The 60,948-nt window shown below is 42.7% G+C and overlaps 1 protein-coding gene across 2 annotated transcripts; it reads right to left on the bottom strand.

The window, feature by feature from the left end:
- Positions 1 to 407: 407 nt before the first annotated feature.
- On the bottom strand, positions 408 to 47,125 carry UBXN10 (UBX domain protein 10). 2 transcript variants are annotated; one of them, XM_085604069.1, is made up of 3 exons: positions 46,774 to 47,125; positions 7,416 to 7,517; positions 408 to 3,303 (listed from the first exon to the last, which is right to left on the bottom strand). In XM_085604069.1, exon 3 carries the CDS (start codon positions 3,286 to 3,288, stop codon positions 2,437 to 2,439), a length of 852 nt encoding a protein of 283 aa, XP_085460195.1. In that variant the 5' UTR covers positions 3,289 to 3,303; positions 7,416 to 7,517; positions 46,774 to 47,125; the 3' UTR covers positions 408 to 2,436. The 2 variants fall into 2 exon arrangements, with proteins under 2 accessions (XP_085460195.1, XP_085460199.1); XM_085604073.1 differs by having other exon boundaries at positions 7,416 to 7,501; positions 46,774 to 47,122.
- Positions 47,126 to 60,948: the final 13,823 nt, after the last annotated feature.

The following is a 60,948-nucleotide window of genomic DNA, read 5'->3' as shown; positions in this document are numbered from 1 at the left end:
CTCATTATCCGTCTTGGATGGTGCGATGTATGGACTGTTGCTTAGCTTGGTACTGTTTCCAAGACAATTTTCAGCTTGATCGGTTTGGGTTTATATCAGCATTTGGCTCTGCTCAATGCTGCTTGTTGCCCAAGAAGTAGCTGATTTCGTTCAGTATGCACATGGGATGATAAAGGGTTGCTACAGTCGCTGGCTTTGGGCATTGCTGGACATAGATCAGTATGTTGCTTATTGCTGGATTGGGTAGGTTTCTCACTTGGATTGTTTTTTTTATTTAAATCAGCTGACCACCTGGGCTTGGAGTGACACTGTGATTGAATCAGTGCCTAGCTTGTCAAAACTCCAAGTAAGGGTCACATTTTAAAAGAGTTCACTATGTAAAGTCTTTGAGAAAAAAAGAGCCAATGTTCGAGTTTTCATTTTGAAGTTTATAAATTCAACCTCAACATTAAGTGCAGTTTCTTTTGTGATTCAGTATATGTCAGAAATAAAGTGAAATGGGAAGGATATTAACAGTTGAGCTGGACATTGAAAGCAATGCACCTGCAAAGGTGATCAGTGAAAAGCTCACTCTCCAACTTCACATGCATACGTCCCCAGTCTCCACCTACCCAACACCATATCCATGGCTTGCAGGGCTGTAGATCCATCTAGCAAATAACAGACTAACATGTCCAGTGCTAGCTTCATGCCCATATCATGCAGGCTTGGCTCTAATTCATGATTGCATGCAGAACTGATCTGTCTCTTTCCTTCTTCAAATTGCAGACTTATTCAGCACTTAGCACCACCTTCCATGCTGCACCCAGCTTATCAGGCTTTGACTCCATCTCCCACAACACATGACAGGCTCCAGACTCACTGTTCATTACTTCTGACGTCCTCTCCTTAAGAACTGCCTGGAACAATCACCATTACCGCCTCTCGCATGCAGACCTAGTGAGGCTCTGACCACATTTTCCTTCTAAAATATGGACCAAGACAATTGCCAACTCTATATTCCATACATTCGTGGAATGTATGCAAACGCATGCTCTCCTTTCCCCTCTGCAAGTAGGTATGATCAATCTCCACATTACAGGCATACCTAGCCTGACTCGCGTTGCCCACCCACTTCACATATAGATCTGGCCCAACCTTATTTCCATCTCACCAGTACTATACAGTCCACTCTCAACATCACCCCTTCAAGACAGAAATGATGATGTTTTAGCTTAACTTACTGAGAACCATGCAGAATGGGCAAGGCATTCGTTTCAGCTGGAATGGGTCCTTTAACAAAGCATGTTTGGTCTTTTCTGTCCTGGGGTATGCTACATTTCCATGTAGTGGACTGTTCAGTGTCATAAAATAATGAAAAGAATATGCTTTTTCACAGTGAACTAGCCATCTGATGTCACCTTCCAAAGTTCACAGATTCCCATCAAACTACCCTCGAACAAGTGTTACTTCAAGATGTTCATACATACAACTGCCCATCTTACCATCTTAGACCAACCCCATGCCTTACAAATGTACAACCTCCAGCAAAATGCCCATTTTACCATCTTAGACCAACCCCAATGCCTTAAAAATGTACAACTTCTAGCAAAATGTGGTTTGGCATACCTACGATTGTCGTCAAGACATACCTAGGTAAATTAAGTCTTTGTACTTAAATACATTGTACGTGATAAGTATTGAAACTTTAGAGGAGATAAATGCAGGGGTGCTAAAGGGCGACTCACAAAGATTATTTTGTTATATAATATGAGATGAAAGTAAAAGTTCATAATGGGCCAATATTGGAGTACATTATTGTGCGTGGGCACTTTCAGGTGTCTTTCAGACCCCTCGAGGTGTACATCAATCTTTACAATAGACCTGTGTAAAGAAGTTATTTGGTTACAATGACAAAAGCAAGTTTCAATACCGAGGAGTAGCTTCCAAAACCATAGCTGAATCTTAGGTTCTGCTCGCACATCATGCATCAATCCTCTCTTCTATCAAATGAAATCTGCGTTCTCTTGGCATCGCATGGCGCAAGCATTCACAGCTTCCCCTATTGCAAGTCAAGAAAATAGAGACAAAGGAGCTGGTCTTGCCTAACTTGGGCTAGTCACCAAAAGGTGACTACTGATTATGAAGGGTGCATGCAAAAGAGGTCATTGTTTCAGGGGGTGAACTCAGTGTTTGGATTAGTGGTCACTTAGTGTGCGGGGCATACATATTCACTCGTTGATTTTTAATCATTAAAACACACTTTTTAAACAATATTTTTTCCTGTAGGACTGTCCCGCTGGAAGATCGCCAAGCCCCAAAATCAGACTCTTCCATAATCTGTAGTATTCAGGGCAAAAGGGTGAGGAGTTAGTTGGCTTCTCTAGGGCAAAGCCAGGAATCTGTGCCATGTTACTCATTTTTCAGGACCAAAAGTGTTTAAAGTACCACACCCGATCAGTCTTGCTCTTTTTGTAAGATGCAGAGCACAGACTTATTGGGAATCCCACAGTCTTCCAGTGACTTGTTCAGGTCAGAGAAGCTCCTGCGTGGTACTTCCATTGTTTCAATGCTACATTTCTTATAATGAACAGTTGCCCTCTTTTCTGTCACAGCTATTATGGTTTGAAGAGTATCAGTGGGCCGAAAATAGCGCTCATATCTACGGCCTGATGGAGATCTCACAGCGAGAAGTAATCTTGGCTCCTCCAGTGGTTCCTCTAGGTCCAGATATAATGAAGAACTTTGCTCGTTTGCGGTATCTTGCAGCTTCTCTGAACTGGTGGATGATGTTGCCACAGGTTCTTTAGAGCTTTGTGCCCTAGCCTTACTTTTAGCTGGTCTGTCTCCTCTATAGAACGGCTTTCCCGGTATTTCCTGCAGTCTCTCTTTCAAATGTAGCTTGCCGGTTTGCTCAGACACATTACTCTCAGCACTGTCTCCTGTCCCCTTTCTTCTGATGCAAGGCAAAACTGTGTACTTGTTCAAGGAAGAAGAAGGTCTAGATGGCATCTGCTGCAGGAGCTCAGGGATCTCTTCCTGACTCATCCGGACATTAGACAGTTTCCTGCTGGTGGCAGAAGCAGAGTTTCGTTGGCTGTGTGGCACTTCATTAGAAACAACAGCCGGAGGTGGAGTTGGCACTGGCAAAGAGAAGGGCTCCGCATCATGGGAGAGGCTCACACTGGCTCTGGTGCGTCCTTTCGCAGACTTGGGCCGTGTCACATGCATGGTGACTATGCTTGGCTGCCACGTAAAAACTTCAGTTCTTCCTGAACTATTGAAAAATTCAGGTGGTGCTATGGCCATTGCTCCTCAGGACGCCTAAAAAAAAAAAAAAGAAAACATGAGATCATAACATTTCTTTGGTTCACTTTTCTTGCTTCCTGTAAAAGATTACTCTGCAAATTTCTACTGCTCTTTCTACATCACCCACTTGCTCCATGCACAGTACATCCTTGCTTCCTCTGCAGAATTGTGTAGAAGTTCACTTGACTATCTCATAGTTTTCTTCCATCAGCAGAAGGAAGATATAACTTTGAGAGGTTAGAAGCACATCTCAAAAAGAATCCTTCATTCACGAGCAGGACTTTTGTGCTTGTTTCCTTCTGATTCAGCAGCAATATCTTTTCTGTAATTCGGCTTTTTTAAGTTACCTCTGCTGCTTTTTAGTGTCATACTAGCACAGTTTACTCATTTCCTTTTATGCCTTTCTTTGAAGGGTTTGGTGTGCTGCCTCTTTGTAACTTGGAACCTTGATTATTCACCTTCCAAGTTTATTTTCTCTATCCTGGATAAAAACAAAAATCCTCTCTTTTGGGTGGATATGAAAATATAGTCAGTCTTTTAACACTTTTTCTTGCAAAAGCGATATGGTAAATTAACTGCAAAAGGCAGAAATACACAGACCACAAGGCAACAGGAGACCAGCAAAGAAAAGAAAGGCCTACAAAGCCAAGAACCACGCCTGAAATGTATTAGGGTTGGTTTGATGGAGTTTGGATATCTAATGGTGCTTCTTAGGGACTAGTGGCATTAGGGTATAAAAATGTAACTGACTTCAAACTGATACTGTTACACTACTCTAAAAAGTTCCAAGACGAGTAAAACTGCTATCCGTGTTGCATTAAATACTTCATGAGGAAATGTATTACTGCATTGATTACTACAGTGACCAAAATGCATTATGGGTGATCTAAATGGGTTCTTTAACCCCTTGCGTGCGGGTTTATTTTTCCCGCTGTGCGGGAGAAATAAACGGCGTTCGGGAACACGACGGCTCCCGGCCGTCGTGCGCACACGCCCACCGTAATGGGTTAATAACAAATGACTTGATGGAAATGGACTGTTGGAGATAAACAAGAAAATCCTATAACTACAATGTCTATAATGCAGTGGGAGGTCAGAAAGCAAAAAAGGCAATTAAAGACCAAGAATACTCTTGTAAGTAGAGCTAGTATGATGAATTGGGCCAGAAGTCTATGTCTGCATCAAAAGTTTGTATCTAGCATGGTACAAATCCAATACTAAATAACAGAGATCTGTAGATACCAACATTTTGATGTTACCTTAACAGCCTTCTCGGGAAGATGTAGAACTTAAAAAATCTCTGAATACATATACACCCACACTTTGAGCCACAAAACCACCATTATGCTGCCAGCATGCCACATCTGCGGTCGACTTGGAAACACATTCAAATCACTGAGCTATGCGTAGTGTGGCATGGAAACACTTGAAGGCAAGAGAGCACTTGACAATTTTTTTTCTGAATAACATATCAGAGCATCAACAATTATGAAAAATAAATACAGAACCAAGTAGAACAGCTAGTCCTCACCAAAAAGATGCAAAAACCAAACCGTCAAATTTTTATTAATTACTTGAAGTTCAGTAAAGGTCAGGTAGTTCTCAAGGTATGTAATACGTTATTCCAATCTGAGGGGTCATATAGGAGAAGGGCTACTTTCTTGATCTAGTAGTACTGTATGCAGAAACCTCCAAGGACATTTAGTGTTTAACAATTGTGGCCCCTACAATTTACTTTTTTTCTGGTACATAAACGAGGGATCTCCCATGTAGTGAATTATTCCATGGCTAACCAATAGAGCTCTCAGCGGATCAGTGAGAATTTGTCACTGTTGATATCAACCTGATGTTATGATGCAACACCGCCTTTCTTTTGCAGCTGAAGGCTTTACATCCCAAACAACACACTGGAGGTCTCTCTGGCTCTTTATGGACATCAGACGGTGCTTGCCCAAGCTTAAGGAAGAGCGGTTCTCGCTCCAATATCTGCAAGTGCTTTGGACATTGAAGCCTGTATGACACTGAGGTATACATAGGACTCACTGTGAAAGGAGAAAGCATCAAGTCGCTATTGCACAGCAATGCAGTCACACTTCCAATGAGTCTTAGAGTGGTGTGTTCATAAACGCCCCACCTTTGAGACAAAACTCAATGTTTTTTTACTATATCTCCCCCCACAAAGAGTTGCCGATACAGTCCAGCAATACTTCTAGCATCATTATCCATACTACATTCTGTTTGATGCACTTGCACCACAAATCAATTTGAGGATACTAACTTAATTTTTCCCCCTCAAATTTCTTCACATTTACAGAACGTTTCAGAATTTGCAACTTTACATATTGCTTTTTTATTTATACACACTTTATTAATTCTCTAATATTATTCACTTTTCTATGTAGTCAAGGAACCCCTGAGTAGGCTTTGCGGTCCCCTGTGGTCCCAGGACTGCAGGTTAAAAATCGACTGCCTTAAAATGAAACTCCACAGGTGAATGTAAATTGACTGATCGGGCCAAATAATAGGGATGGGGTGCCATTCTGAGTACACCATGTGCAGTGTTTACCAATAACCCCATATACACAGGACTTACACATCAAATTAGACATTTTCCGAAACTGCACACTCAATCATAGCCCATGTAATGAAGAAAACACATAAAGTAACATATCATGTTCATTTATTTGGGAGTTACAAACTCGAGGACAGCTCTCACATGCTGCACAAAATATTTGGGGATTCATTTCATTGACGAGGTGATGTACACCCAGAACTTCCAAACCTAGTCTTAAGTGTTACTATATACACTCTTATACGTGGTCTTAATCATATTGCCCTCTATTTGCACCTGCTCATTCACTCAGGAGCTAGAGTAGTGGGATCAGGACGAAACCGGATTCACTAGGCTCCCCAAACCTGGTACCTCCAGCATCCCTGCGCTCGAAGGCTCTCCACTAATTGCAGGTAGTGAGGAGTATTTTTTGGTATGGATTTTGCAAGGCCTGAAGGTTTAAACGGAAGGGCCACCATTCAATTCCCTACTTCAGGGAAAAGAAAAATGTGTTTTGAGGATTACTAAACCAGTATCTTTTTCCCACAAATGTATTTTTCATATCATCAAGGCAGGGGCTAAAGCTGACCCAGAACATAGGTATGGGATTTTCAGATATTCAAAGCCACCCATTAGATTGGTGGCCCTCTGTAATGCACCAGCATGCCTGCATACTTGCCACTTACTTCCTAGACTCTAAAATGTTGTGCTGCCATCCAATTCTGGGTCACGATGTAACTCGTAGATTTTGGAGGCAGGGGTTGGAAGGGGAACCACCTATTCTGAGGCAACAACATCCAGAGGCTCAAGACAGGCATGGTGCCACAAGTTGTTCTCTTGCGCTACCCCGGGGCTTTATCCCAGTCACTCAGCTTCCATGCAGTCATCTACACACTACAGTAATCTTCTCTCCAACTAACTCCTGATCACAAAACAGACTGGTAAAGGAACACTTCTGGAAAACCCCTCCATCCACTTTGTCTATCACGCAGCTAATTTATGCACAATATAAGCCATGCACTGCAGGAAACTGTCCTCTTGTTACTTTTTCTAGGGAACACTAAAGGGTATCCCGCCCCATCCATGATATCTGGGCACTGCCAGCTAAGCCGACACACAGGAGAAAACACACAACAGTATCCAACCTCCTTATTATGAGGTTTGCAGGGGTGACCAAGTTACTTCACCAGCCAGTCTATTCAGTCTCTAAGGAGTGACCTTTAGATATAAGAATGTGTATACTACTGTGCATAAACAAAACACACAAAAACAGCACATACACGCACACAAGCATGTAATCCTAGCACAGACAATTGTATAAATATGAAGATGACGGAATGGACAGGGATGTTGAAACAAAGTCATAGGGAAATGTAGCATTTATGTTGCCCAAAACTAACTGGGAGGCAGTGCTGGACCATGAAGATTTAAACCAGCATATGTCTCCCTTATAACTCTAAGGCTACTATAAAGATCTCCACACCAAAGCAGCTACTTGCCCCTTGCACCACCTCCTGTCATCAGTAAAAAAAACGCAGATTGAAAAATATTAACTATCCCACCAGAAAAGGCTTACCGTGTTGCGTGGAGAGAAGGTGCGCTTTAGGCTTTTCATTGTGATGTGCTTCAGATCAAAAGTCGCAGTACACTTTCAGTTAAGGGCTTGCCAGCACCATTCCTAAGTAAGGAAATAGAAACATACATGAAAGTCATTGTCAAAAAAGTATTTCTACCAGTAAAATAAATTAAACAAATAATGCCTATTGTGGTACAGTGATCCATTCAAATGGGGCCAGATGTCTAGTTGTCAAAGATGCACCAGATAAAAATGACAATGGGCACATAACCAAAAAGAAGTCAAATTAATATTAGAACATTGGAATGTTGGAAGCTCCATTGAAAACAATGGAGTGCTACGGGCTTATAATGGCTGGTATAAACCCGGAGCTCCAACATTCCAATGCTTTTTTGTTCACAGCTCTGGCTGTGCACAAAGGCTTCAGGGAGCCTGAGGGGATTTGAATCTCCACACGCTCCCTGAAGGCTTTGTTTTATTTGTTAGAACATTCTGCCCTCTAGTGGCAAATGAGAGACCTATTGGATTGCAAATGCTTGTTTCTCATGTTCTACAATGGATAGTGTTCCCCTCACATAGTAATGTAGCTAGGATTGCCTCAATATTGTTTAATGCCCTATAGAGGCTAGGGTTTATCCTTTGATCTACAGTAGCACAAAATTCCCTTTTTCTCTATAAGGGCTGGGATGCTCCTTCTACATTATTGCTGCTAGAATTGTCTTTATGAAGTAAAGAATATTTAATTCTCTTTATACAGAACAGCAGTTAGAATTCTCATGACACAATGAAGCAACTATTGTTAGACCGGTCAGCCTTAGGGTGGTCTTCCCCCAAACGTTTTGCCTTTTCCCTCCATTTGTTTGCTGACATTAGGCCTTAGAACTCTATGCCCTTTACCACTGATAACTATTGCTCAAGTACTTGCACTCACTCTCCTAAAGATGGTAAAATTGGCTTATACCCAATTGGCATATTTAATTTACTTATATGTCGCTTGTAAAGTGGTATGTCAAATAACCACGGCCTGTAAATTAAATGCTACTAGTGGGCCTGCAGCACTTACTGTGCCACCCACTTAAGTAGCTCCTTAAAACATGCCCCAAGCTTACCATTGGAGCTAAAACGCAGTTTTAAACTGCCAATTCGACTTGGCAATATAACCCACCTGCCAAGCCTTATACTCCCCTTTATCTGAATATACATCACCCCTAAGATAGGCCCTCGATAGCCCATTCGGCAGGGTGCATTTTAATTATAGGATTGGACATGTAATATTAAGTTTTACGCGTCCTTGTAGTGAAAAACTCCTAAATTTGTTTTTTACTACTGAGAGACCTATCTGTTCCATAGGATAACACTGGGTTGCCTTATTACATTTAATAAGTGCTAACTTTTACTGGGGAACAGGTAAGCATTTTGGGGCATATGCATCAACATTAGCATTTGCGATTCCTTATTAGCGAAAAATAAGGAATCGCTAATAAGGAATAGCAAAAGGCTATGCATGTAGGAATCGCTATTCAAATAGCGATTCCTTAACATTCCTTATTACCGAATCGGTAATACCGAATCGGTAATAAGGTATACCTACCCATTCATTCCTATGGGCTTGGAGGCCCATAGGAATGAATGTAAAGCCATTCTGTATTAGCGATTCGGTATTACCGAATCGCTAATAGCTGGAGCACTTTCAAGGGTGCCAGGGTGTCAAAAGGACACCCTGTTGCACCCCTGAAAATGATATGTGCACATATGTTGCACACACACATGCTCTAAGGGCATGTGTGTGCGCAACATGACACTTTGAAAAATGCACAAAAGTGCATTTTTCAAAGTTTTTGCAAATTACCATGCAGTTCATCTTCATGGTAATTTGCTCCCCTTATTAGCGAAATCGCTAATTTTTTAACTTTGATGCATTGCATTTAAGGAATCTCACTTTGGGATTCCTTAAATGCAAGAGCTATTTAAGGAATCGGTATTTAAGGAATCCCTATTTAAAGAATCGCTATTTAAGGATTCCTTAAATACCGATTTCTGCTTTTGGGTTGATGCATTGGGATTGGGTATTTTTTACTTAATACCGGGAGCTAATAAGGAATCGGTATTTTACCGACTGGATTTTGGCTTGATGCATAAGGGTGTTTGTGTTTAGCATCTATGACATTGTAATTGAAAATCCTCTTTAATAGTAAAGTCAGATTTTAAATTACAATTTAAATGCCACTTTTAGAAAGTTGATATTTTCCTGCCCTGTGCTATTTGGTGCCTGCAGCCTGTCCTACGCCACATGACTGGGTGTAGTTGGCAGTTGGAATTTGTTAATTCCTCCAGACAGTCACATTATAGTGGGATTGTGGGTGCCTGAATGGGCCTTCTGCTGGCATGATGGGCAGGCAGAGCTGGGCACAGCCCCACTTGAAACTTAAAAGGCCGTGCTCTGCCTTCACACAAAGGACTCGTCACCACTGCCCTGTCCCTGAAGCCAGCTTGGTGCCAGGGCAGGGGAATCAGGAAATTATAAACACTTCAAAGGACAACTTCTAGAAACATCTCCTACTTTAAAGAAGGCACCAGGTATAAAAAGGGACCCTTAGACCCACTCTTTTGTTCACTTTCTGGACCTGCGACAGAACACCTAGGGGACTACCTGCTGCTGTGGCCTGCTCATCTATCCGCCCAAGGTGCATCACGGTTGGCCTGACTTCTCTGCAGCAGCAAATTCTTTTCAGTGGTCCTTCACCAAATGGGGTATCCGGCGTCCTGGAACTCTCATCGGCTACAGCCCCCTGACTCATCCACTGGGGATGTTTGCCTTCCAAAAAACAGAATAAGAGCCTGATTTAAATGTCAACGGACGGGTTACACCGTCACAACGGTTACGGACATCCCATCCGCCTCCATATAAATCCCACATTATCCGATGGGATTTATTTTTCGTCAGACAGGATATCCGCCACCGTTGTGACGGAATAACCCGTCCACCTAAATCTAAATCAGAACATAAAAATCTTCATCGCAACTTCATTCAGGGCTCCCCGGCATCAACGCATCCTCCTCAGACACTACCTGCAGCCTTGCCCCGCAGAGCTTTGCCTTCTCAGAAACTTTTCTTTAAAATGTCTTCAAAGTCCAAATATATGAGCTTTGCAGGTCCAATCCACTTATTGTATACGACACGCGCTCCATCGCGGTCAGCCATATTTTTCGACTTTAACCTGTTCTTGCGCGACTAGATGTCTCCATTCGGTGCTTTGAGATTTTAGGAGATAGATTTTATGAAAAATGTAAAAAAAAATCATAATCAAGTTCTACTAATTGGATTTTTGTTGTTTGGTGTCAAGAAATGTCTTATATTTCTCACAATTTTTCTAAATTGGTGTTGGATTGTTCTTGTCTTGTGTTTTCTGACTGCTTTTTGTGCCAAGCTACCAAGGGTAAAGCACAGGTTAATTTGGTGACCTTTGTGGTTCACCCCATGGAGATTTTGGCTGTCACTTGAACTGGGGAGACCCCCTCATTAAACCAACAATCCAGTTTCTCACAGCTATGATTATTATTACAATGTTTAGGTAGTAGGAGTCTTATTATGGGTACAGTAGCTAAGATTCTCCCTTCTTGTGCACTATAGTAACTTTTATTTAAAAAACATTTTTATTAGTGCAGTCAAGGCCTCAAGAGTGCTTTACACTGACGGCTCTTGCTATGTACCGGGGGGGCCACCAGCGAGGCATAGCGGTTTGCTTTTGCTCCAGCTTTTGCTCCAGCTCCCGCCAAACAAAAGCAAACACTCCGGTTCCAGCGGGCAGGAGCTGTCAAAGTGCTCCCATCCGCTGGAAGCTGAGATTTCATCTCTTTCCGCGGGAAGGGAAGGAGATAAAACAACCACTTTTTCACACAGGGAGCTGCTGCATTTCCAGCAGCTCCCTGTGTGCAATAGCAATGCCGTTTCCGGCAGGAGGCGGTAAGCTGGTAAGGACCGCGAGGGCCTTGAGGCTCCCTCCGCAGTCCCTTTGCACACTGGGTGCCCGAAATAGGCTCCAGGGAAGCATGGCTGGGCTCGGGGGAGGAAAGCTGTGCGGCTCACCTCCCCCATTGCATTTTGGCCAGGCCCCAGGGATGGGCTCCCCAGAGCAGGAATCTGCCCAGGAAGGACGTCTCCCTTCCCTGTTTAATATATATAAATTAAGATCGGGCCCTCGGTGATGGAGTCCCCGGGGCTGAAATTGGCCAGGGACGGGGGACTCGCAGCCCCCATCCCCTTTTTATTATATATATATTATGGCCGGGATGGGGTCCTCGAGCTGAAATTAGCCTAGGCATGTGACCCCCCCTCCCCATTTCAATTAAGGCAAGGAGGTGAATGCATGGTTGATCTACTGAAGTGCAATCTGTACTGACATGACAAGTAGGTTCTTTCCTGGCCTCTCCTGGTGAGAGCACACTCCATGGTTACTAAGAGTGTGAAAATGTGCAAATAACCTGGAAGCTCCACCCTTTTGGCCACGCCCCATCCACCTTAGTAGTATGAAAAGGTCTTCCTGCCTTTTGACAGGAGGATGGAGAGCTTACCTAAAGGCCCCGCGGCATGTTTCTCGTCGATTTTGGTGAGGAGTTCTTGATGCCGAGGAATATGAGGACATCTCAACCAATTACAGAAGCACTTACTTCATATAGTCAAGAGCAAAGACCCTTGTTTGGTGGAGATTTAACTCTTTGTGGTCCTATCACATATTTCTGGATAAAGTAAAAATCACATTGCCTAAACGTACACAAGGTCACAGGTGACATTTCCTAGTGCTCCATTACGCAGAGGTAGGTAGCACGTAGTAATTAACAAGTAGAAAGTAACTTGGGTAGATATTTTGTGCAAAACTGTGGCCTCTTGGTGGATAAAAGGGCAGGTGTGGTTCCTTTGGGACCAAGTCACTCACACAGCTACAAACACACCCACACAGACACTGATAACCCACTCACAGACCAACTCATATACACACTCACAAACACAGTTATACGCTCACTCACCGACTCATACACTGATTTAGGCACTCACAAACCCACTCAAACACTCTCACTCCCACTCAAAGACCCACTTTCACACTCACTTAGACACTCATGCACCCACACACAGACCCACTCAGACACCAACGCACCCACTTTCACACCCAGTGAGACACTTATGCAGCCACTTCCTGACCAACAAAGACACTCACACACCCAGTCACACTCTCATTAAGTCACACACTCACTCACACACCAACTGAGACACTCATGCACTCACTCTCAAAGGTTACAGGTTACAGTTAGGAAATAAAAGTTACAGGTACAGTGTAATTAGTAAATAACATTAAAAAAACACCTTAGAAATTCACTGAAAAAACCAAAGGTTACAGGGAAGTTATAGTTAGGCTCACATTTAATTCATGCAAAACCAGCAAAATTCAGCAGTTATACTTACCTGAGCTAACTATAACTTACGTGCCTGCAATGCACTGCTTATGACCTCACATATTACATCACTCATGATATGGTCAGAGATATCACTGATGACATCTTAAATGACATCATTCGCAGCACCACTCACACACCCCTATACAACCTCTCTCCTACAGCACTCATGCACCCACACAACCACTCACATACCCATTCACAGGCCCATATGAGTACTCACACAACCGCTCACTCAGCCATAGAAGCATTCACACAGCCACTTACTCACCCACACAGCCACTCACACAAATGCCCACTCATCCATACTGCCTACTCATACAACCAGTCCTTTCCCCATACAGCCAGTCAGAGCCACACACTCCCCAAACAGCTACTCAAACACCCACTTATTCACCTATACAGCCACTCACACACCCACACAGCCTCTCAATGCAGCCATTCACTTATCCATACAACCACTCACACATCCACACAACCACTTACATACCCATTTACACATCCATACAAGCACACATGCATCCACTCACTCACCCATACATCCATTCACAAAGACACCAAATCTACAATACAGCCACTCACACACCAACTCACTTAACCAAACACCCACTCAAATAGCCATTCACTAACCCATACAACCACTTACACAGCCACTTACTCATATAGCTATTCAGAAACCCATTCACTCACCCATACAGTCACTGTCATATCCACTCACTCACCAATACAGCCATTCACACAGCCACTCACCCACACAACTACTCACACACCTACTTTTACAACCATACAGCCACTCACAAACCCATACAGCCACTCACACACCCACTCACACACCCATACAGCCACTCACATGGATACACAGAGCCACACAGCCACACACATAATATATGTTAGAAACAGTATTACTCAGTAGTACTCAAAGTATACTATTTTAAAGTTTGTAGTAGCTTCGCATATATGTTTAGCACTCATAAACTTCTAGAAAACAATCACACTTACTGGATGATGTCATCAGTGATGCCATCAGTGAAGCCATCAGTGATGTCACATGACCATGACATGAGCTATGTAATATGTGAGGCCATAAGCAGTGCATTGCGGGGGCGTAAGTTATAGTTAGCTCAGGTAATTATAGTGTCATAAAAAACACACTAACAACTTTTTTAAGTTCCCCCCACCTTATGAAGGTCAGATTAACAAATAAACAATACTATCCATGGGAAAGGGCACTCCCAGGTAGTTATTTGACCGGGGTGGAATAGTGCTTCATCTTAGACCCTTTGACTCTACCCCAATCAGTACAAGTTACTGTTTGGGTGGAAAGTTTTGGACTTTTGATGCTACAATTGTCAGGGCCCAATTTAGTTGTGGCACATTCCTCGTAAATGACTGCACCCAAGAGCCATTGTAGAGTTGAGTATGGAGAAAGGTAGAGGGTTGAGCCCTCTTGGTTAATGCCCAAGAGGGCACAACCCTCTACCTTTCTCCCTACCCCAATCAGTAACTACAATAGAGTGCCTTCCACTTTGGATATTATTGCTAAATTATACCACGTTAAGCAATGCAATTAAAAAGATCAACAAACATTAGCAAATAATGCAGCCACATATGTAATTTAAAATCTGTATTTTCATATTGTAAATTAAATTGCTTTTCATCTTGAATTGAGGTGAAACCTTGTATAACACACACTTACATGCCATCACTACATCAGTTAGAGAATTCATCAAATGGATTCCACACATTTAGCCCTCCAGGAATTTTTCCTTTTGACTACCCAGTTTTTTTTAATTTTTACTTTGAGCGAGTCTCACTAATAGAGTATCACTCACGATAAATCTGCAGTAATTGGACTGAGCGTGTTAACTGCCAATGTCCATCTTATAAAACAAGGCAGCTGTTGCACAGGTAGGGTAAGAGGCACAGGGCTTTTTACACATGAACACATATGCGCACACATATGCAGGCTGTGTGTGTGACACTATTGTTGTGCACAGCCCAGTATCTACCTACAGGAAGCCTATCGCAGAAGGGACTCTGAGGATTGGTACTGACCTGGGGTAAGGCTTATAGAATAAGTAGGCGATAATAGCATATGCCTGTGGTACTTCACTGTATTATATATATGACAGGCAAACTCTGCCTAAAGTACAGTCTAGCTCCACTTAGGCCTATAAGGTCCAGCAAAGTATCAATATAGGTAGAAACACGCAATGTAAGAAATTGAAGTATCAGTAGAGGGAGGGTGAGAACCCATCTCAAATATTAATCACAGTCCTCGTCAGGGTGAATCAAGAAAAGTCACAAAATAAATGTGGGCCTAACCCTCTAGTAGCTTAGCTATAAGGCAGTCAGGCTTAACTTGGAGGCAATGGGTAAATTATTTATGCCGTAGTCAAAACAGTAATTAAGTGAAAACACAGCACAAGAAAATCCCAAACCAATTTAGAACAAGCATTTGCAATGCAATAGGTCTCGCATTTGCGTACGTTTGAGCTATTGGCATTTGTAAATGACACTGCCTTTTATTTATGTTGTTTTATAAAACTGATAATAAAAGGCATTGTCATTTACAATGCCAATAGCTTAACCGTTTACAAATGCAAGACCTATTGCATTGTAAATGCTTGTTAAAATACGGGAGCATTTTTACAACCATGCACGCAGCCGTTTATAAATCAATTATTGAGAACCTTGTCAATCCTCCATGGTGGGATTGAACTGTGTAGTGCCCTATGGCTGAGAGAAGCCACTTTAGGAGCACATGCTGTGGCTAATCTAATAGCAGTGCACTGGTCTATGATATTTTCAGAAGACGAAGGAAGCATTTCTTTAAAGTGAAACGATTTGGAAACTTAACCAGAATTTGGAGTGACTTCCTCATTTCTCGACACCCAGGTGCAAAGGCCAGTTTACTGAATACTAATAACTTCAGACTGATCTACTTGGGTGTATGTAGGTCTTAGACCTCTATATGGAGAACATTTCCATGTATTCCAGTTCAATGACTAAAAACGTGTGCTTGTTTTCAGCTGGTATTTATAACCCGTATAACACCCCTCCCCCATATATATTGTGCTGGGTTTCATAGACTAAGTAGCTTCACTGGATGCAGTAGAAACCATTCCTAACTGGTCAGTTGCAATTTCCACACATGACATTCCAACCCAGCCAGTTCCATACATGCTTTACTTTCACTGCAACAAGTCTTTTCTCTAGGTCACTTTTTTAAATATATAGATATATTTTTGTAAATGGGGCTGCACATTTCTGTAGTGGCTTGGCAGTGTTTTCATGGTGGCAGATATTGTACCTGAGGGCGCTAACCCACATGTCTGTTACTGGTATAGGTAGTAGTATTTTCATGTTTCCGCTGAAAATCAGTCAAGCACAGAAACGTGCCCAAAACTCGAGGTCAAGATATTCTACTGTTCCAGCACCAATTCTTGACTGTCTGGGTAAAGCGTATTTTGAGGGGGCTAACCAAAGAGCCAGCAAGCATGCAGAGTAAAATGCAGGCATGCCTATATGCGTTCAAGAAATGCCTTTGAATGTTCAGTAAAGGTGTTAGGGCCGGGGAAGACTTGCAGTCCTAGGTCAAACAAACATTGGCAGAGCCAACACATTTGATGCTTGTAAGCAGAGTAGATGGGACCGTGCACACATTGTACAAATAACAAGCCTATTGTACTAAAGAGCAGACAAAATCCTTTGAGTGGGTGCCCACCCCGCTTCTACATTTATTTTAACTCTTGAGGGAGCCTACCCCTCTTGCTGCCGAGAAGCAATCACCGCCGCGGCCCTGTTCGGCAAAACCGGAAGTCAGGTGCCCTTCGCCCAGGACGTGGGCGGAGCCTGCTCTGGCAGGAAGAGAAACCGGCGTGCCGTGCTAATGCGGGGCTCCCATGCTGAAGGTAGAGCCCCGCGGTGGTGGCCGGAGTGGAGAAAAGCCCCGGGTCCCAGGAGGGGGCCCGGGTGAAGAGTGCGGGCGGCTGAGGCTGCCCACGGCAGCGCGGGGCTCCCAGGAGTGCAGGGAAGCCCTGCAAGAGAAGTGCTGCCGCCGCGAGGAGGAACCCCCGCCAGAAGAGAGCAGCCCGGTGAGTGAAGAAGGGCTGGGGGGGCTCCATGTGGGCTATTGTTGGTGCCTGATCGAGGCGCAGTGTCCTTTTCGCATTCTGAGCGGCTCCATCTTACAGCGGGCCGATCAAACGGGGATGGCATGTGGTCGGAAGGGGGACAGGAGATGTGCACATCGCATATGTGGACGTGCGTGTTCACGTGCGTGTACACAGGCTCCAATCGCCCTGCGCGTGCCCATCTCCTGTCCCACTTCCGAGGCAAGTCAGCAACAATAGATCTTGCTGGCGACAGCGCTTTTGCGCTGCGTTCGCCAGGCGAGACCTAAAAATTGAGTACATTTTAATAAATAAAATGCACTAAAATGCTAAAGTCTAATAAGTAGAACCGCAGTTAAGAGTTTTTAAAGTTTAAGGTTCAAAATAGCACCAAAAAGTGTTGCGCGCCAACCACAGTCATCTGGTTGAGCTTGACTTGAAAAAAGTCAACATATAAGGCAAACCACGATGGAGCTCAGGACGACTACAGAGACCATGTTTGTCCCGATGAGAAATTTTACCTTCAGACTTACTGTCTAGAATGAGACTCAATATTCTTCAGCAGTGTAAGGCAACCAGCGGTGGCCGAAGAGGGCTCCTTTTTGACGTATAGCCACTGGACGAGGTCTCGCTGAAGTTGTGACTTTTGGCGGGCAAGCGCCAAGCAGGAGACATTTGAATTCCATGCCCAGGTAAGGTCCCTAACTGGCCGGATATTTTTTACACCTTCGTTCAGTGAAGTTTTCTACCTTCATACTTAGTTACTTTTTTGGTACTCCGGTTCCCCTAGTTGGCAAGGCTGCAGGGTGTAGCCAAAGGGGGCTCCGCAAAGCCGGGCACCTTCTCTGCGAAGTCCCACTGGATCAGATTTGCTGCAGAGAACAACAGAGCAGGAGCAAACTGAATCTTTGGTCCAGCGGCAATGCACCTTCGCTGGATCGGCTTAGCAAGTTGGCCCTGGTCCCCCTGCCTGTTCTCAGAGGAAAAAGCTGCAAAGCATTTCCAAGTCCCAGGTTTTAGGAAACTTTAGGAAGTGTACACTTTGATACCAGCCAATGGTCCAGGACCTTGGGGACAGCACTAAGTGGTCAAGACTCACTTCTGCAGAGTCCTGAAAAAGGGTCCAGGACCAGTTCACTTGTAAGTGGTCAACTGGGTAATTGCTGGAAAGGCCTCTGGAAACTTACATCCCTGTTGCTCAAACAGGAGTTCAGCCAAATGATACTTGGAGTCAATTCTGGGGCCCTGGGTTTGAGGCAAGTAAGTCAACTCTTACTTCAGGTTCTTCAGCTAGCAGGGCAGTCCTTCCATTTCTTCACAGGTCCAGGAATGTTCTCAGGAGGGTACTTGGGTTGCCACATTTACACTCAGTGCCAGCCTATGGGTGGGGGAAACTCCCGGCTACTCTAAAACCAATGCACTACTCACTTTTGCAGCACTTCCTGTGTGTTTTAATGTAAATTATCCCACAGAGCCCTTCTCTACCTAAATCCAACATGGCAGAACCCTTCTTCCCATGGTCAGAGCTCCCTGCGCTCACACATAGGTGTGGCTATGGAAATAGGCAAACCCTCCTGTGTGGTCACTCAAAACCAGTTCTGGGGCAGTTCCTCCCTTCCACTGGGTTGGAGCCAAGCTGATTAGAAAGACAAAGGGAGGCAGGCCTAGGTGGGAGCCACATCTGCCAGTGACAGGGTAGGAACTCTTTGAATCTCAGGAAGGGGCTTGTGCACAACCTTCCAGGTCATTCTGCTCAAGGAAGAAAAATACCTCTCCACACCACTATCCTTTCTCCACTTTCTGAGGCAATCCACATCTCACAAGAGGGGAGCCATTCAACAGTCAGGTGATACTGGACAATTGCGGGGAGGCACATTTCCATATGGCAGGAAAATGACAACTTTTTAAAAGTGTCATATTCAAAAAAAGTAATATAAAATCTAACTTCATCAATAAGTTGGGTTTTAATTTATTATAATGAGCCCTTGAATCATTGTTCTAGCTGCTCCTTACCTGAAATTAAGCATTATAGTTTTCTATAATGTAACCCAGTGTTTTCCTATGGGAGAACCAGCCTTGCTTCAGTCAAAAAAAACTTTGGGGTATTTCACTGCCAGGACATGTAAAACATCAATGTATTTGTCCTACTTTTTAAATAACGTGAACCTTGCTCTATTGGGATTTAGGGCCTATCTTAGGGGTGACATATAAGTACTAAAAAGGGGTCTTTTGCCAGGTCGAAATGGCAGTTTAAAACTGCACACAATGGCTTCAGGAGCAGGCCTTGAGACATTTTTTATAGTTCTACTTTAGTGGGTGGCACAATGAGTGCTGCAGCTCACTTGCAACATGTAATTTACAGGCCCTAGGTACCCATAGTACCATATACAAGGGACTTATAATAAACTATGTATGCCATTTCTACTATGTTTAAAAGAAAGAGCACAAGCACATTACCACTTATTGGCAGAGGTAAAGTGCATAGATTCCTATGGGTTCAGAAATAGAAGGCAAAACTCTGGGATGACCCAGAAAGAGCAAAGAGCACACTTCCAACACCCAAGTTTGAATTTGCAGTCCCCATTAATATATATACACACCTTATGGGAATTCAAGGTTTATCATATTTGTCTGCCTCAGCTCATAAACAGATTTCAGGCCTTTGGCCCTCCTACTGGAAGAAGTTAATTACTCTGCTACCAGCAGAGGGATCAAATGCCTCCCACACAAAAGAGGAATCAACAGTGATTGACTCAGCTCCTGGGAAAGGGAAGGGTCAGGAGGAGATCTACATCTGATAACAAGCTTGTCACTTTGCACCTGGGCTGGGCCAGCCCAGGCTCATGGGAACAAAGGAGGGAGCCTAGACCTCCAGAGCCAGCACTGTAGGGACTCGCCTTTGAAGTTTTGGTGTGAAGGGATCAGGCAGCAGTGTCAGTTCGGGGCAAAGCGGAGGCCCTCAGAGGAGCTGCTAACAGAGAACATTTTAAGTTACCATCTTGGATTGTCCTAATCTGTACAAGACGGTTGGGGCAGGGGTGATGGGATGCTGTGGCATCCAAATATAGGCCAGGGGTGCCGGCCATCCAGAACGCTCCCTCCCCCCCCCCCCTCCCCTCCCCCCCAAAGACCTTGTACAAGGAAGAAATAGATGAGGCAATTCTGGAAATGGAGAGGTGATGGTGAAAAGATACCCAGCTGGACAAAGAAGCCATCTTATGCCCTGCAAGGATGGACTAAGGACTTCAAACCAGGAAGCCATCTTATGCCCTGCAAGGATGGACTAAGGATTTCGAACCCAGAAGATCTCCAGGACTAGGAAAGATCTCTCCATTGCCAGGGCCACAGGCTCCCTTATGCCTCCTGAGGACCAGTTGAGGGAAATTACCTACTGAGGGAAGTTGGAGGGTAATCCTAGGGGCGCACAATATTATCCGACATGGGCATGAATATTTTCTGGTGCTTGGGGTGGCCCAACAATGGCAAAAGGCACCACCAACTAAGGTATGTATAAGGGGGCTGCAGAAGTTCAGGAGCCACCTCAACCCCATAATATATTTACACAAGCATTGGCATAGCCAATAGGTCTTGCCTTTGGGAGCTTATAAGTGTGTAGCCATGCAACAGTTGCATAACTAAATACTTATAAGGTCCCAAAAGCGAGACCTATTGGCTATGCCACGATCAAACATCAAAGCTGCCGCGAAAGTGAAAGTAATCGCGGTAAAGCGCAGCGCGCGCGCCCGCGCACTTGCACTGTAGCTCTAGGCTGCCTGGTAGCACTTTTTGGAGCCCTCTCAATAAGTCTCGCCAGACCAGCGCATGCGCTGGGTCAGGCGAGACCTAAAAAACTAACCCCAAGTATACTTGGGCCTTACAACTACGACCCCAGGAAAGGTTTTTGTTGTTTGCAAGCACTTCTGCTCTTGGGTTCTGAAGTTTAGGGACCCATTGTGGTTGGTCCTAAGGCTGCATTATGTGGCTTATAGTGAGTGAAGAAAGAATACGACACGTGTTTTCAAACTGAAATACTTTATTGACAGTATTACTGATGAACACTGGAATACTTATACTTATAATGAATGCATTTGGAACTAACAGCCTAATTTCTTACACAGTATATATATATATATATATATATCAAAGGTAACCACCTCCACCAGCTTCACACTCCTTCTGCCGCTTGCGAAGTAGCACACGAACCAGATTAAGGTGCAATATATCCATTTATTTGCCCAGAGCGACGGCCATAACGTTTCGGCTCTCCTAGAGCCTTGATCACATGACAGCGTTGTGCTCGTAGAGCCACATATTTAAAGTGCTAATGCAAGCTACGTATCACATCACATGGGGAGGTCACATGAGGGGGAATTTTTCACTAAACCATAAACATAGTAGAAACAATATAATGACTTCATATAAGTAGAGCTCATGTTATCACTGGGATAGTACACCAGAGAGTAGGTAGCAAATAACAAATGTAAATGATAGTTGTAAGAAATACGAATGCATCCTAGCAAAGCTCAAAGAAAGGTCATATTTAAAAGATAGCAGCATAAATGCCCAATTGTTCTACAACATGATTGTATATCATTATTGCCAAATAAATTGCAATGAGCAAACTTGAAGCAGCAAACCATTGTTTCAACTACTATAAATAATCAAAAGTGAAAACCATAAATTTTGTATGATTTTTGCCATGACAGAACGAAAAATATGTATTGATACCCAAAAATACATGTGCCTGATAGAACAAAGTAGCTACATAAAAAAGTGCATATGTGCCAGTGTAAATAAATAATAAAATGAAAAATATTCTATATAACTCTGGTTCGAAAACGGACACAACCAACGGTGTGACACAAATGGGATAATACCACATCTAATAGCTGCGAACAATAAAGTATTAAAGGAGTAGGTATGCAACAGAATTAACGATCCAAATGGAAACAGAAAGGCAGGGCGCGGAAAAAGGAGATTTCATGGCGTGTGAGGCTAAAACAGTGTCTCCATGGATAGTAATATTTAGGAATGATTCTCGAATTCAGATGTGCAAATACGCAGGAATAACCAATACAGTACAATGTGTCTAAAATAAGATAAATAGTAAAATGCTAAATAAATAATTGCATTGTTAAAACAATTAAATAGATTAAGACACATGACTAAAAAAGTTAAAAGTTGCCCACTGTACATCTGACTCAATTTTCATACAAATACATAAATAAGACACAGGGTAAAATCCAAGGGGGTGACCAGAACTATGTCGTTATGACCCAATGGACACCTAAGCTCGTTTAGAATTAAGATGGAGTAAAAGATAATAAAATTGCTTAGTTATACAGATCAAATTTAGCCCAAGCATGTGTGCAAATCTTCAGTCATGTTCAAACCAGTTGGGGTCTTGGTATTTAATTGCAGAATATAGCGTGTCTCTAATCGGCGCAACTTGGTCTCCCGGTCCCCTCCCCTTCTGCTAGGTTCAATGGAGTCAATAACAAAATAACTGAGTCCCTTGATGTCACTTTTGTGGGTTTCTTTGAAGTGCCTAGCTACGGGGTAGGTATTATCTTGGTTGGAGATTGCGCGTAGATGTTGCAGCACTCGTTTGTGTGCCGCTAACTTTGTGCTATATATATATATAAGTCAGACACAGGCAAAGAGCTACCATTGACATTTGCAATTTGTTATTCAAAATACTTTGTGCATAGTGTAACATGCCCTTGGGGATTTATTGATACAGTAAAAATAGGGTATCTGTTAAAACTGTGATGAAGTTAACATAACAGGAACTTGGGGACTATGATCAACAAGTAACAGTGTAGCATAGAACCATGCTCTGCCGCCGGGAATTCCAACATGGACGACAAGGTCAGGCCTTCTCCAGCCAAAGGTAACTCGCTAGTCAATTGAGATGATCCGTGGTTGGAAGATGGTGCAGCTGGAATTAAGGGGCGTGGCATCACTGGAGAAGAGGATGCCGGAAGCTAGTAGCAAGGGGGAAGATACGAGGAACGTGGGCAGGGAAGCGCCCCTTCGGCGTGTTCAGGACTGTTTGCGGCGGCAGCTGTGAAGACAGAAAAGCCCTTGCAGATGGACAGCTAACTGGAGGAAGACACAGCGACCGAGCCACGAACGCCCTGAGGCAGGGAGACAACAACAGAGACATAAGAGCAACTGAGGGAGAAGGGCGCTGAGGTCCTGTCAGCCACGGCTTGTCTCCAGGGCCATGGAAAGTACTCCCTTCACATGTTTCTACTTGTTTACTGGAATGATAGCAGGTTTTGGTTAGCCTAGAGAAAGGTGTTTCTACCTAGGGTACACCGTGGGCACTTTTCTTGTTTGCTGGGCTCTTTGCATTGGGCCACGCTCAGTATAAAAGACACAGTGCTGAGGAAGTGGGCTTGCTTACTCACACTGGTGATGGTTTTGGCACTAGTTTAGACTCAGTTGAACATATGACTCAGGACTCTTTTTTTTTTTTTTTTGCATTCTCCCGAGGCCAAGAATCACAAGGACAAGACAACCACACCAGTTGACTGGACCACTGATTGCAAATCAGGAAGAACAGCCTTTCACCACATGGTCTTGATATTGTTGACACAACACTTCTTTGAGAAGTAATACTTAAGACTCCATAAACTAATAAAAAGGGTGTACGCCTTACCCAGACTGGAGTCATATCTGACATCATTTTTACACACAGATAGCATGCCACTTCGCAAAGAGGAACCACAACTTCAAGTAATTAAATTTCCTAGTTTTGGCAGTCATTTTTTAAAGGGGAAATGGAGGCAACAGAGAAAGATATTTGTTACATTTTGAAGCATGGAGGAGAGAAATATTCACTACGGGTAACACCTAAGATGCTTAATGCAATATTGGATCGACAATGCATTCTTTCAAAACATTAATAGTATACTTAGAGTCACTATGGCATTTAGTTTGAAAAGATCAATCACTGTGTTTAGAGTAGAGTAATAAAGGAGCTAAACATATTGATGAAATAGACAAACTATCACAGAAGCAGGCGAAATTGTGACAGGTACTGAAGCTATAAGGAGGCAGGACTCTTACTTAATGACTCAGAAGACATGGGTGCCACTAAGGAGTTGTTAGTAAGGTCAGAAGCAGGACGCTAAGAAAGATGTATTGGTGACCAGGAGATTAACAGGTATGAGTTAAAAATTATGTATGCATTCTAAACAAGGCACCTTATTTTAAGGTTATTATTATTATTATTTTTTTACATTTTCCTTTTTCTCAGCATATATTGTTTCCTCATTGTGCTGGCATTTTCTAATAATGTATTTTTTAGGGGGTGAAATGATGTAGTTGCAACTAGTATACTTCCACACTATTTTAATTAATAAATGTACATTTGAACTTTGATGTCAGCAGGTGCTTAGTACACTAACTAGTCATACACAATAAAACAGTATAGTCTTCTGAAAAGTCAACCTTTTTAGGTCTCGCCTAGGCAGCGCGCATGCGCTGCTCTAGGGGGGCCTTTAGCCATCGGTCTGCTCCTTTTCAGGCACACTTGTGCTTGTGCTGGCATCCACCTTGCAGGAGCGAGCAGCGGAGCGCGTGGTAATTGAAATCATATGGCTCTCGTGCCGCCACTGCTCGCTCCCGCAAGGCAGATGCCAGCACAAGCACGAGTGCATTTGCCTGCTCTTCGCGGCCACGGGACCGCGCAGCGCTCCTTCACGCTTGTTACTTTTGAACGTGAAGTTTGTCATCTCCCAAGCCGCTCTTATAGTGCATCACTCGCAGTGCATCTGTCCCGCGCTGCATCCATAGCGCCACCTGCAGAAATAATTGCATTCATAGCACTAAGAAACAAAGACCTCCAGCTGGAGCATGGAACAGTTGTTAGTTACTGTCTGTAGTACTGAAAAGTTCAGGACAATAATTGAATAATGCAGTTTTTGCAAGCCTATTTATGTGCTAAATCCTCTGTAGCGCTAAGAAGCGGGTGCTTTCTAGATTGCTACGCCAACACTGCTTCTACCACTAAGACAACAATGCCGTTCTTGGCGACAGAAAGCTGGTGTTAGAAGCATGGAGTTTCTATGACAGTAAAGCCTCGCGCGTGCGTGCACAGGCTAATTTAGAAGTTTACGCAAACGTCGAGCGCGCGGCACGCGGGATTGGAGAGATGAAAAACATGTTTGACAGGCGCTGCTAGCCACACTACACGCGCTCAGCCTTACACTTTATGCTATGAGCATGGTTAGTCGCACTAAGAACTAAGAGACTTTCACACAAGTCCCAGTTTCCTGGTACACATAAACGCTTCTGAGTTTTTAAATATGCAGGCGAAGCTCCCAGTTTTTGATTCTCGTGAAGTTTCTCGCCTTGAGTAAGCCTGCGAATTTCATTTTTCAGGACGCTTCAAAAAACGTCAGCACACCGCGCGTAAATTTTTTTACACTAATTGTATTTGACACTAATCAAATTCATTTTAGATGCAAGTAAAATCGACACAGTGGACATTCTCTTATGAGGCTGTTGGTGGGGCGGAGGCACAGGGGCGCAATATCCGGCTACCTGGATTTGATCCCATCAACCTACACTTAACAGCTATCTCACCCTCATAGATCCTTTAAAATGCTGCATTTTCTTCCTGTTCACTGTTTTCCTATCTTTATCTTTTCCTTATTTCTTGCCTGGGTGAAAGTCTGAAGAGGAAAACAAAATCCCTGTCCCCAGATAAACGGCAGTGCTTCAGGATTGCAGGTGTGGTCATCGACTCCTCTGGCAACCGTCGAGCCAGGTGCTGTTGGGCAGAGTCCATTTATCTAAAGCAGAGGCCTTCCAACTGGGGGGGGGGGCTCTAGCATCATGCTTTGTTGTAAGTGATAAACAAGCATTGGCATAGCCAATAGGCCTCGCCTTTGGGACCTTATAAGTGTTTAGTTATCCAGCACAATATCCCTGGTGTAACAACATCAAGTGTTGCATGGCTAAACACTTATAAGGTCCCAAAGGCGAGACCTATTGGCTATGCCAATGCTTGTTAGTATTAGCACATCATCAGCAACTTACGTTTAATTAGGAAATGTAATCCTTTGTCCAACTCTGTATTCAGTTAGTAAGCACAACTAGTGGCCTGGCATTCATGAGTGCCAATATCAGGGTCCTCAAATGAAGACCTAATGTCTGGATTTTTTCCTTTTTTACAAGTAAATGCATATAGAAACAAGCATTTGCAATGCAATAGGTCTCACATTTACGCAAGTTTGAGTTATTGACATTGCAAATAATGCCTTTTATTTTTGCTTTTGTTTTTAAACCATAAATAAAAGGCATTGTCATTTACAATGCCAATAGCTTAAACTTGCGTAAATGCGAGACCTATTGCATTGCAAATGCTTGTTTTAAGTGCGACAAAGGCTCTGCCTCCCAAGAGGTAATGGGTATCCGAGTCACTGGTCCCACAATAATGCCATAAAAATCCTTTACTCTGCTGGTCAGCCTCCGTGGTTTATGCCATGCCATTTCTTTCATGAGTGGCAGTTTTAAGCAAATGTATTCAACCAGAATCAGTGCACAAATGGTTAAATCTATCCAACGAAATGCAAATTTCTTAAATAGCCCCTGCAAGCAGTAATAGGGTTATGATTTGTAAGTTGCAGCCGCTGATTCAATAAGCAGTGCCTTCTGGCAATAGTTAGGCTGTATTATTGTAATAACTTAGAATTTGACTTTTACACTTCATAGGTATGTGGATGAGTGTAGGTTTTATAGTATATGTGTTCAACAGCATGTTCGATGTAGAGAAAGACAGATAAGGCGATAGATATACAGATAGAGAGAGCCCCCATATCGGTGAAATGTGGCCCAGTGACACAATTATGTAAAATAGGTTTAATAATATTCACACACTTATTCGTACAAGGCAAAGATCCTATCCTACGATGTTATCAAAGTGCAGAGAAACTGACATGGGGAAAAAAAGATTTCTTACTGCATAGAATGCATGTTACAATAACTTTCCCGCATATAGTCGTGAAGTCTGTTTTCTATAATTCCATCACAGTGAACAGATGTCAGCACTCGTGTTCTGGTGTTGTGCATGCACCTATTTAGAACGGACACACAGCGGCATGGCCATACATGCAGAGGTAGCAGCCGGGTGCAGTAAGCGTGTTATTTTAACATTCTTAAGGTAGGAGAGAGAAATCATTATTCACTGGAGGCTTCAGCTCTGTTGATGAACGGTCCCTCCGCACTCATAAAATGGGGAAAAAAAGCACTTTACACCTGGTACAACTGCAGATAAAGAATGGGAAAACATGCATAAGATGTAAGCATGTAATATGGTCCCGCAGAGCCGCTGAGGGTTCTGAGACATATCATAAACCAGGAGGCCGACGTCAAGTGGATTGTAAAGTCACCAAGATCCAATCTAACATGTTACACAATAAATATTGGATTTTTTTTTGCGGTAGTGCCTTCAACATTCTTCATTTTTTCAAACGGTAAAATGTTTATTGAAATCATTAGGTGAAATACTGGGCTATACTGTTTAAGAAAATATGTAATGATGTAGTTAAGGAAAAACACCCTTTAGATTGCTGAGGCTGTTCTCTGCGAGGTTCTGCTGACACGAGGCACTGGTTGGAATTAGACTGCCCAGGTTTTGCTTACCTTTCATGGATAGAACGTCGATTAAACAGTGCGCAATGTTGAAGCAGCGGCCTGGTGCTTTTATTATGATGATTAACCCCATATTTCAAAGTCCCCAATTAAATAGTTTCCAGATTATACAGGGACCTGTGAAATATGTCCCATTGTTTATGGGTCCTATGAAATACAGGGTTTATACCACAGTGTTTCTGCAATTAAAGCACTTAAACATGTAATATGAAACCATATATCTATTATTTATTGCCATTGTTGAATGCGTGGCCAGGCCTTGGAAATATGTGCCCTTGTTCACGGGCCCTGTGAAATACGGGATTTATACCACAGTGTTTCTGCAATTAAAGCACTTAAACACGTAATATGAAGACACAAAATAAATATATATATATATATATATCAATCATTCACCAAATAGCCCCAAGGAGGGCGCTCTATTCCATAGTGGGTGCTGGTCTCAAGGACGGGCCAGTCCTCCAATTAATTTTTCACCAAAGTTCCTTTGAAAAAGGAAATCATCAATTAATTGGAATTAATTTTATCGTGCAAATAGTCACCACTAACCACCACCAACGCGTTTCAACCAACAATAGGTCTTGCTCACGGTATGTGAGTCCGTTCTTTGTGTCTTTATTTATAGGTATTCCCATTGAAACCAATTAGGAGGAATTATGGGAGATGTAGTTCTTAGTTCTATACCGTTTTTCGGCACTCAAATTCATTTGTTCCTCTGTAGAGCGATGTATTAATCACTCGTGGATATGGTGGTATTTTTTATTATTGTTTTTGGGCATTTTATATTTAGCTGAAGAAATCAAACTTTATTGACACTGCACAATTCTATTCCTTCAATGCGCTATGTAGGTAAACCAGTGTTATGATGTATGGTTACTTGCTCACGCTTAGTGCGTTTTACTCATGGTTGATATTCCACACGCGCTGGAGCATTTCTCAAGATTGCGGTTGATTAGCACCAAGTGTGCTTTATCATATTTTCATTAACATTTTCTTTGCTCAGTGCATTTATGAGAAATTGTATATTCCATGATCCATTTTAGCTAAGTGCTGTTAAAAGTCAATGAAGCTATTGATTATAGATTATTCCTTAATTCTCTTCCTTTTATTGTACCCATTTTTTTTGCCATATCCTTCTGTATCTATTTCTTCTGCAGCACAGGAGATTTACAAGTGACTGTACAGTTCTTCATCTCCATTTAAACCAAATGGGGTCTTCGTCTTGAACCTTATGATCATTCTCGACTCCAATCTGCGTAGTTTCATTGTTCTGTTTCCTCCTCGTTCACTTTTGGCCACAGTTGTCAATCCAAAATATTTAATATTTTGTTTCATGTTATCTTTATGAGTGTTTAGATGTTTTACAATTGCATAATTGATGTCTCCATTCTGTATGGCTTGTAGATGTTCCAAAATTCTCTTCTTTAGTGGGCAGATGGTACTACCTATGTACCATAATCCACAATGACAGACAATAACGTACACAACAAATGTTGATTCACACGTAATTCTTTCTGTAATATTGAAGGTGTTGCCCATAAAATCTTTTACTTCTTTCGTCTTCAAGCCATATTTACATGCCTTGCATGTGTTGCAGTGTAAAAAGCCCGTTTGTTGAAATTGCAACCAATTTTTCTTCTCTTTCTTGTCTATGGTCATATGGCTTTTCACTAGTTTGTCCTTTAGAGATGGTGCCTTCCGATAGGAGATACTTGGTTGGTTGCCAATTATGTGCCCAATGTCTGTGTCTTTCTTCAGAACGTCCCAATGTTTCTTGAAGATATTTATGATTTGATAATTGTCTTTGCTATACGTTAGTATCACTCGAATTATAGCACTTTCTTCTTTTTTTTCCTTTCGTTTCAAAGTTTTAGCTCTTAGAGTGGCTCTCGCTCTCTCTTGGCCTCGTTTAATGTCTTTATTTAGATATCCTCTTTGTTGGAACCTTGTTTCTCTTTCCTTAAATGTTCTCTCCATTTCGGTGTCATCAGAGCAATTGCGTCTCATCCGCAAAAATTCCCCATACGGGATGCTTCTTGTCAGTTGTGGGGGATGAAAGCTACTTCCATGCAATATGCTATTAGTCGCATTTGGTTTTCTATAGATTTTGGTCTTCATTTCATAATTTTCTATGTACACTGTTACATCCAGAAATTGGATTTCCTTATTGCTAGTATTATACGTGAATTGTAGACCCACTTCATTGTTGTTTAAAATATTCATATATTCCACAAATTCCTTCTGGCTGCCACTCCAGATTAGGAATTGATCGTCTATGAAGCGCAGCCTTAATTCCGTTTTGGTAGTGTACAATTCGTTCTCGTCTCTCCAAGCTACTAGTTTTTCCCACCAACCATTGTGAGGTTGGCGTAGCTTGGAGAAAACGAAACTCCCATCGCGGTTCCGCACGACTGGGAGTAACTTTGACTGTCAAATATGAAGATGTTATTCCGAAGACATAGCTCTATCATCTCTAAGAGCATTCTTGTGTGTTTGAGTTGTTGTATATATCGTTGTTTTAAAAAAATACTCAATTGCTTGTAATCCCACATCGTGGTCAATGGAGGTATACAACTATACCACGTCAATTGTAGCTAGGTAATAACCTTTCTGCCATCCTGTGTTGGATAGGATTCTCAAAAAGTCCCCTGTATCTCTTATATATGATGTTAAATCCATGACTATGGGTGCCAAAAAGAAATTCACATACTCCGATACATTTTCATACAATGAGTTGCAGCTTGACATGATTGGCCTTGCTGGTGGATTGATCAACGTCTTATGTATCTTCGGTAGGAAGTACATAGTAGGCATTACAGGACTCTCATTCTTAAGGAACATTGCTTCTTCTTCTGTGAGTAGTCCTTCATCGTACCACCTTTTAATTCTTGACTCAAGATCCAATGTTAGATCATTAATTGGATTTGTTGATAGTTTCACATAGTTCTTTTCATCATCCAGTTGCCTTCTTGCCTCTTTAATGTAGTCTGTTTTGTTTTGGATGACTACATTGCCCCCTTTGTCGGCGGGTTTAATTATAAGCTTCTCATTCTTCATGAGGGTATCAAAAGCTTGCCTTTCCATTTTACTTAGATTTTCCTTCTTATTGTTATTATCCACTTTTACCATTGTTTCTAGATCGCTCACCACCAAATCTATTTTATTACCTGGACTTAAGCTGGGACAAAACTTTGACTTAAGTTTGAATCCACTAGATTCCCTTTCACTGGTATTTAAATTCAAGTTTTCCATGACTTGTGATTCTGTTATATCCTCATTATTTGTCACTAATTCATGTGTTGCTATTAGAACAGGTAGGTCATTTAGCGTGAGGTTGCTTGTTTCTGATGTTAAGGTTTTTTCTTTTTTTGTTATTCTAGGGTTTCCAAGCCTGTAAAAGAATTTTGCAAGTTTGAGTTTTCTAACAAACTTATAGATGTCAATCCGAGTATCCACATGAAAATTCAATCCTTTATTTACGACGTTTTGTTCATGGGAGTTCAGTTTATAATGCAGAACAAACAAGAAGCTACCCGCAACGAAATCGGCTGAAAAAGTAAATGAGCCAAAGATGAAGAGAGAGAAATTGAATCTGATAATCAATCTATCGGATTATAAACTGAACTCCCATGAACAAAACGTCTTAAATAAAGGATTGAATTTTTGTCCTGAACAACATTATAATCAACGGAATTCAGTGGATTCAGTGGATTCAAACCCAAGTCAAAGTTTTGTCCCAGCTTAAGTCCAGGTAATAAAATAGATGTGTTCAACGATTTGGTGGTGAGTGATCTAGAAACAATGGTAAAAGTGGATAATAACAATAAGAAGGAAAATCTAAGTAAAATGGAAAGGCAAGCTATTGATACCCTCATGAAGAATGAGAAGCTTATAACTAAACCCACCGACAAAGGGGGCAATGTAGTCATCCAAAACAAAACAGACTACATTAAGGAGGCAAGAAGGCAACTGGATGATGAAAATAACTATGTGAAACTATCTACAAATCCAATTAATGATCTAACATTGAATCTTGAGTCAAGAATTAAATCAAATTTACTCCCAATCGTGCGGAACCGCGATGGGAGTTTCTCCAAGCTACGCCAACCTCACCATGGGTTGGTGGGAAAAACTAGTAGCTTGGAGAGACGAGAACGCATTGTACACTACCAAAACGGAATTATGGCTGCGCTTCATATACGATCTATTCCTAATCTGGAGTGGCAGCCAGAAGGAATTTGTGGAATATATGAATATTTTAAACAACAATGAAGTGGGTCTACAATTCACGTATAATATTAGCAATAAGGAAATCCAATTTCTGGATGTAACAGTGTACATAAAAAATGATGAAATGAAGACCAAAATCTACAGAAAACCAACTGCGACTAATAGCATATTGCATGGAAGTAGCTTTCATCCCCCATAACTGAAAAGAAGCATCCCATATGGGGAATTTTTACGGATGAGACGCAATTACTCTGATGACACTGAAATGGAGAGAACATTTAAGGAAAGAGAAACAAGGTTCCAAGAAAGAGGATATCTAAATAAAGACATTAAACAAGGCCAAGAGAGAGCGAGAGCTACCCCAAGAGCTAAAACTTTGAAACGAAAGGAAAAAAAGAAAAAAGTGCTATAATTCGAGTGATACTAACGTATAGCAAAGAAAATTATCAAATCATAAATATCCTCAAGAAACATTGGGACGTTCTGAAGAAAGACCCAGACATTGGGCACATAATTGGCAACAAACCAAGTATCTCCTATCGGAAGGCACCATACCTAAAGGACAAACTAGAGAAAAGCCATATGACCATAGACAAGAAAGAGAAGAAAAATTGGTTGCAAATTTAACAAACAGGCTTTGTACACTGCAACACATGCAAAGCATGTAAATATGGCTTGAACACGAAAGAAGTAAAAGATTTTATGGGCAACACCTTCAATATTACAGAAAGAAATACGTGTGAATCAACATACGCTGTGTACGTTATTGTCTGTCATTGTGGATTGTGGTACATAGGTAGTACCATTTGCCCACTAAAGAAGAGAATTTTGGAACATCTACGAGCCATACAGAATGGAGACATCAATTATGCAATTGTAAAACATCTAAATACTCATAAAGATAACATGAAACAAAATATTAAACATTTTGGATTGAAAAGTGAACGAGGAGGAAACAGAACAATGAAACTACGCAGATTGGAGTCGAGAATGATCATAAGGTTCAAGACGAAGACCCCATTTGGTTTAAATGGAGATGAAGAACTGTACAGTCACTTGTAAATCTCCTGTGCTGCAGAAGAAATAGATACAGAAGGATATGGCAAAAAAATGGGTACAATAAAAGGAAGAGAATTAAGGAATAATCTATAATCAATAGCTTCATTGGCTTTTAACAGCACTTAGCTAAAATGGATCACGGAATATACAATTTCTCATAAATGCACTGAGCAAAGAAAATGTTAATGAAAATATGATAAAGCACACTTAGCGCTAATCAACCGCAATATTGAGAAATGCTCCAGCGCGTGTGGAATATCAACCATGAATAAAATGCACTAAGCGTGAGCAAGTAATCATACATCATAACAATGGTTTACTTACATAGCGCATTGAAGGAATAGAATTGTGTAGTGTCAATAAAGTTTGATTTTTTCAGCTAAATATAAAATGCCCAAAAACAATAATAAAAAAATACCACCATATCCACGAGTGATTAATACATCGCTCTACAGAGGAACAAATGAATTTGAGTGCCGAAAAACGGTATAGAACTAAGAACTACATCTGCCACAATTCCTCCTAATTGGTTTCAATGGGAATAACTATAAATAAAGACACAAAGAACGGACTGACATACCGTGAGCAAGACTTATTGTTGGTTGAAACGCGTTGGTGGTGGTTAGTGGTAACTATTTGCACGATAAAATAAATTCCAAGTAATTGACGACTTCCTTGGAGTGCGGTGATTTCCTTTTTCAAAGGAACTTTGGTGAAAGAAAGAAAATATACATACATATATATATATATATATACACACACACACACACACACCATTTATTGAATGTGTAGGTGGGACAAGTTATAAGGCGCATTTCTTTTCTTTTTTTTTCTTGAGTGTTATATAGCGCAAACTTGACCAGAAGGTATCAGAGCGCTTTACATAAGCACCTAATGCGTTACACAAGGACACATTTATTTTTGTTAGGCACGGGGAGATTAAGTAATTTGCCCAGAATCAGAGGATGTTCAGCGTCATTGCCGAGACTCGAATCCGGTTCTCCAGATTGGAGGTCGAACGCCCTTGCCGTTAGGCCACATCCTCTCCCCTGCTAGTTGTAAATACAGCCACGTAAGCAGACTCAGAGTACAGTGTCATTGTACTGACGTATAGTGTCATGCAGTGAAGAATATGTGGTATCGACAAATTCTCGATGCAGTGGTAACAAGGTGGGATTTCCCCTTCGCACACACATTAGTAAGATTTATTTCATCACTTGCTCCAACTGCCTATGAATCTAGCGTCAGTCTAGAAATGCCAACCTCCTCTGAGCGTACATGTCCTTTCGCTCAACCACACTCAGGGGAACAAAATACTAAAAGACTCCCCAATACGTGTGTTTCCAGGAATTAGAATGGCGGCACTTTTTTTTTTTTTTTTAACGCAACAACAAATTTAAACAAGGCGGCCCCAGCTTGCCTCGTTGCTAATTGTTCGATGTTTGCATGTTGGGGAAAGTGACAAGTGCGGTAAAGCTCTTACATAAATAGAAGTCGGTGTAAACAACGAATTACTTTCTGAGGGCTGTTTGGACTCACTCGTTTCTTTTACATTTTAATGCGCAAAAGGCTCTAAATTAAGCACCTGTCCGCGGAGCTGGCATCGCATGCGGGCGTCGCCTTTAAGATGCAGTGGGCACGGATTTCCAGGCGGGCTCTCTGGAGGGTTTTGCTCCGAGAGGTGCGCGGTGCGCACGATGTGTGTGTCTGTGTTTGCAAAAATCTGCTTAACACCGGCGTTCTTCCCCAGCCCCACACGAGCTTGGCAAACAGTAACTACATCTAGGATGTTTTTAATGTCGTTCCATTATTTTTAAAATGTGTTTTGTTTTTGTGCCGAAAAATACGCGCGCGTGGAAGCTACACACATGGACCTTTGAAACTAAGAATGTGTTTGAGGCAGTGCTTTAAATGGGCAGGTGCTGTCCGGTACTGACTACCTACACTTCTTTCATTTGAACGGAAGTGTGCCGGCACCTCTACAATACATTTAACGAGAGAGTACCGGCACTTTTCGGCCCTGCTGCACGAGATTTAATGTGAGAGTACCAACACTTCTCGGCACCACTGCATATATTTAATGACACAGGGAGAAGAAAATCCAAGCAGAACGAGATGCCGGAGCTGCTGGTGTGCGCGCGCGGTTGCGAGCAGCAGCATATGTTTCCAATTATCGCGCCAGTGTCTGGGCACGATAATTGGAAACATATGTTGCTGCTGCGCGTAACAGACACCAATAGGCCATGGGCGGAGCAATGCGCCCGCCTGTGGCCAATTGCGTGCTGTCTTTGTAAAAAAGATGCACGCAAAAGGCCAATAGTGTGGGCCAAAAGGAGAAGCCCACGCACAAGCGTGTGCGATTACTAGGTCCGTTTTCAAACCCCCTACAAGAGGTCTCTCGCTGCGCGAGCAGTCTTGCGCACTGCAATGCTAGGCGCGAGACCTAAAAAGGCTACTTTTGGTTTCTATTTATATACAGAGATCAAAAAAATGGAAAGCTGGGAATTTAACGAAACAGGACTGACATTAGACAAGACTGAATGAAAAATATTTTGTGTTGCTCATTTTAGTGTCTTATACATTATGTATGGCCTCTGAAGAAGGAATGTACTTATTGAAATAGGTACAGCACACACATGACGCATGAATGACACTTCAAATGAATAAGGGATAAGACCAAATTTGCTTAGGTGAGGGCTATCCAGACCAATGCCATATTGCCTCTGGCAAAATATTTGTCTAGCACTGTGGCACCACAAGCAACTAGGATCCGGGTCCTGCATGGGTGAAACTTCCAAGATATGGAGTTTTTTGTTATTCCTTCCGTATCAGTGGGCAATCAGAGGCCCAACAATGATTATGCAAAGGTCAGATCACAAGACATCTGTGCATTCAGGTGTGCTACTTTGCAGATCTGGTACATTTACACTCACGGACAACCAGCATTTGGCATAACTCACTAAGCTCACTGTCTGTGGGTCAGTGCAGGACATTATCTGCTGGTCAATGTCCTTCAGCATTACATCCAAGATCCATGTCAAGGTTTGGGAAATGCTGGACTGAGACAAGCTATGGCCATAGACACCATGTGTTAAACTGAACCACTTGTACTGAAATAGAGTACTGCCTGACATTTTAACAATGTTGGGGTGGCAGAGAGGATACTCATATTGATCCGTAGGTCTTCACCCATGGTACTAATAATGGTGTCCCCTTTCATGGGATTATGGTGCATGTTTAAGTTTTGGTCATCTTGTGGTGATTTAATGCGATTCTATAGATCATGGATTACTCTTCTTGGGGTGATACACTGATAACATTTGTTGCAGAACAAAATGGTTCTTCTTGCTGATTTACATTTTCAAATTGTTACAGTTTTGTCAGAGTACAAGGAATTGTGTGATACAGCCTGCGTGCTGCATAGAGTGTGTGGTTGATGGAACTGTTTTTGTGCGTTTTGCTGTGTGGAATTGCAACTGACTGTGGGGTGTATTAATCAGGATGCAGTTTACATCCTCGTCAGGTCTGTAAATTGTTCTCTTTATTGTCCAGGAGTTAAAGGGTGTAATCCAAACAACATGTTATACCTTTTCAATTTCACAAGTGGATTAGGAACAAGAAGATTAGCTTTGACTGAGGTTCCTAAACATCAGAGAAGAGAAAAGAGAAAGATACAGGACCCTGACAACTGTCTCTAGAGAAACCAAGCAGATGCTCTAATCACTGAAAGCAGCCACGAAGATTTGGTCCAAGACCTGAGTTTTGGCTGTTTCAAATGTATGGTGTGACCTAAGTACAGAGAATAAATCCTGCAAGAGAAAATTCTACTTTTGACAACTTTGCTCAAGAGGGTAGGGGCAAAAGCCCCACAAATGCTGCAACGAAAAAGCAACTATCCCAGACTTTTGTCCTTCCAAGTTATTGTGCAGTCTTACAGTACCCTTTTACTGCAAGGTTGATGTATGCTGCCTCATCGAGACCTGCATGAACAGTGTGTTGAGAAAACCACTGTGGGTAAAGATTGAACTCAGAGAAAGTAACTGGCTACAATGGCAGTGTTTCCAACCTTACCCTGTCTCCATTTAATGATGCCCTAGTCAACTCATGACTTGACCTTCCCAATGGATAGGGTACTATTAAAATGACATGCAAGAAGCCAACAAGAAGTCAATCATTGTTCTCAACATTGGTATCTAAACTACAGATTTTCCATAGACTGTATGTTAATGGCTTAGCCTGTTTGTTTTACCGAAAAAGGTTAAAGTCATCTATTTTTCTCTGCTGTTAATCCACACTACCCCAAAAAAATCCATTCTTATTCACATCCCGGGCAAATGGTAAAATAAACTACTAATAAGAAATGTTCAGGAGTCATTGCAAATCCTTTTAAAGCTGGTCACATTCAGAGGAAGCATTACATACAAGCATTGGCAACGTCAATATTTCTCACCTTTATAATAAGAGTGCTAAGCTGTCAGCTTTGCCAAAGCTTTCTTGTAAAGATTATTATTATTATTTTTTAAGGTACAAGAAAAACGTTTTTACAAACTGGAGGAAAAGCAAACAGATTTGTAAATGCATCTCAGAACTGTACAATGGCTTAAATATTTTCGATTTTTATATTTGATATTGTTTATTTTTCAAATACTTTTTGCTTAGAAAACTCTGGACAGAATTAAAAAAGAATAAGCAAGTTTAAATGAAAACACATGCCCAGGCCTAATTTACTTTCAAAACGACTCGGAACTGAAGAATGCTCCAACCTTTTGATCCTCTGCAGTAGCCTATTGAGCAGGTTTATGGAATCCAGGAGAAGAAACATCTCCTTTTCAGTCCCGCTAATTACATCTTCTTCCTCAAAGGCCAGCTGGGGGAGTACAACAGCCGGCCCCTCCCTCAGCTCTTTAAAAACCTTTGTGTGTCATGACCTGAGCTTTTGTACAATATGTGAAATGCAGGAAATAAAACAGCAAGCAATGAAAATGCAATAGGTTTCGCCTTTAATTAAGTTAAAGCCATTTGCTTTGCTAATGGTATTGTATAGCAAAGCAAATGGCTTTAACTTAATGAAAGGCGAGACCTATTGCATTTTTAATGCTTGTTTAAACTGGTTTTCTTTCGTCTCATTATCATCTTTTCTTTTTTGTACTGTTGTTGCCTCATCTTGTTTTCCTTCTCTCTTCGTTTAATACAGCTCACTCCCCATCTGTCCATTTCCTCCCTTTCTTTTGTTCTGTTTCCGCCATTTTTATTTCTTTGTGTCTTTTTTTACTGTTCTCTCCCCATCATTTTTGCTCTGCTCTTCTCGCTTGCTACGCTCTCAATTACTTTTCTGCCTTCTCTCTTTTGGAACTATTATTTCATGCTCTGTATGTTTAGTGCTTTAAATGGAAATATACAAGTGGTGGTAACTGGGAGCCCTAATCACGATGCACATGTGCATAAAAACACGACTATGCTGTTTAGCATGGGCAATTTTTATTTTGTATTTTTCTGGTTTTAAAGAGCATTGGCAAAACACATTTGCAAAGCCAATAAGTCTGCATTAGCAAAGCCAAGAGGGAAGCCCTAACTATTGGCTTTGCCAATTCTTGTTGCTGGTAACTCCCTCTCTTCCCGTCTTCCCACACATCTCTCCATCGCCTTTCCCTATTCATGCCTTCATTTCTCATGCTGTTCCTATGTCTTGGTGTCTCTTTTCCAGCCTTTCTATCTTAACCCGTCTCCAACTCTTTCTTTCCAGACGAATCTCTGCCTTTTCCTATCTCACTTTTCCTATCTCTTGCGACTTGGCCTAGCTCCTCTTATCCCTATACCTGCGGATTTCTCTGATCTATTTTATTGTCATTATTTTGTCTCCCTCCCTCCCTTCATCGCTGCCTCTTTCACTTTTCCTGCCTTGCTTATGTCTCTAGGAATCTCTCTTCTTGTCTCCCTCGCTTCTCGGGTCTCTCTTCCTGCCCCACCCCTCTCTCACATTAGGGTTTTTTTCTTGAAGTCCTTTTCCATCCTTTGCTTCAGTTCTGTCTCTTCATGTCAGCTTTTCTAGTTTTACTCATATTTCTTTCTCACGTCTTCCTTTTTTTCACATTTCTTGTCTCTCTCCCTGCTTTTACCTCGCTCTCTTCATGTCTCCTTCACCTGTGTCTCTCATTATGCACCCTCCCCTCTCTTATCCTGTCTCTTTTCCTCCTCATGCTCCCTGTCTCCTTGCCTTCATTTCCTCTCCTCGGGTCCCATCCCTGCCTCCTTTTACTCTACTCCCCTCTCTCTAGGTGTCCATCTCTCGCTTTACCTCCAGCTCTGTCTCTCTTGCGCTCCTCTATATTCATATATATTCCTTACGCTGCTAACACCCCGCCTGCGGCTAGCCCATCACGCACAGACCGAGGAACTCGGGGGGTGGGGGGGTATCGACACAAAACACAGTATCCCATCTCACGCTCTGCCAAAGCGGAAGTCAGGCAATAACGGGCCAAAAAGCAGGTGGCCAATGGGACGCCCACATTTAGGAAGGAACAATCCTGACAAACGCATGGCTTCAGGATGTAGATATGAATTATAGTTTGTAAACTCTGGAATTCAATGAAAGCCATGCAAATTGTGGCGATTTACGCTCATTTAGAAAAGACCAGCAGGTGTAGTGGCACCAGGGCACCACAGCTACAGCAGTCTTTGCACGAAAGACACAGGAAGGAAGCATTTCCTCCTGGTTCCACTTATTTGTACCCTTGCTAATCTGAGCGGGCATTTGGCCAACCCGAAGAAATTAATTTTCTTACTATGCCCGAGCCCACGTTAAGATGGAGTTCCTTTTGGGTAGGAAGCAGCCTGGCTCCTGCAACTGCCACTCTCCCACTATGTGAATGAAGCAAGAAGTCTCACAGCGTGTGCGCTCACACTTTGAGTGCCAGGGGTTCTCTCACACTGTGAGAGTGAGGGTCCCCCTTTCACTGTTAGTGTCAGGTCAGCGCAGGAGGTTTGTATCAGGCTCTTCTCTCGATCAAAGTGCGTATGTGGGGTCCTGCCCACAGCCTCCTGTGGCTGTCTCTTTGGATGCAGCGGGTGTCTCTTTTAAATCGTGAAAGTAATTGCTTGGTGAAGTTAGGCAGCCACGGTGAGCTGACGCCTCTCTAGGCTCTCTCTGACGGTGGATGTCTCCTTCAAGTTGTAGGCAGCGAGTCACCGGGTGTCTCCGTCCAGTTGTAGGTTGTCCGTCTCTCGCAGTGGGCGTCTAGTCTCGGTACAGCTGTGAGTGGCGCGTCTCCGTCTCTAGTAGTGGGTGTCTCCGTACAGCTGTCGATCTCCTTTCCCTGGTGATCAGTCTATAGCGCGCTTAGAGTCTCGCCGTAGCTGCATGTTTATTTTTCGGTGGAGTTGTGCTGTCTCTGCCAGTCTGCTCTCTCCGTACATTCCTGCGGTCTCGGCTGGCAGTCCATGCGCCTCTCTTCATTACCTACCGCCCCTCCCTCAGGCCCCTGCAGGCTGTAACCTAACCCCTGGGCGGCGCGAAGCAACATTTTGGCGGCCACCCCGAACCTTGTATCAGATCCCAGCTTGTTTCTAGTAGTGAAACCGAGTGAAATGCAATCTCCAGAGAATGTGCAAGAAGAGGCTGGCGCAGAAACTTGGCTGGAATCTCGGCATCGGCTAAGCATCGTGTGATTCTGGGCAAATCACTTAATCTCCCCGTGCCTAAAACCCCTGTTTAATGTATCTGGTGCTCACGCTCCAATACCTCCGGAACCATTTTGCTCTAAATAATACTACAAAACAAACTAAAAACCGGAGCAATACATTTGTGCTGCCCATGTTTTAGCGCTCGCCAAGCAGATGATGTAGACCTTTCTGTTTCTGCCGTCCCACTTGGACGGCCTGCTTTCCTTCTGAAGTAAAAGGTTTATTATCTTTATGGGGCCATGTGTTGCTCATAAAGATAAGAAACCTTTTACTTCAGAAGGAAAGCAGGCGAGCCAGTCCAAGTGGGACGACTCAAAAAGAGAAAAGTGTACGTCACAAAGAGCTCTTTCCCAATGACTGGCCATCGTTTACCATAAACGGTGACGCTGGCCAATGGGAAAGAGGGGCGGGGCTTAAAGTCCGATAGTCAAAGCCCCTTAAATCATAAGATCTCGCCAGCGAGACTGCGCATGTGCGCAGCCTATGCAGGTGAAACCTAAAAACAATCCTTAAAGTAGGCGCTTTAGTCAGACCATGGCAAAAATATACCTGTTGCTGTGCTTTTACAGACAAGCACAATGAAGTTAGGAGCAACACAGAGCCAGGGGAGGGTATTTGAAGACCTACACACAAGGGAGAAAGCAAGAAAACATATGCACTCTCATGGAGTGCTGAACAAAAAAGAAAAAACATTAGTTTTACTAAATGTGAAGCAGTTGGAGGATAGTCAGCCAATCAAAAGTATGGCAACGAGGATATGCTCCAGGGGAGGGACAAACACAAGAAGAGGAAGGCAAGCCATTGAATAAGAAGCATGCCAAGGAGAGTGATAAAAAATCCAAACAATGGTAAGCAATGGGAGGGCTGTAACCCACGGTACGTTTTTGGAATGGTCAACAAGAGGCTTTTGACTACAGACAGCTAAACATTGGTTCACCACTCACCCAAAACATTAAATCCCTGACATCCAAACACAAGCCAGAATCTTGGTGAACACTCTACTGAAAGTCACATATGCAGCATACTACATAGAAACAGCTACAAACAGAAGACACAAAATATTAATATTCTCACCATGGTAGAAACATCAGTTTACAACACTAGTGATCAATCTGCTCCTCTTGAAAATGTATTCAAAACATCAATAAGCCCAAGAGAAGAGGTACTGGTGTCTGCATTGCCTGCAACTATTGACTGAAAGCACAGCGGGTACCTACCTCCTACATAATAAAGTTAAAACCCAAAGGGTGTGGGGGAAGTGGTTGGGTACTGTGGAGGGTTCGGAATGATTTGTCTCATTATTTTATCTGTGTATGTCGTATGGGGTATGAAATTGTGGGATACTCTAACTGTGAGAAAGTAACTGATCTATTGTCCTCCGTGCTCTTGCTGATTTGTTCTATGCGCTGTAAAACAATAAATTTGATTATCAAAAAAAAAAAAGTTAAAACCCAAGCCTGTAAACACTAATTAAGCAATGAAACAACATGTTAGTGATAAGATAAAAGTATAAACCCCCAACAGCGTCTTCAGAGTCCCTAACTCTAATCAGATTTGCCTACAGAGATTACTAATCAGGAGCATTACCAAAATATGAACAGGTTCAGAAGATTAAACCACTACCTCAAATTATAAACATCACACCCAAAGGCCAAATGCAGAGCTGATCATCACCTACTTCCCAATATAAAAAAGAAACCTTACTATTGATAGGACTGACTGGACTGATCACTGTTTAATCCAGTTTAAAATCAACTGCCACAATAAACAAAATGTATCAAACAACCTCCCAAAAAAAGAAAAAGCAACGCACCAAAACTGTGTAATTCCTAGACAAAACTTTATGCAACCTTGAAAACAAGCTTATTTTTTTTCCTCCTTGCATTATGTCTGACCACTGGCGATACGCTCCGGTTAGCATTCCAACCCATCATTCTTTGGCCCCCAATGCTACCTAAGTTTTGCTCGAGCCATATGAAGAACAGTTGTGACCCTCCTCCAATAGATTAGCTTAGCCTGATCTGCTACATCCAGGTCTTCCTTGACACGGAACACAAGCAACCCAAGATTTGTTTCACCTTGACTGGTGCTTGTCATTCAGTTGTAGCTTGGTTTCAGTGGCACAGCGAGCTCGGGACCCAAGTCTGGACAAGTCTTTGCCACTTTAAGCAGTACCTTAAACACACAAAAAGGAGGACTTGTCTAACCACTGACAATTGTTCGGGTGGCATTCTAACCCATTCTTCTTTTGGACCCTGCCATATGAAATGACCATGCTTCAATAGGAACAGTCCAACCCGAACTGCCAGCTCAGTTCCTCCCTGAAGTGGAACACAAGCAGTGGCGTAGGAAGGGGGGTGCGGGCCATCCCGTGTGTCATCACCGAGGGGAATGACAAAATGGCAAAAGTTTGCGTTTTAAACCACCTGACCTTGGTACACCACTGAACACATGCAACCCAAAACCGGTTTCTCACTGGGGCTCATCAGTCAGGAGTAGCTTGGTTCCAGTGGCACAGTGAACACAACAAGTGTATCAGAAATGCTATTGTTAGAAATGGGATTTCTGGTTGGCTAAGGCTTGCGCCAAAGCCAGGCAGAAACCACCACTCTAGTCAGGGCGAGGGAGTTACACGCCAAAGATAACCCCTGCTCACCCCCTTGGTAGCTTGGCACGAGCAGTCAGGCTTATCCCGGTGGCAATGTGTAAAGCATTTGCGCACGCACACAGCAACAACATCCCAGGCACACCACAAAAGGAACTCCACACAAGGTTATATCAAAAATAGCCTTTGTATTCTCATAACACATTAGAATAGTAATCACACAATATACACTGTGCCAACTGGCACTGGGCAATATTTACAAGGGATTATGTACACATGACAGGGCCACATGGACCACTGTCAGAACCATCACAAAGCGAACTTAGTAAAAGTAAAGCAGATCATAAACGTACAACCTGCAACCACTGGTAATCACTGTACTTAGCATCAGCCTGTAACATAAACTACATTATGCATAGCATCACATCAGGCGCGAATTATATTCTGTGCCAACCTCACCAGCATAAACACATTATGCAATCCTCTCACAAGTCTACACACATTAGACCCTAACCTCCTAAGCGCAACTCACATTAGGGGCATAAATCACACAGAGAGACATAATCTCAGTAGCATAAACCATGATATGCAAAACAACCTCATACATAAAAACCACATTTAGAGGTATAACACAGGGTGCGTAAAACATACTACATAAATTACATTTCCTAGCACCAAAATCACATTAGCACAGGGTCTCCTAAAAAGACCATAGTAGAGGCATACATTACATTAGGGCCTGGCGCCCTACAAACCTCCCCGTCCCCCTGGCCAACTGACCATCTAAAAAGAGGGGGGCTCAAATGCCATGTGTCCCAAAAGTCAGGGCGTGCTGCCAAGGCAGCGGAAGTCAAGGGTGCGCACTTTGCGCAGACCTAAACGTTGCAGCTGCCCACTACTTGCTGGGCAGCTGTGAAGCAATTAGAGGCCTGGGCCCATCTGTCCCCTTCAGGGACTCTAGAAACAAAAACTGTGCCAAAATGTTGCAGGTGCCCGCGTTGGGGCAGCGCAGCTTTAAATCCATAATGGGCTCTGGCACAACTGTGCCCTATGGGCCTCGCTGGGGCTCTCCAGCAACTATGTCCCCATCGTTGCAGCTGCCCTCTGCGACCAGGGCAGCTGGAGTAAACAAACTGAAGGGGCCCTGGCACATCTGTGCCCTCGGGGCTCCACTAGGCGTTTTCAATAAAATTGGCCCCCACGTTGGAGCACACGGGCTCTCCTCAACAGGTATGCCCTAAAAATAACTTGCCCCCAAGCGTTACAGTGGCCCGCTACGGCGGTGCCACTGGAAAAACTGGCCCCCTCGTTGGAGCGCACTGGCTCACGTTGGAGCGGCCCGCTGCAAAACGGGGCCGCTCAGAATATGGAAATGGCACTGTGCCTCGAAGGGCACCAACAACATGGAGCCCCCAATCACCGGGACTCCGCAACAGGACTCCGGTCTTCTCTGTGGCTCCGGTCTCCCGGGACGCTCCCGGGTGCTCTGCTCTTTGCCCGGTCCCTCTCCTGGGACCGGGGCTTTAATTTTAAGCACACGCAGACGGGGCAGGCTCCCGGCTCTTCCGATTGCTGTCACCGGGGCTCCAGACAGCGCGACCGCACTCTGCAGTGCCCCCGAAGGCGGGGTAGGCTCCCGCCGAGCTTTGGCCACCATTTTGCACACCGGGGCTCCCACCAGATCACGGGAGTCCCGCACCGCCGCCTCTTCACTTCCGGCTTCCTCTACTCGTGTCCTGCGGCCCCACCCTTGTCTCAGGCAGACGTGCCTGACTTCCGGGTCGCGGCGGTGATTTTCTCAGCCAGTAGAACGTGGGGTGGGCTCCCGCATATAGAATAAAATCAGAATGCTGCAATCACAGGGTGGGCACCAGCTAATTAATAAAAATCAATTGGCGGCATAACCAGCGGAGTGGGCTCCCGCTCGGTCCTGTATCACGGGGGAATCCCTACCACGGGGGTTCCCTCCGACAGGGGCTGCAGCTCGGCGCTGCACAGCCCGCGCTCTTCCCTTCTGGAGAAGGATAAAAATAAATAGATCACGGCGCTCCTTCCTCCTGGAAACCAAAAATAAAGCGCTCCTGGAGGACTGAAAAATAAAGCGCTCACAAGGAGCCAAAGAGCCACAGCTCCAGTAGCAAGCACAGGTCCTTCAGTAAAAAGGCATCAGTCCTTAGGTGAAGAAAATGAAGCAAAAAGGTCCTGTAGAGAGTAAGGGCAATGCAGGGCCCAGGGAGGCAAGCCCTCATGGTAGCCCCCCCTGGGCCCCAGCAGCAGCACACCCTGGCAGGAACAGCAACCAAGAACTGAACAATTTTATGGGGTCACAGCCCCTATATTTATATTAGCAACTCCCTTTGTGTCACAGCACAGGGCTGGGGGAATACCAGTCAGAGCTGGAATAGGGAAGCTTTGGAGCACTTTGTTTTGCCCAGCTCCTCTCTCCCTTTCACAGGACAGGCTAGGTGCTCAGACGCACCACAGGGGGCGGAGCCAGCATTGTGGAGGGAAGGCACAGTCCTATTCAGGTCCCAGGTGCAACTCCTCCCTCCCATCTACATGTAGATCTCTACATTCACCACCGAGCAGACTCACCCTGGCTCCTGGAATTTCCCAGCCCTCTCAGCTCCTGTCAATCACAAGCCAGCCATGCACTCCACATCAGGCAGGCAGACACACAGTACACAGAAAGGCCAACTTCTAGAAGTGGCCCTTTCCACTAGTCACAATAAATCTGCGCACACCATTGCGCAGCATTCATTTTCACGAGTTTGCACATACCAAACTCGACCCTGCACTCCTCTCACACCAGGAACTACCAGGGACACACATATCCCCCATGCATTCCTATGGGAGGGCAGGCCCATCTCACCACACATACACAGAGGGCGCACGCACTTTACACTGGACCCCAGTGCTAAAGTGCTCAGAGGCCTAAAATCACCAACACCAGGTTACAGATAAAGGCTAGGAGAACGCAAAAAGTTTCGGGGTGAACCTGCCAAAAGGGCCAAGTCCAACAGCTATCTAGACTGGCACTAGGTGTGGGCTATCGTAGGGGTATGGGCAAAAAGCTGTTGAACTATTACTTTAAAAAGCGGGCCTAAAACTCTTTGAAATGAAATGAACATGCTTTATTGTTAGGCGCCATTTAAAAGTAGAGTGCCCTGTTCTGTTCCTGATGGTGGAACCAATCTAAAATGATGTGAACCCAGAATCTGTTTGTGTCTATAATGATATGGACAAAATTGGATATCACACCCTATACACTTTTACAAAGCTGTAAAACTTATGGAGGCGAGTGTAGCGGAAGAGCAGGGTGTTTCTGATCTCATTATCTAAGATGCAAGTATCTTTCTCATCTTTACCTCGACCACTGCTCAACTTGGTCCTGCCCACTCTCATTACCCACGCCCTGCCCCTCTTCGCCTTCGTTATTGTTCTCGTCTTTACGTCATCCTCCATTCTCTTCATTTCAGTCTCTGACTACAACCTTTATCTGTACCACTCTTTAAATTAGTCACACATACCTCTTCACTTCGAGCGTTCCTACCTTTTTCTCTTCGGCCTAGCCTCAGACGCTTCTTTCGTGTTTACCTCTGCGCCGGCTTTTAGCAGTATCCATGGCCAACTCGATGTACCTCAAGACTTGGCTCTCTATTAACTGAGTCTCGAAAGTCTCTGCTCTCTATTCCTTACATGCCAAATCGCCCCCGCCAACTCACGAATCAGAAGGAAATATTCCGAATTTGGACTTTACCGCACGTCTCCCATCAGATCCTGAACATCCAAAAGCCTGTGCCAGACTGCAACCCACTTGAAAATACATAGGCTAGGGGAGGTAAACCGGAAAGGATAGCGCTCGATTCCCATTAGAGAAACGTATCTCTTAGGCGTCCCTAGCAACCACGCAGCATCACGTGACACGCACGTCAGGTCACAGGCTGAGCGTGATCTCTGAGTCGCTGTTCCGATACAATAAATTTTCCAGTTCAGATGGTGCTTCTGCCTCCATAACGCATGCGTTAGCAATTTCATGCGCATGCGCTTATGTGACGATCGCCTGTTTATGTCAACATTTTATGCAAATTGGATGAAACCTAATATATTAGTGGGTTCACTAGCTATGGATGGCTTTAACACGTCTCTGCTATGTGGCTTGAGGTGGTAATCTCCTCCTTCAAAAACACTTCCAAATTTAATTCACGCTCTCTATTTTCTGAAGGAAGTCCTTCCACTATAGGAAATTATTTTCTCCATGCCTATAGAAGTGCCTTCCCAGTGTGTTCTTATGTTTTGAGTGTCTGCCATTTTGTGCGGTATTCTACCTTCGACTGGTACTTTTTACTCTTTTGTAACATGCACACGTCACCTTTCCTTTTGTAACGTATCATTTGCTAACTCTTGTATTTTGCTAACTGTCACTATTGCCTCATGTAACGCAACGTTTGTTTTAGTGTTTTGAGTGTCTGCCATTTATTGCAGTTTTTTACCTTTTCGTGTACTTTGTATGCTTTTGTAACCTGCACACATGCCACTTGCTACCTCTTGGAATCTGTTTGCTCTTGATACTTGCACAAGTGTCACTACTGCGTCATGTAAAGTAGCGTTTGCTTTTGTAACTTGCTCCTCATGTATCATCACTGTTCCTATTGTGAAGCGCTCTGACACCTTCGGGTAAAGTCCGCGCTATATAAAAACGCATTAAAAATAAATAATCTCCCCTTGCCTGAAAAATCAATGTGTCGAGAAACAAAGAACGGGGTTTGTACCGTGCAAAGACTGTGTGCAAATTTCAAATCGCAGCTGAACCCAAGTGGATGGATCTTTTACTCAAATGAAGGCTTAGCTGCATCAACTGTTCAATAGTGTAGCTAGAACAGTGAACATACATGCCAACATTCTGAAACAAAAAGTGCTCCCTTAATCGTCTTTCGGTTTTCATAATGCATTTCTCTGAAAAGTGCTTTTTTTTTTTACATCTATGAAAACAGGAGCTTTCTAGTTGCGCCTAGGAATTTTGCAGTGTGTACCACACATTCATTCTCTGTATTCAAAAACCTTTTTGTGCATCTGAAATATAAATTAAAGAAAAAAACATGCCTCTGGTTGTCAGTGTCCATGCCAGGCTAATTCAGCTGGGAGAGTGATGTGCTATGAGCGAAGCACAAGTCAGTCTCAAATAACATACACTTCGGGTCTACTTCTTATAATACTAATTTTGGCCTGGATCCATATATAATACAATGTTCACAAAGAGAAGAAGCTTCCTGCTTTTCCGTTATGTCCCACCCAGATTACATACATTTATTTAAAGAACAGCTCTTTCCTGTTGTTTGTGACTTCTCATGCCAAACTAACAGGCTACAATGGAAAACATTCTTGCTGCTCTGAATTTCCTGTTACATATCCTAGGCAGGACGTTCTCAGCTCGAATACAATGAAGAGGAAAAAACACTTAAACCAAACCGCGTTGAGACCTTTTTTGAAAGCAGGCTGTAGGTTATTTCCAAATACAAGTGTGCAAGGTTTAACATGCACGTTTAAACAGCATTATACAGTTTTTCTGTCTTTACATAATATTTCACAGTGTGTGGGCACGTGACAGATAAAACTGAATAATTAGGTCCTAAATCTAAATTAGGGTTTTGATTCCTTTCATTCCCCTCTCTAGTCAATTTTTCGACTACTTCTTCACTTCCCCAGTGCATTTCTTCCAATTCTATATTTTGCATCTCTTTATTTCTCCTTATAGGGAACATACCTCCTACTTTAGCTGTAACCCTCTTGCAACATGCTAAGATAACTTGAAACATTAGGCAAATCAATAGCAACAGAACTATTATAAGCAACAAGGCCTTAGACAACCCCGACATCCAGGACGGCACCCAATCAAACCAGCCAGTGAACCACTCATCTGGAGCACCCCCCTCTTTCTTCATCTGTGCATGCAAATAATGCAAAGTCAATATGGCCTGAGTTAGATTTCCTTTATCTTCATCATTCGCTGGTATGAAAGTACAGCATACCGAATTACGTTTTTTACATACTCCTCCTTCGATTGCTGTCATTAAGTCAAAAACATATCTGTTTTCCATCACCATAAGTCTGATTGAACGAAGCGCTTCTTTAATTGCATTAAAGCCATCTTCAGTAGCATTTATGGCTTTCATCAGCTCCCAGTGGGTGATCTGAACCCAGCGAGCAGTTGCTTTTGCTTGAAACAAAGGTATCAGACTGCCAAAAAATGTTTGGGCATCATTGAACAACCTATACTCTTTGGGCACATCCTGCCACACTGAAGTTCCAAAGTACTCAGCCATCCTTTTTCTTATGTGATGATGCAGCAGAGTTGATACTTTACTCATGGAATGCAAATGCAAATTTTGTATTTCTTTTGCTGGTATTACCAATGATGGAGTATGCAAAGTCACCAGAGAGCAGATTCCGCTCCAGTCGGGAGGTAATTGAGTGTATATTCGAGCTCCACACTGCCAGTAAAAATCCATAAGGCTGGAGGTACCGGCCTGCATATCGGCATTGTAAATAGTTGAACTGCAATTGAGATTCCGTCCCACTTTAACAATCCCATTTCCCTGAAAGCAAAGAGAAAATCTCATTAGTTTCACAGCCAGCTTAGGATGACATTTAGTTCCAGACCATGTATATCTCTGTATGTTTTCATCCCATACTTGCTGACATGATGCTTTTATATCATCAAATCTCAAATGATTTTTTGTTTCTGTGCCATTCCATAAAGATATGGCCCTACACGAAAACCATTTATTATTGGCAAATACTGATGCTTCAATACTTAATACTGTCCTGGCTGCGCAATCTGGGGGCAGTGGTTTGGCAGAATAATTATTACAGGTGGATGGTGGATTAGATCTCCCTAGAATACCTGATTCCAATATGGCTTCCTCCCAATTTGCATAACTATATTTCTGCCCTGCTCCTTTCATCCTGGATATCTCTTTTCATTATCTCTGTTTTATCTGTCAAAATTTGCAAAATTTCAGGGGTTGTTTCAAATCTGGTTGTATTAACTCTGGCTGTCATAGGACTGACATTCGTTGGCTGTAACTGTGCTTTTATCCTACACAAGAAAAGATGCAATAAACACTTTGTCATATTAACAGGCACTTCTTTAGGATACACTAAAGGTGGTGTTTCTATGGCATGGGGAATAAGAGAACATACATAACAACTATCATTTTGTGTATTGGTACCTATATCATGCATGCTTTTGTACCACAAATTATCAAGTAGAGAATCATACAGAGGATGTATATCTGTTTAATTGAAAACAGCTCTACGAAAGCGTAATACTTCTTCCCTATGGGTGGGATCTTTTGCATCTACATAACACATAATACAATAGCAAATTATCAGAGTAATAATCATAACCACTGAACTCATTATTATACTATGAAAAATATTATTTAACTGTCTCTTCAATGTATAATTTGTTCTTGGACCATTGCCTCCTCCACTCCTCGTGGGAGTGAGGCCAAAAAGGGAATAATGTCCATTACGTGCACCCAGTTCCGCATCCCCTCCACTTTTACTGCTGTTGGCGTGCTCTGTGTTACTTGGTAGGGGCCTAGAAACTTGGGATCCTTCCATGTTCTCACAAAGTTGCGCACGAAGACCCAGTTACCGATGCTGATGGCTGTAGACAAGGGCAGGGGTGGTGCAGTACTGTTGGCCTGTTGCAGCTGAACCTGTTTAGAATAAACCTGTACAGCTTTTGTTAAGGCAGACATGTATGCATTAATTTCTTGCCAAACACTTTCTGATGCAGACTTGGTATCAGAACGAATCATTTGATTTTGTTTAAAAGAAAAATTAGAATGCCTACCTGTCACGACTTGGTGAGGGGTCAAATGATGATCTTTTGAAGGAGCATTTCCCAATGCATACAGAGCAAGGGGAAGGCAGTAAAGCCAATTCTTTTTCAGTGTCTCACAAATTTTTGACACTTTGCTTTTCAATCAGCCATTCATCCTCTCAACAATTCCATTACTCTTTGGGTGGTAAACTGAGGTAAACTGGTGTTCCACTCCTAATAGTGTAGTAATTTGCTGAAATACTGTGTTAGCAAAGTGTTTTCCATTATCGCTGCGTATCGCCGCCGGAACCCCCCACCTAGGTATGACCTCCTGCTTCAATCCATCGCGAAAATGGACACACCACTACTAACAAATACCTATATCCATTACATTTTTGTATCATATCTACAAAATCTATTTGTAACTCAATGAAAGGACCTATTGGTCTTGGAATGGAGGATGAAGGCATTTTGGTGACCTTTTATTAGAGTACTGATAACACAAATGACATGAAGCTAGAAATACATCAACTAATGGTCCTAGATTAGGGATAAACCAGCTTTTATTTAATTCATCCATCATTACTCTTTTAGATTTGTATGTTGGCAAATGAAGTTGTCGAAGGGCTGTTATAAGTAATGATTGAGGCATTATAACTTTACCTGAAGTTGCTGATCTATAAAGAAGATCTGGAAATCCAGTCACTCCCCCCCTAGATTTCCAAAGATCTTTCTCATGTTGTGGCGCTGCATTTTGAATGTCTAATAACGCCTCTGTAAAAATATTCTCATAGTGTTGTATCTCAACCTCATAATCTGCATCTAAAGTGTGCATACTGCATGTTTTCATTGCATATAAACTAGCTTCCTTTGCTGCTGTATCAGCAGCTTCATTTCCCTTAGACACCAAATCTGTTCCCTTTGTATGTGCCTGGCACTTAACCACTGCTACTTGACATGATATTTGTAATGCAGCAATAAGGTCAGCTAAAAGATGTTGGTGCGCTACTGGTGTCCCATCAGATTTAAGAAATCCTCGCCTTTCCCATCTCTTCAGCCCTGAGTGAACTGTGGAAGCTACATATGCTGAATCAGTGTATATTGTTACTGGCTGACCCTGACAAGCCTGTAGGGCCTTTATAAATGCTTTTAATTCAGCCACTTGGGCTGAGTCTTGGGATGGCAAGGGTAAGAGGTGCAATGTGTGTAAGGTATAATCAGTAGGTGTACCAATAGCCTCAACAACAGCTGCACCTGTATGTCTTTTACCTGTCTCCTGGTCTATCCATGAGGAACCATCAATAAACAATTGTCGGCCATCAGACAAGGGGTACTCATGTGCCAGGTGATCGTCCTCCTCCAATGTTGCACTACAGTCATGATCAGTGGGCTCTAGTGGGTGCACTAAAAAAGTTTCAGGATTGACTGAGTGTACTCGCTCAATGCAGATAGAAGGGTTTGACAGTATTACTTCATAACCTGTTGCTCTTTGAGTGGTCAGTGTACTTTTACTTTTCTGCAGCACAGCAAATGGAGAGTGCTCAACATACAATGTTACAGCGCATCCTGCTGTAATAGTACTACTCTTTTCTACTGCAAAAGCTGCTGCTGCAAGCGCTCGCTCACAAGGAAAGTGACCTTTGATTACTGGATCTAATAGTCCACTAAAATAGGTGACGGGTTTATGACCCATTGGGTATTTTTGAGTAAGGAATGATATCATGGAATTCTCTGTGGTAGCAGAAAACAGAAAAAATCTCTTTGTACAGTCTGGATTTGCTAGCACTGGGGCTGAAGCAATTACTTCTTTCAATGTCTGAAATGCACTTACACTGTCATCACTCCACTGTATGCCTGTGTTGTCAGTTTTAGCTTGCTTCATTGCATATAATAGTGGTTGTATGATGGTAGCATAATCAAATACCCACTGACGTACAAAATTACAAAGACCTAGACATTTCTGCATGTCTTTTACTGTCTTGGGCTGAGGCTGATCACATATAGTTTGTATTCTAGAACCTGCTATCTTTTTGCCTTCTGTGGACAACACTTGGCCCAAATACAGCACTTCCTTTTGCACAAACTGTAATTTTTTCCTGTCCACTTTGTACCCCTTAGTAGCAAGTAGCGTTAGGAGATTGACAGTGTCCAGAACACATTCAGATTCTGTTTTACTGCATATTAATAAATCATCTACATATTGCAAAACTGTACTGTCTGACTGGAAATTTAACAAATCATCTCTCAATACTCTAGTAAACACAGATGGAGACTCACAATAGCCTTGTGGGAGTCTAGAGTACTGGATTTGTTCACCATCAAAACTGAAGGCTGTCAAATAATGACTGTCAGGATGTAAAGGTATGCTAAAAAAAGCATTCTTTAAATCCACCACAGAAAACTATTTGCTGTTACTTGGTATATTAGTCAATATCACAGATGGGTCTGGCACTATGGGGTACTCTGCTAATACTATGGCATTAAGGGGATGAAAATCCTGAACCATCCTCCAAGTATTACCTGTAGATTTTTTTCACAGGATACATTGCTGTGTTACAAGGTGATGGGCAGGAATACAGGACTCCCTGATCCTTCAGTCTTTTTATTGTCCCTCTAATACCTTCTTTTGCTTCTTTAGACTGTGGATACTGTTTTACACGTGGCAATTGTGCACCTGGCTTAATCTTTATATTAAATGGTTCTGCAGATAGTATCAGTCCTACCTCATCTGGAGCTGATGTCCAGAGACAAGGTGGGACTGCTGCAAGTGCTTCAATATCATTGGAGGGGGATGGCACAACTGGTAACGTGGTCTGCGCACGGTAAACACGTACTAACAAGGGTGCAGTGTGTGTATAAACTATCTCAGTCCTGGTGGGATCGTCAGAAAAGAGTTCTGAATCAGAAATATCCCGCGGTCTCAGACCAGGCATAAGAAAAATCAGGACCTCCATCATTATCTGATGCCACCAGAGCGCCCCACCTTCTGGATATTTCCATGCACTCAAGATAAAGGGTATTCACCTTTCCTAGTTCATCACCACCAGCTTGTCTCCTAAAAATTAATCTTGGTGGTAATTCCATCCAACTCCCTAAAAGTTTTTCCTCTGTCTTCAGAACCGTAAGTACTGCATCTGCTAGCAATTTATAATGCACTGGCTCTGCCCTTCCAACCACATTTTCCTCTGGTATTATTAGTAAACGCATCCCACATTTCGCTTGCCCTGGTATTTCACATGTCACGGACCCATCAGAGGAAAATCTTATTGTCATGTTTAATTTAGACATGATATCCCTTCCTAATAAATTTGCTGGTGAATTTGGAGAATAAAGGAAACGCTCCTGCGTTCGCACTCCTGCCACCTCTATGGGCACATGTGTTGTGTATGGAATGCGCTGTACTTCACTAGAGAAGCCCTGCGTATCCATGGTGGCAGTGGACAATAGAACATTTCCTTCTGAGAGGCAAGATTTTGTTGCCCCTGTATCAACCAAAAAAGCATACCTCCTTCCCATTATAATCATTTTTACCATTGGTTCTTCCTCTGAGTCTATAGTCCTAGCTACCACAGTACTATTGGGATTTCCTGGTGCGTCCCATCAGGCTGTATGATAAAAAAAGGGGTTTCCACCTTGAACAATCACTCCCCCTTGTCCTTGACTCCCTGTGCTCACCAGTGCAGTAGTCTGCACCTGATGCTGGCCTCCTGCCTGCACAACAGGTGCTGGTGCCCCTTGAATAGGTACGTTAGCAAACTGCTGTTGTGGCATATAAACCTGTGGTAGTGGAGTTATTTGTTGTTGAGGATAGGGGGCATACTGATAAGGATCATATTGAGGCGCTGGCCCTTACATGTTCACATTTTGTCTTCCCCTTCCTCTCCCTATTCCTATCACTCCCTGCGCTTCATCACTCTTCTTAAAGCGGCATTCAGCAATAAAATGTCCAATATTACCGCAGTAATGGCATTTAAAATGTCTTCTTCCTTTCATCTGTCTCCCATCTCTTTGACCCTTTCCGTGCTCCCTGTTTGCAATAGGAACCTGCACAGTCATTTCTTTTCCTTCTCATTTTTCTGTATCTTTTGTGTCACCAGTTTAGCTTGGGCTCTGTCACTTTGGTCTTTATTCCACCTTTCCTTTTCTTCCTTTTTTCTACAAAAATGTATAATATGTGCTTGTATTTCTGCCCAGGGTTTTACATCTAAAGCCACATCCAGATCTAAATGGTCTTGTATATCACCTGGTAGCCCCTGTTTTAAAACATTGTAGAATAGTCTGCAACTACCTCCCATGTCTACAGGTCCTACATCTGCTTCCCACTTTTTCTTCATCATTGTTATGTAGTCTGCACAGGACTGTCCTAGAGACATAGTTTGTGTCATCAATGCCCCAATATCTGTTTGGTCTGGGTACCTATTCCTTAATTCAGTCCACACTCTAGCGCACACAACTCCAAAAGCAGACCCGTCATGTTTTCCTTTAGTAATAGTTACTCCTTGTATCCCTGCACTTCTTATTATACTATCCACCTCATCCCCTACTATGGAGCTCAAAAGGCTCTTTACATCCCCAAGAGCTAAAGGTATCCCAGCTGTTGCATTTTCAAATGCTTTTATCCATTTCCCTGCTCCTTCATGTAAAGGAGGTAGGCCTTTTTTTAGATTTTCTTTATCCATGTGTTGTCATGGAACATATGTGTTATGTTGTTATGTTAAATTTATTTATAAAGCGCGCGTACACCCAGCGGTTTCATGGCGCTATGGTAATGACGTACTAGATCAGGAGGTTACTGGTAGGCTTGAATGAATAAGAGAGTTTTGAGGAGGGATCTGAAGTGTGGCAAAGATGTTTCAAGTCTGAGTTCCAAGGGAAGGGAATTCCACATTTGAGGTGCCAAAAAGGAAAAACTGAGTCCGCCGTGTTTTTTCCGGTTAAAGCGAAAGGGGGTGAGGAAGTTGGCATGCGACGAACAAAGGGAGCGAGTTGGGGTGTAACAAGAGGTTAAAGAGGAGATGAAAACAGGCCCCCGGCCTGCTAGGGCTTTGAAAATAGTACAGCCCAATTTAAACAGGCAACGTTTGGCTACTGGAAGCCAATGAAGATGTTTCAGCAAGGGGCGTTGAGTGCGTGGTTGATGAACAATGAAGCGTGCGGCCTGATTCTGGACCAGTTGAAGGCGATGGAGTTGATAGACAGGGATGCCAACATAAAGGGAGTTGGCATAGTCTATCCGGGAAATGACTAAGGCCATGAGAACCACAGTGAGGGCCTCGATGGTGAAATAGGACATAGACAGACTGTGCTCCCTGTGTCTTATACACCAGTGGCATTTGCATTACAGTGGTATTCCTGTCACCATGTCCCTCATAAGGTGTGTCAGACCTTAAAGCATATTTCTTCCACACCCACAGACTTTGTTGCATGTAATCATAATCCAACTCTCGATCCCCATAACCTTGAAAAATACATAAATCAGCCATATTTATCAATTCAGGGTCAAAGGATCCTGCTCTTGGCCACACTTTCATCTGTGGCACCATGCCTGCTGTTCATCCTGCAAGGTTATTAGTAAATGGGACAACATTATACCAACTATTTTCTCCCTTTGCTACTATTTCATTGGGTGTCAAGTCACTGTTTCCTTTCCTTTCTTTTCTCTGTATAAAACTTGTCATTCCCTGCATATGTCGTACATGAAGGGATCTTACTTCAGCTGGAGGGGAACTTTGTCCTAACTCTATCATACCCTCTGCGCGAAATGGACGCCCAGACCTTGTTGTACTACTGGGAAACACCTGCTCTCCTTTTAATTGTTCTCTTAAAGCACTTTGTTCCTCTAATCTTCTTCTATTTATTTCAGCACTTCTGTTCTCAGCCTCTTGCCACAATTCCATGCGTTCCCCGTCAAGAACTCTTCTCGTTTCACTCTCCACTGAGTTTATTTCTTCCTCATCTTTATCATCCTCTCCTGTCACATTCTTGATTTCTAGATCATATCCTATGTCCCTTACAACTGGTTTTGCATCTGGTTTAAATGACATGGAATTACATATATTTGAACAGTCATCAGCAATAACGCTTAATCTCTTAATTGTATTCTGTATTCCCTTTACAGTGGTGGTCATTGCACGATAACCCTTATCCTCTTCCTGATATATTTTTGCTCGTGCCCCTAAATCAAACTTCACCTGTGGGGTGCTAGTATAATATCCATTTCCCTAACTTAAATTGGGAGGAATCTTGCTAGCCCATTCTAATATATCTTTTGACTTTTGTTCCAGCAATTTTCCATTGTTGTCTTGTCTTAATTTTACTGAAATGTCCCCTGTTAAGGACACTGTTCCCTCATATACTTTTTCTTTTTCAGGTTAAAGAGGGTCATTATTATTTGTTTGAACAAAATCAACCTCCCCCATTTTTAATAAGTCATCAACCTTTGGTGTAACTTTGTTTATGTCAGTCAAAGAAATTAATATCTTTATAGCCTTTATAGCCTAAAGCTGGAACATCAGTGTCCACTGAGTCTATTGAGGTAGTGGATTCCTTATCTTCCACTGACAATGATGGATACATACCCTGACGGCATAAGGGCCCTTTAATTATCTCAGAATATGTCGAGGGTGGTGCTGTGGCTTTTATATGGGAATCCTGACTGACTATCTTCCACATGTCCAAAGATGCTAATCTTTTTGTTCTCTTATCTCCTTTATATACTCCTAAGATATATGCTATTACATGGGCTATGACTGTATTATCAAAAGAGCCATCTGGTGGCCATGGAACCAGGGAAGTCTTTGTGCCTTCTGCCCATTCCTGACAATGTCTTTTTATTCTGTCAGAGTCTCCTGGAAATGTGGAAATCATATGGCCTAAAGGAGTCCCTTTGTCTCCCTGCCTCCCCTTGGAAGATTTCTTAAAGAAAGGCATGACCTCACAATTTTCCTTTTAATCTACCCAAAAACTTTTACTATTATTAAAGGCTACTGTCCTAATTTAGTTCACACTAAAAATACATTTGGTACCTCTGATAATGCAAGAGAACTCAAAATCTATTACACATGATATAACAATCACAAATCTACATTATATTTATATATACATATATATTTAGAAAAACAACTCACATTACATATAAATACAAAATGTCAACTTTTCCTCTTTCTCTGACGTTTTCCTAATTCAAACTGTCAGGATAAACCTCTTAGATAATTCCTATTTCTCTAATAATTCCCAAAGGGGAAGAAAAACAGTCTGCCAAGTTTAACTAAATAAACCTCTATTTCTCTGACGATTCCTCAACAAAAGTTCTGTCATGATCAACAAAACACATTTAATTCTCTCTCTCTCTTCCTCTCTGACGATTCCTAAACAAAGGTCTGCCAGGATTAACTAAATACCCATCTCCGTTTGTAACAGCTGTAGATCAATACACAAGGATTCGACAATCGCCCTTTTTTCCTACTTTATCTGGCCGCTGCAGACGTCCCCCAGACCGGTACCCCTGTCGTCCAAAAAACAGATCGTTCATATCAATGGGCATCTGTCATCCTCCTCAAATTGTGCACAACTAAATTAGTTGTCCGAAGGGGCCCCGAAGTGGAACATCCCCAGCGGCAGGCAGGAGCAAAGGGGATCTCTTGGCTTGCTCTGCCACGATGTCGGGAAAAAATCCTTTAAGCAGTGCAAATCATTTAATCACCACATCTGCAACCAAAGGGAGTACACAAAGGTTTATTGTACATGCCAGGCTAATTCAGCTGGGAGAGTGATGTGCTATGAGCGAAGCACAAGTCAGTCTCAACTAATATACACTTCAGGTCTACTTCTTATAATACTAATTTTGGCCTAGATCCATATTTAATACAATGTTCACAATAGAAGAAGCTTCCTGCTTTTCCGTTATGTCCCACCCAGATTACATACATTTATTTAAAGAACAGCTCTTTCCTGTTGTTTGTGACTTCTCATGCCAAACTAACAGACTACAAAGGAAAACATTCTTGCTGCTCTGAATTTCCTGTTACATATCCTAGGCAGGACGTTCCCAGCTCAAATACAATGAAGAGGAAAAAACACTTAAACCAAACCGCATTGAGACCTTTTTTTGAAAGTAGGCTGTAGGTTATTTCCAGATACAATTGTGCAACTTTAACATGCACGTTTAAACAGCATCATACAGTTTTTCTGTCTTTACATAATATTTCACAGTGTGTGGGCACGTGACAGATAAAACTGAATAATTAGGTCCTAAATCTAAATTAGGGTTTTGATTCCTTTCATCAGTGTAACCAGTGCTTTAAATGGGGGCAAAATAGTGCAGGTACTCATTTAGATGTGGCGAGTGGGCGCGGCTTGGGGGCGGGGCTTAGGGCAAGACATGGCGATAGTTATTGACTTCAATACTACTTGCAGCACTTACCAAACACATGAGAAATGTCTTTCAATAAACAAAGCAGGTTTGTTTACTCATTACACAAAACGAAAGCCAAACACAGCGATATTTTAACATTTCCTTGTTTTGTAATATGTGCAACATCAGAACTGTTAATCAGGGCTGTAAGTGGGCCGGATCTCACCGGGTCTGAGCACCGGCAGTTTTTTAAAGGAGACCTCGAAACGGGTCTCTATCGGGCTCTGTTTTGTGCCCTGGCACAGGCGGTCCGTTTTTTTCCGGACTGCAATGATAGCAGGCACATCAATGTGCTGAACTCACACTGCTCACTTCTCATTAGAGGAGAAGTTACGGCATGACATCATGCCAGGTGAGCGTTGTAGGGGAAGAAAAATCCTTTAAAGAGAGTAATTTTCTCTCTGGATTTCCCTTCTCTTTTTGAAACGCGGGAGCAGCAACATTGTCTTGGTGTCCCCAGGGCTTTAAGTGGAAGCTTTTTCAATATTATATACAAGCCATAGTTGCTGCTTATTTATCTTATGCAACTAACAACCAGTGACAAAGCCAATAGTCCTGACTTGAATAGGTATGATGTTACTTGTTGTATCATATATCTGGATGTAATGACAGAAACAGCAACATACAAGCCGGCGGCACACTATGCTAAGCACAGATTTTTAGTTTACGTGTTTTAACCCACGCCCTTAATTACATCGGCCACGGCCCTAGAGAGACCCCCTCGTTTTTTCATCCCACTTAAAGCCCTGCTGTTATTTGCACACTTCTATATATTCTCTAGTGACACAGAAAGAAACAAGCAAACATGCACACACAAAGCATTCCACACATTTCCTAGAATATAACTTCCAAGAGTGTCTGTATTCTCTCCCCATCTCTCGTTTTTCTCTCACACAAAATCAATCACAGACAAGCACATAGGCAAGCAGACAAACATACACAGACACTTAACAAAAGAATCAGGTGGGATTAAAGCCATTTGAACCTGGTTACCTCCCATGGCTTTCTTAATTATGCTCTCACCGGGCTGCCTTGGTTTCTGTGTTTGCAACCCAGCATGATGTTGAACACCCGGACGGTATGCAAATGAGCCCACACTGAATTGTTCAGCTGGGCTCGGCTCAGGTCTACAGAAGTGCCTTGGCTATCAAAGAAAGGCCACCAGCATTTCATGAGTACCGGTATTCTCCTCGGCAGTAGAGAAGTGCCGGTATTCAGAGTGATAAATCTAAGAAGTGCCGGTAAGTACCGGCCCATTTAAAGCACTGAGTGTAACTACTTTGAAGGGTGAACTAGTAAGTTAATTCACTTTCTGCAGAGATCAGATAAGAGAACTTCCAGCAGGGGGGAGTGTGTGTGTGTGTGTGTGTGTGTATGACTCACCCAACTAGACTTGCAGTCCAGAAGTGCCTAGGGAGTGTGTCTGCCAGGCTGAGTACTTGCCTTAAGAATGCGTCTTCCAATTTCTTTGGTAAATTCTG

This window comes from Triturus cristatus, chromosome 1_2, assembly GCF_964204655.1.
Source record: "Triturus cristatus chromosome 1_2, aTriCri1.1, whole genome shotgun sequence".
Classification (NCBI taxonomy): domain Eukaryota; kingdom Metazoa; phylum Chordata; class Amphibia; order Caudata; family Salamandridae; genus Triturus; species Triturus cristatus.
Note: the sequence above shows the minus strand (reverse complement) of the source record. Positions and strands in the feature narration are given on the sequence as shown.

Bases quoted from the DNA above. Each gene is read 5' to 3' on its own strand.
- UBXN10 (XM_085604069.1), bottom strand. From the start codon at position 3,288: ATGGCCATAGCACCACCTGAATTTTTCAATAGTTCAGGAAGAACTGAA.